The following is a 72,089-nucleotide window of genomic DNA, read 5'->3' as shown; positions in this document are numbered from 1 at the left end:
GTCCACAGAAAAGAGAAAACTCAAAAGTCGTTCATTTCACTCAGTACTCAATGCACAAAGCTGCACTCCACTCCTTTCTTTGGTTGTCTGGATTCACGCGCGTCCGCCGCAAGGGTCGGGGCACCAACACGTTGGCACCGCCATTTCGGGTCAATCGCTCGCCGCCACAGCAAGTCACTGCAGCAAGACCGGCTATAATTTTAGCCGCAACACAGTTTACTCGCCCACTTTGAATAATTTTTTTCGCGTTGATGGATCTTCTTGGAAACGAGAACACATATGTGTTGTGCACTTTGACCCATTAGCACGGCACCGGACTTTTCAAAGGGTGTCTCCACCCTGTACAGGAATGTCGTTCTTTTTCATCTCCGCCTTGTACTATTCGCTTGGACTTGGAAGTTTCACACTCCCCTTTTCTCCTGTCAATATTCTCGACCACGTCAGCATTATCTCGCGCACCCAAGGCGCAGGGCTGCGTGGTGGGTTAAAAATAGCGCTAGACGGCACAGGTGTCGCGTAGTGCGCGGCGCTTGGCTCTCGGGCTAGCTCCGACGCATGGAGGGGAGGGGGGCGATACATCGGCGTTGCTTTTTTTAACTTGGCATTTCAGCTAAAGTTTCGCAAATCGCGCGAGAACTCGCAAAATATAGTAGTTTAAAATAACTTCTTAGCACACCTGTCGCGTGAGATCGTCTACTAGGCTGGCATTTACCCGCACCCCGGTCGCACGCCACCCCGGTCAGACGACGCTTATATATATATATATATATATATATATATATATATATATATATATATATATATATATATATATATATATATATATATATATATATATATATATATATATATATATATATATATATATATATATATATATATATATATACAGTAATCTGTCGTTAACTCGAACTCGGGTATCTCGAAATATCGGTTAAGTCGAAACTTTTTTTCGCTGTGCATTAACCTTACATAGGCGCCATGTATATGCCCCCCTTTATGTAAAAACGTTTTTGCGGGGCACCACAGATATCCCGATATGTTGACAGAGGGGATACAAGGAAAAGTCCGCTACAGACAGCTGATCAGGTCTCCGTTCGAACGATTAGCTCCAACAACGCGCCTAAACGCGGACGTGAACGGCAAATTTACGCTGTACGAGGCCGATGTTTCTGTTACTGGAATGCTGTCCGGCGCCTACAGCGTTGAAAGAGCTGTGGATGGTGCAGCTGATCATCAGGATTCCCAAGAAGCCCGAGAAGTGCCTACAACGACAGAAACATCAAACGTGCTGCGCCTCCTTCGCAACAAGGCGGAATGTAGCCGTGACGACCAACAATTCATGCGATGCATTGAGCACCTCGAGAACGCTTTTCTGGAACCTGATGTGAACGCGAAACAGGCAAGCAACACGCGGTTCTTTCTACCGCAATAATAACAATTTGTCTTTCCTGTGAACTTTTTTGGCTTTATTAGGAAAGGTACCCTGAGCCGTGCAGCTTTTGTTACCAGCCTTAACGTTTATTTCAGTGACCTGGACACAAATTTTCGGCATTTCGCTTAACTCTAAACTCCGTATTTTACGTCTTCGGATTAACGAGGGATTACTGTACATATAAATATATATTGCTTGTAAGGGCCTTGCAGGACAGCCGCTACAGGACGTTTATTACGCGTGAACCCACACTCAGCTGACGGCGAAGCACGAGCCCCGAGATGGAAGATGATGATGAGGATGACTATCAGAGGAAGATGAGGTATGGGATAGTGGCCACTGGGTAACTGTAGTAGCGGTAAATGTCCCAAAGGGGTGGCGCACGACTAACTGCTCACTATATATATATATATATATATATATATATATATATATATATATTATATTTTATATTTTTATGTTTTATATTTTATATTATATTTTTTATGCAGGAATAAATGATTGAAAATTCAAGTCGAGAAAAAATGCGCCGTTTTTCCGGAAGCGGGAATCGATTCCCGCTTCCGGAAAAAACGGCGCATTTTTTCTCGACTTGAATTTTCAGTCATTTATTCCTGCATAAAAAAAAGGCAATCATACTTCATTCGGCACTATAAAACACTGTTAAAACGCCAAACACAACTGGCAATAAGGACTGCAATTTTGATATGTGTCCTTACGGAATCCCTCGTCCCGTACGTCTCTCTCTCTCTCTTTCTCTCTCTCTCTCTCTCTCTCTCTCTCTCTCTCTATATATATATATATATATATATATATATATATATATATATATATATATATATATATATATATATATATATGTGTGTATATTGTCACGGAGCCCATATATAGGCGGACAATGCAACAGGGTCATGACCCATTAAAGACGACGACGATGACGACAACGAAGTGGCTGGCGCGGGCTCTCTAATGGCCGCCATCTAATACTGTACACACATCGTCCTACCTTTGAATATATCGCTCCATCATCTCCTACCATGGTTCGAGTCATGTTCTCTGCCGCTACGTGTCACTATATATACATACCGTAAAAACCCGCGTATAATACGGACCCGCGTATAATACGAGGTGTAATTCGGCGACAGCAAAATCAGAAAAAAAAGTTTTCATCCGCATATAATACGAGGTAAAGACTACAGAAAACATTTATTTGCACTGCAGTTACCCTTCAGTCATTGTCAATTTTCGCTGGTACGGTCTCCCGACGTCCGTTCAGGCATCGTCAGGTCCGCTGCCGCTGTCTCCTGAAGTCGCCTTGTTGGAAATGTCTTCCCACAGAAAGTGGTCCTCAGTGCCATCAAGGTCATTCGAGATGCCGCATTTCTTAAAAAGAGCAACTGACGAGCTCCTCTGGGATGCTGGCCCACGCATCCGCGATCCATCTACAAAGCACCGCTTTGTGGCTGGATCCGGTAGCTGTCACTTACGGTCATCCGGTAGCTGTCACTGACAGTCATCCGGTAGCTGACAGCCATGCGGTAGCCGTCACTTACGGGTCTCCTAGCCTCATCCACTCTTGGTAGCAGGACGTGATGCAGTCTTTGAAAGGCTTGTTGATGCAAACGTCTAGCGGTTGCAGCTGGGATGTCACTCCTCCTAGAATGACAATGAGTTCGATGCGGGGTTCGCGCAACGACTTCTTCATGGAATCGGCCAGGTGGCAGCGAAAGGCGTACAACACGAGCACTGACGGGAACCCAACAGTGCTCCAGGCCGCCGAAAACACACAGACTTTATCCAGTCAAGCACCAGTTGGTTTCTCCACCCGCGAATGCTGCCTTCGGTGACGCCGAACTGCCGTCCTGCAGCGCAATTCCTGATGGTCTCGGCACATAAAATGACTTTTCTTTTAATTGCCGCCGAATACTGCCTTCGTGCACCCGACATCGTGATAGACTTGCGGTGAACGCCCCCGCAAGATGGCCCACCCTCCGCTGAAACCGAAACCGAAGGTGCAAATTTTCGGCTGCAAACTTTGGGATCCACATATAATACGAGGCACAAATTTTGCATAGTAAAATTTGGAAAAAATCCTCGTATTATACGCGGGTTTTTACGGTATATATAGCGAATCAGAATAGGAAATGAGGAGTTCGTTATATATATATATATATATATATATATATATATATATATATATATATATATATATATTTATATAACACTGCCCGGCTGTGGTGTTATTTTTGATGCCGTACGGGTTATCTCATTCTGATAACGAGAGCGTTTCGCCCTAACATCACTAGCCTAGAATAATCTTCTTTGATCTACAATGTCATAGATGTAAATAGACCATTCGCAACACTCGCCTCGAAAGATAAAAGCGTGCGGAGCAGACGCCACAGTATTCCATTCACCGAATCTCGCCTGCGCACGTCAGTTTGTTGACTGCTGCTCCGCCACCTCTGTATTCTTTGAGTTGTTGGGGAGCACAAGTTCGCTCCTATAAACTTGTTTTCCTTGAAGACAACTGCGTCGTTTTTGGCTTCGTAAAGCGGTTTTTGGCGTACGTTAAAGCGGTACAGCGCAAATATCGCTCTTTCTTGGTCGCCCGCAGTCGACATAGGCGTGCGGCAATGATGCATATAGTCCCACACAAGAAATTTACGGCTGCCGCCAGGCCATGAGTATGGAAAGGCGCTGTCAGCGTCATTACGCGAGCAAAGAATTTCGAACGCTATCTTTGTGCGGTCGTGTAATCTTTGTGCGGTCGTGTAAACTGTGCGGTCGTGTAATCTTGTTGATGCCGCAAGCGCATACCGCCAGATGCATTGCTAAGAAATGTGTTCTGATGATCTGGTTTGTGGAAATAAATTTGTTCTAGAATAACGAGCAAAGCCGCATAATGACCTATTTGCGTCATACGAAGTGCTCGCCTGTTTTCTAAAATTTCATTTAAATTAAATTAAATTAAATTAAACGTGTAACATGTGCTGAATCCACACTGTCTGCCCCCTGCATGTCGTATCTACGTGTCGTAATTAAGAGCTGCACAACGAGTTGAGGGTTCGCAAGTAATCAGAAATTAGAGAGGGAGGGGGAGAAGGCAGGTGGTGTGTCGAAAAAAGCGTGGAACATATTGGTACTAAGTGGAGTTGTGATACGGAAACATTTCTCGAAGCGTCCCCCGCGTGCCCCTGGCGTGGTTGTTTTGGCGCCACTTACAACTACCCTGAATTAATGAAAGAAGCAGCTTTTTGTGCACCCGCCGCGGTGGCTCAGTGGCTAAGGCGCTGCGCTGCTGAGCACGACGTCGCGGGTTCGATTCCTGGCCGCGGCGGCCGCTTTTCTGCTGGAGGCGAAAAGCAAAAACGCCCGTGTGTACGAGATTTCGGCGCACGATAAAGATCCCCAGGTGGTTAAAATTAATCCGGAGCCCTCCACTCCGGCGCGCCTCATCGCCTGCGTTGCGTCGGCGCGTTAAACCCTTCAATCAATCAATCAAATCAATCAGCTTTTTGTGCAATTCAAATCGTTAAGTTGATTTGAAACTCAGTGTTACCTTCAAAAGCACCTAGCCCCAATCATCATTTTTCAAGTAACCCTCCGCGTTTTACGTGCGCTCTGCACCAAGGAGCAAGCTGCTTTCGACTGTGTGGATGTAGTTCTCTGAAGCACCGCGCGCTATACAGTAGCGTGGTATGCAGTGCTAGCAGTACGCATAATGCAATGCGTGCTGTCGTATGGAGTCCCAAAGGAGAAGAAAAAAAGCTCGGGGCTACACCCCCGCGTGATACGAGCAGAGATAATACTGAAAAAATTCGGCATGTGAGCTCACTGTTTAGCATTCATTCAGATTTTGAGCCAGCAAGTTTAGTTTACAATTGGCGAGGAGGTGGAGGGCACTTTTAGAATCGCTATTTGTTAGAACTAGTTGGCTTCTGTAATACACGTAGCACACAACAGAATTCTTATTCGCCAATTTATTGAACGTAGTGCCATTCGTGGCCCGAAGTGCGGAAAAGGAAGCGTTTCTCTAGCGGCCAGATGACTGAATGTGGTCGCTACATTTCGTATACTCGTTCTGCAAACAAATTCTTAACGTATCTTCGCCGTGCGACAACTTAATTCAGTCGGGTACCGGTTACCCAGGAGGTGCTGTCAAACCAGTTAAAAAGGCCCGCAACGGACGCGAAGCTGCGCCCAACGAACCGCCTCCGAAGCAGGCGACAAATTCAGCCGGAATGCGCCTCGGAGGATCGCTGCGCCATTCGTAGCGCCATCTACATTGTGCTCCGTCAGAGAGAGCGAAGTCGGCGCTCCTGTTTATCTTGCTCCGTGGTTTTGTCCATAGAGATAATATACTGGTTTTGTCCCGTGGCATCGCCTCCTTTACTATTTCTATGCCTGTCGCGTCACCCCAAAGCGTGCCCGCCTTGCCCTTTCCCATGCGTCTAAATTCCACGTGGTGGCGCCAGTGGCGCTACCCACTGATTCTCCCTAGAGTTCCTGTATATAGCTGGGAGCTATATACAGGAACTCTAATTCTCCCGCTACTGATCCTCTCCCGCTAAGTCGCAGGGTAGCAGACGATCCGCAGGCAAACCACGCGCTGAACATTCCCGCCTTTTGCCAGTGAATGGCTCCTGATGTTACGTATTTTTTTACAATATCTGCGAGCATGCCTGAAGCTAAATTTGTGTAAGTAATACCTGCCCACTAATCAAGAGACGACGTTTGCTCGTGAAATTTAAAACCGAAGAATGCGATGTTGCGTCCCATTCTGCAGCGTGCGGAAGAAGGATCCGGATGCCTCGCACCATGAATTCTCAGTGAACGAAACCCTGAAAGCCCAATGGGTACAGCACATTTGTAGTAAAAACTGTGAACACGACTCAACGTCCAATTATCAGTGGTCTGCAGTCTGCACTTTCGGCCAGAAGACTCGGAGTGACACGAAAAGACGTACGGCACTGTGCCTAGTGTTTTCCTGCACTACCCTTCGTACATGAGGCCGGCACCTAAGAGAGAAGCAAGAAGCGATGACAGCTTCAAAAAAGAAAGAAAGAAAGAAAGAAAGAAAGAAAGCGGGAAACCTCGTCGGCAAGAACGGGAGATATCCAACGCACCAGCTAGTGCGACTACTACATGTCTTGAAGAAGTTTCCTGACGCGATGCTTTAGGATCGTCAGCCCCTAGGTATGCTTAAAACACAGCGTTGAGTTCTGCACATAAATGCCAGTCTTGGTGTGTGAAAATCCCGACGAAGTTAGAGTTGGTGGAACTCATATGTAGAAAGTTTATGAAGTCGCTGCTGACCACCAACCATGCATTTGATATAACCTACAAGAATGCCGTGAGAATGATATATTGCGCAAAGCCTCTCTTACGGATCGAAATTTCTGCAAGCTTTGAAAATCAGCGCACCAGGTGCGCATGCATACATGTACTCGCAGTGTAGCGTAACAACTCTGTTCTCGCATCTGTTTCGTTTTGTTCATTTGTAATTGTTCTTAAGCTGTTTGTTGCCGTTTAATTGGTTTGAATTTCTGATACGTATGGGCGTTGTCCGATATACGTCTCAATCATATATCGTTGCCCAATGAAACTGACAGCTTCACCCAGCTGCTTCACCGATGCTGTTTCATGCGTGGAAACGCAGGAAACTGTGCAGGAAGCGGATTACATGTAGGTAGTTAAGCTACACTCTAGTTAAGCTGTCTATTCAAAGTAGCCAATAGATCCGCCAAAGAGCGACACAACCGATGCAATTAAAGCGGGCCCACAAACTCTACAAGCGAAACACAATCTATTCATTTAATGATTGCACAATAACACTCTGGAAAAGAGCAAAGTTATCTAGGAAAACAAGTTTTACTTCAGAACATACTTCAGACGAAAGCAAAATCGCGCCCGAAAACCCGGCATAAGCTGACGACCAACGTTTATACATGGAGGCGTTTATATATACTTTCTATTGGCGGTGAGCGCGAACACAGGCGGCGCTGCGAAGCGCGCCTCCGTGACGTCAGCTTAGGGATTCTCGCATTTGTCGTCTGCTTCACTCATTATCGCTCTCCCTGCTGTTTCTATGCGCTCGGTCAACGTCTGATGCTTGTCCGCTTGTCCGCACCAGAATTGGCGTGTGGGTAACTTTTTATCATAATAATAGGCTTAAAATCGCATACACTAGCTCATGGTGTCAATTAAAGTATAGTTTTGGATACCGCTACGGGAGAAACATTGCCGGCGCCACCCCATTCCTTGCGAAGCCGGTCCTGTGCGGAGCGCGAAGGGTCGGAGCCAGGCGTCAGCTTCTCATGTAAGCATTCGAACAAAAGGAACAGTCAGCTGCTAATAACCGGCAACAGCGAAAACGGAAGAGTAAAACAAATTCTAGGCCTTCAGGGCTGTCGGCTTTGGCAGAAGGCATCACGATTCCCGGTAATCATATGTAAGGTGAAACAGTTTTTGCAACCTTGCCGAATGCTCGAACGCGTTTTGTCACATCACTTTACGTTGTCAAGGCATGAAAGTTTGCCGACATGCACTATAGACTGCAAAAACTGTAGGTTGAGTTCCAAATAACCCAGTGTGTATATACGCGCGTGCTGATTCTATACCAGGTATCTAACAAGTACGGAGGTTTATTGAGCAAAACGAGTCACGTCTTCGTTAAATTTATAGTAACTCACATATGTTTGTCAAGACCTGGAGGGATATTTCGGAACATTTTGCACAGCCATATCTTCCCGATATTCGGATATGCGTTATAGGAAAACTGCACTCAAGACGAGGAGGAGGAGTAAGGGGAGGAGGGGAAAACTTTGTTTAACAATTAAATCGATCTGGTTAGTGGGCCGGGTCCTCAGTCCAGGACAAGAGAGTAAAAGTAATTTTCTTAAATCATAGAACGCCATCCCGAGTAGAGTAGGATTTGTTCTTCGCGCCTGGAAGGGTTGAAAAGCAATAAAGAGCTACTTGGAATTCTTCTTCGGTTTCGAGTCTTGTAATATATGCAGGTATACTATTTAGTACGTTAGTTAGCGAGCATATCATGCCTTCAACACCGTAATCATGTTATCATTGTTCGAGTTGAGAGTCAGTTCGTTATGAGAACGATATAATTACGATAGAAATTCGGAGCACAAAAGCCGCCTTCGAGCACTGTGGACCACGTTGTTTAGGGCGCGATCGCGGTGGCGTAGCACAAACCTTCTCATTGTATTTGCATGTGAATAAACAAAGCACGCTGCGGATATGCACCTTCTTGCACGCAGCCGTAATGAAAGCCAATTTGTGAAGAATGGAATGTATGCCATACAAAATGAAGGACATATCCACACGACCTTTGTGAGGCTCCCAAACATCCCGAAACCTCCTAATAAGAAGTTGGTGACGGCGCAGAAAAATTAATGCGTTGGGCAGAAAAAAAAGCAAGAAACATTAATCCGATATAAGACAACAACGAAAGAAACAGAAGAAAGCCGCTTTATTTCCTGCTGTGCGATGAGCGTGTAGAGGCCGCTGCTTGGTACGTAGTATTAGACTGTTGAGTCTTCATAGGAGCATCTCAAAAATACTGCAGGGAAGCCTACGCATTTTGAATACTTATCGAGAAGCTCTGATCGCTGATCCTCGCGAATAAGCAAGAAAGGACGAGTTACACACGATCTTCTGACCGATACTCTGAAGAAAGTTGTTTTCTATCTCTTCGTGTGTTGCAAACTTGTGGGGGATACAGCTTCAAAGTATTCAGATGCGTCAGAAGCTGGCAAAATAACTGAGTCACTAGAAATACGCTTTTTAACGCACTACAGCAACGAAGCGGGCGATTTCTAGCCCAGGCACTGCTGCCTCCCACAAGCGGAGTGTAGCAGACGACAGCGGCGCGAATCCCTAAGCCGACGTCAGAGCCAGGGGGCGCCACTCAAAGATCTCACCGCCAATAAACGTTGCTGACGACAGCAACCGCTACCATGATGATGATGATTAAAGGCCTCCCCTTTGAATCGGGGTGATGGCGTGCGCCATCTAGCCTATCTTAGTAGTTTGAATTTAAATTTAGTCTCTCAACTCGGATTTCTTTTTAATTCTGCCCTGCCGCTACCCCTGGCTGGGCTGTTATTTTATCGAATTCCCTGCTTTTTTTCCACCAATACTCTAGCCGCTGCTTAGTAATACCTACTGCTGACCAGTTAATGTTTCCATCTATTGCGAAGCCCAGTGCCTCAGGAAGTAGGACTTTCCCCCCAATTCTATCCGGCTGAATCTTTTGGCATCCTATTACTATGTGGTCGATTGTTTCTTTATCCCTGCCACATACAACACATGTCTCATCCTGGGACGAATATTTGCTCCTGTAAGTTCGAGTTCTCAAGCAGCCAGCCCGCGCCTCAAAGAGCAACGCACTACCTTTATTGTTGTCATAAAAGTTCTCTTTCCGGATCTCTTTTTTGCTTGCTTTGTAGATTCCCAGCGACGCCTTCTTTTCCATCCTCTCTTTCCACATGAGCGTCTCTGCTTCCTTCACTTGCTTTTTAACTGCCCCCCCCTTGTTTATTTGCCGCGGTCAAGGTATATTTAGTCGCCAGCTTTCGCGTCCTCTTCCGCCATTGAGTGTCCACACTTTTAAGGTACAGGTACCTGTGCACTCTGGCTGCCCAGTTCTTCTCATCTAAATGTCTCAGCCGCTCCTCAAAACGTATCTTACTTTGCGCTTCCCTCGCCTCAAATGAAGCCCCACCCATATCGCCTTGTACCGCCTCATTTGTAGTCTTACTGTGAGCTCCCAGTGCTAATCTGCCGACTGCCTTTTGGTTAACCTCCAGTCCCGACAGGATATCGGACTTTAAGCATAATACTGCATTAGAGAACGTGAGCGCCGGCACCATTACCCCTTTCCAGATGCCTCGCACTACCTCGTACTTATTGTAACCCCAAAGTGCTATATGTTTCATTACTGCTGCATTTCGCCTCCCTTTCAGTTTGAGGTGTTCTTCATGGGCATTCAGGTAGCCTTTTCCTTCATTAAGCCAGATCCCCAAGTATTTGTACTTATTTACTAATGGTATGGCCTCCTGTTTAATTCTTATTGGTGCTGTATGAGCTTCCTCGTTGAACGCCATGACTGCAGATTTCTGTGGGTTAAAATGTAGTCCTAGGTACGTTGCCTCATCACCACAAATGTCGGCCAGTTTTTGAAGGTCTTCCGCATTATCTGCCAGCAACACTATATCGTCCGCGTACATCAATCCCGGAATCCGTTGCTTCACCAACTCTCCATTGCTTCGGTACGACAAGTCAAAGCCTAATCCACTCTCCTCCAATCGTCTTTCCATTCCTCTAATGTACAGTGTGAACAGCAATGGCGAAAGGGGGCACCCCTGCTTTAAACCTCTTCGAATGTATACGGGCTCTGTGCCTGTACGCCCTTCCCATGTAATATGCACCCTGTTATCCTCATATATTGCCCTTAGCAGCCCCACAAAATCTGACCCAATCCCCTCTTCTTCCAGTATATGCCACAGCAATCCCCTATCCACGTTGTCATAGGGACCGGGCGGCCGTTGTGTGGCACCACCGTCGCTTCAGCGAACAGCGCCGCCCGTGGCGAACCGCTCGTCAGTGGAATGCCGGTGGCGGTCAGCGCAGCGTAACTGTGCATGGCTTTCTGTCGTTTTTCTGCGGTGCGGCTTGCAAAGCATACGTAACCCCACGTGCATTTTTCAGATCGGTAAATCTTGAGCGTGGATGTGACCTTTACGAAGCATGCCATGTGTGTAATTTACGCCCATACTCAATATTTACAAATAGCAGACGACGCCCAATGCGCCAAGCTGGAAGTCAAGCTGGAAGTGAAAGTTCGTTGCTTCATGCAATTTTTCATGTCTGCATGCAGTTTCGCGTATCGAGGAGTATACTGCAGCTAAATGCTCCCACAAAGCCGGTGTGTGCAACCGATCTAGGAATGCTGCGGCGCTGGCCTTGGGCAGTTGATGACGAAACGGCGTCGACGTTGTGCACAAGCGAAAGACAAAATTGGGGGGTGTCTTCTAAGATTTACCTCAAAACAGAAATTGTGATGGACGACGCTTTCGTAACTTCATTACCTACGGCTGAAACGTGTTTAATTTCACAGAAATGCTCTTACTACAGTCATCGGGAATCGTTGCTAGAATAAATACCGCATGATAGTAGAACGTTATTGCTTGTCGTGGAGAAGCATTGCTTTACAAGAATTGCAATGGTTGATCGCTAGTTGGTAAATGGTTTTTCAAAAACAAATTCCTGCGTGGCTGAAGAACGCAATACAGGAGGGTGCCCGAAACCTGTACTCAACTTCACAACTGAATGCTGCGGTCGGTTTACAAGCTGCCACCTACGCTTGAAAAATCATGCACACCTTCGTGCAACGACGATGAGGGTTTATCGCAAAGCTCTATCGTATGGGTTTCCTTGGTTGCCTTCTGGATTTAAACTTTGACTAGTTGAGCGTCGAATTTGTCCAGCACGCAGTTTGGTCTTTTGATCGAAGCGTCTTTGACTTTGACCATTTCCCATTCGATTTCGCAGGAAGAGAGCCTTGCGTTCAACCATCATAATTATTAGACGAAGGGCTAGATGATATTGCTGTTTAATTTTGAACTTCCATGCCCCGCTCTCCAAATCTAAACTTTGTCCAGCGTGTCGGAAATGTGTCTGTGCTGGAGGACTCGGGCTGATGCACCCATATTTGGGGGAACTAATCGCGCGTTTTTGGTTTCTTCACCAGGCATTACACGATTTTTTTAGGTACTCTGTAAAGAATACTTAAGCATTAAAAAACACCGGGTGACGTTAACGCTGCCACCTTTTTTAACTATCGGTGCCAGCCTTTATTCTACGCAGGTGGTAAAACAGGAAGGGGAGGAGGGATGGTGGATGGTTTGTAGCTTGGGCTGTTGAGTTGGTGAATAACTTTGGTTCTTGAAAAAATGACCACCACAAATGTGGGATTTACACTTCGGCTTTCAGGCTCCCATGCTGTCACAGTGTCGCTCACCAAAACCGAAGGCACAAAGCTTACGGTTACAGAAAGTGTGAACTACTGCAACATTTCTATGGCTACACGGTAATCCATCTCGTACGCAGGTGCCTTTCTATTTAAAGCACACGTATCGAGGTAACCCAGCGCTGGCGTGGAAACCGTAGTCATTGAAACCAGTGAAGATAATTTAAAGTGGTAAAAATGAATAATAAAATTGCTAATAGTTTTATTCCTACTCAGATCGCGCGTGGCCAGGCGCAGAGCGCTGCAAAAAGCGCTCGTGTCAATGTAGCCCATTCCCAACCTTACAAGCATCCAATAAGTTTGCGTAGCCGTTAGTGCATTTAAGAAGAAAATAATACTACTAACAGTAGTTTTATTCGTACTCATAACGGGTGTAGCCAAGCGCAGATCGCTGCAAAATGCGCTCATGCCATTGCAGCCGATACCCAACTTTAGAAGCGCCCGACAAGTTTACGTAGTCATTACTGCATCTAAGAACCCAACACATCTGTCTAGACTTTGTTTCACCGCGCATATACGCCCACAACACCACCAAAACATTCAAAGCGCCGAAGCAAACACGACAAAAACAACGGGAGGCTGTGTAGTCCAATGCACCGGCTCATTCCACTGACGAGGGGAGCGCCGAGTGGTGGCGCCACCCGTCCAGCTGCCCGGTCCCTATAGGACCGGGCGGCCGTTGTATGGCACCACCGTCGCTTCAGCGAACAGCGCCGCCCGTGGCGAACCGCTCGTCAGTGGAATGCCGGTGGCGGTCAGCGCAGCGTAACTGTGCATGGCTTTCTGTCGTTTTTCTGCGGTGTGGCTTGCAAAACGTACGTAACCCCACGTGCATTTTTCAGATCGGTAAATCTTGAGCGTGGACGTAACCTTTACAAGGCATGCCATGTGTGTGATTTACGCCCATACTCAGTATTTACAAATAGCAGACGACGCTGAATGCGCCAAGCTGGAAGTCAAGATGGAAGTGAAAGTTCGTTGCTTCATGCAATTTTTTTTATGCCTGCATGCAGTTTCGCGTATCGAGGAGTATACTGCAGCTAAATGCTCCCACAAAGCCGGTGTGTTCAACCGATCTAGGAATGCTGCGGCGGCGGCGCTGGCCTTGGGCAGTTGATGACGAAACGGCGTCGACGTCGCGCACAAGCGAAAGACAAAGTTGGGGGGTGTCTTCTAAGAGTTACCTCAAAACAGAAATTGTGATGGACAACGCTTCCGTAACTTCATTACCTACGGCTGAAACGTGTTTAATTTCACAGAAATGCTCTTACTACAGTCATCGGGAATCGTTGATAGAATAAATACCGCATGATAGTAGAACGTTATTGATTGTCGTGGAGAAGCATTGCTTTACAAGAATTGCAATGTTTGCTGGCTAGTTGGTAAATGGTTTTTCAAAAACCAATTCCTGCGTGGCTGAAGGACGCAAGACAGGAGGGTGCCCGAAACCTGTACTCAGCTTCACAACTGAATGCTGCGGTCGTATACGCTTGAAAACTCATGCACACCTTCGTGTAACGACGATGAGGGTTTATCGCAAAGCTCTAACGTATGTGTTTCCTTGGTTACCTTCTGGATTTAAACTTTGACTAGTTGAGCGTCGAATTTGACCAGCACGCAGTTTGGTCTTTTGATCGCAGCGTCTTTGACTTTGACCATTTCCCATTCGATTTCGCAGGAAGAGAGCCTTGCGTTCAACCATCATAATCATTAGACGGAGGGCTAGATGATATTGCTGTTTAATTTTGAACTTCCATGCCCCCCTCTCCAAATCTAATCTTTGTCCAGCGTGTCGGAAATGTGTCTGTGCTGGAGGACTCGGGCTGATGCACCCATATTTGAGGCAACTAATCGCGCGTTTATGTTGTCTTCACCACGCATTACACGATTTTTTAGGTACTCTGTAAATAATACTTAAGCATTAAAAAACACCGGCTGACAATAATGCTGCATCTTTTTCTAACTATTGGTGCCATCCTTTATTCTACGCAGGTGGTAAAACGGGAAGGGGAGGAGGGATGGTGGATGGTTTGTAGCTTGGGCTGTTGAGTTGTTGAATAACTTTGGCTCTTGATAAAATGGCCACCACAAATGTGGGATTTACACTTCGGCTTTCAGGCTCCCATGCTGTCACAGTGTCGCTCACCAAAACCGAAGGCACAAAGCTCACGGTTGCAGAAAGTGTAAACTACCGCAACATTTCTACGGCTACACGGTAATCCATCTCGTATGCAGGTATGCCTTTCTATTTAAAGCACACGTATTGAGTAATCCCAGCGCTAAGGCTGGCGTGGAAACCGTAGTCATTGAAACCAGTGAAGATAATTTAAAGGGGTAGAAATGAATAATAATATTGGTAATAGTTTTATTCCTACTCAGATCGCGCGGAGCCAGGCGCAGAGCGCTGCAAAAAGCGCTGGTGTTAATGTAGCCCATTCCCAGCCTTACAAGCATCCAATAAGTTTGCGTAGCCGTTAGTGCATTTAAGAAGAAAATAATACTACTAATAGTAGTTTTATTCGTACTCAGAACGGGTGTAGCCAAGCGCAGATCGCTGCAAAATGCGCTCATGCCATTGCAGCCGATACCCAACTTTAGAAGTGTCCGACAAGTTTACGTAGTCATTACTGCATCTAAGAACCGAACACATCTGTCTAGACTTTGTTTCATCTCTCATGTCCGCCCACAACACCACCAAAACATTCAAAGCACCGAAGCAAACACGACAAAAACAACGGGAGGCTGTGTAGTCCAATGCACCGGCTCATTCCACTGACGAGGGGAGCGCCGAGTGGTGGCGCCACCCGTCCAGCTGCCCGGTCCCTATACACCATTTTCCATAAGCAGCCGGGAAAGGAGGAAAATACTCTCAAACCAGTTCTCTCGGCGGCCGACCAGTGTTGCCTGTGCGTGCTGGGCTGTTAACATCGCTCGGCGCGGTATGCTCCGCTGCGTATACAGGGGGTATTTCGCACCGCGTGCTTTGTTTTTGCGGAACTTTCAACTGTTTTAGCCAATGCTGCGATGCCGTTCAAGGCGCAAACGTCACTTGGCCAGCACTGCGCGGTGGTGGGTTATTGAACAACCAGAGAAAGCGAGAAACAGTCGCTGACAGCACGCATGTGCACGACACTGCCTGGAGAAAATGCAGTGCGGTTGCGGCGTGTTTTTGCTGCATCGCTTCCCAACACACACCGAGTTGAGATATTGGTGGATGCCGCTGATAAATCGCAACGACTTTGTACCAACGACCAACTCCAGGGTTTGTTGGGTGCACTTGGACGGCAAGCAGACGGAGCAAAATCCATTTATCACACGCAAAGCTGCGACAGGCATGGATGGCGACAGGGAACGGAACCCCCTGAAATGTTAGAAGCAACTTTATCCTTTACCATACAGCATTGATTGATTGGTTGTGTTTAACGCCCCGACGCTTCTGGGTGATGAGGCGCGCCGTAGTGGAGGGCTCCGGGTTAATTTTGACCACCTGGGGATCTTTCACGAGCGCCGATACAATACAACATTACAATAACTTCTGGTTCCTTGTAGTCAATTTAACCATATATTGTTTGGTCATTACAGCCGATTGGCATTAAACAATACCCTTTTCATCAGATTCATCTAATCTAACCTTTAAAATCACGGCGTTTTGTTTACTTTTTTTTTTTAGGCCAACGCATTACACTGCCAAACGATATGAAAGGATAACTTTCTCCATCGCTCACTGCTGGTCGATGGCAGGATAAGCAGGCAGCCAAATGTGGAAACGCAGCTGGAGACACGCGTGAACGCTGCATTTAGAAAATAGCTCAACCTGTTCACAACGCGGTCAAAGGAAAAGCTTCTAATCCTTTTGCGTTGCCACGGAATCTAAAGTATTACAATTACAAAACAGTTACTGCTGGTCGCGTAAAGCATTCGCGGTGCAAGCAGCGGTTTCACAAAGGTGGGCTCCGAGCGACAGGCCACATGCGCTGCGCAGAGTTAGGTCAATCATGATCACGATCATGATCAACCAATATTAACTCGCCCGAACGTCAACCCTTTTGCTCAACCTTCGAATAGTACTTTGACTGGTTGTGCGGTCGTGTTATTTTTCCGCCCGGGTAATTTCGTTTCGTCAGTAACCGTCATAAGTCTAGTTAAGAAAGATTATATTGCATTGCAATGTCAGCAGCGTAGCAATCGCCTCGTCGAAAGTCCATCGCGAGCACGGATCACCGTGACCCACATATGCTGTGCGCGCTCCGAATTCGACGTCCGCGCTTCCGTAAACATGACTAATCGGTGAACATCATAAGCACGGTGGCATTGAAAACATGTATTTACTTCCCGAAATCGATTTCTATGTCAGTCGGTGCCATACCGGTACGTTTGCATCGCGGAACTGCGGAGCACCACCGGCACCACCACCACCACACTGCTACTGCTGCTCGCAACAGCCGGGGTCGGAATTTCCCACTCTGGCAGCAAATTAGGACCTAAAAGCCGTCCGCAGATGATGAAAACAAAACAGAACACACACACACAAGCACCGCAACCGCTAACTTAACGCAAAACCACTACGGTTCACTCGGTAATGCACGGATACCGAGCAGACGCACGCAAAGAACGGCGCACTTAACAGCCCAGCGCGGAGGTTTCGGCGGTCGCTTCATAGACGGCGCTAGCGTCCGGTCAGAAAAAGCAAATGGCGGCGCCCATCCCTAGCAAGGAAAATGGTGTATACACCATTTTCCTTGCTAGAGGTGGGCGCCGCCATTTGCTTTTTCTGACCAGACGCTAGCGCCGTCTATGAAGCGACCGCCGAAACCTCCGCGCTGGGCTGTTAAGTGCGCGTTCTTTGCGTGCGTCTGCTCGGTATCCGTGCATTACCGAGTGAACCGTAGTGGTTTGGCGTTACGTTAGCGGTTGCAGTGCTTGTGTGTGTGTGTTCTGTTTTGTTTTCATCATCTGTGGACGTATTTTAGGTCCTAATTTGCTGCCAGAGCGGGAAATTCCGACCCCGGCGGTTGCGAGCAGCAGTAGCAGTGTGGTGGTGTTGCCGGTGGTGCTCCGCAGTTCTGCGATGCAAACGTACCGGTATGGCACCGACTGACATAGAAATCGATATCGGGGAGTAAATACGTGTTTTCAATGCCACCGTCCTTGTTATGTTCACCGATTAGTCATGTTTACGGAAGCGCGGACGTCGAATGCGGAGCGCGCACAGCATATGTGGGTCACGGTGATCCGTGCTCGCGATGGACTTCCGACGAGGCGATTGCTACGCTGTTGACATTGCGATGCAATATAATCTTTCTTAACTAGACTTATGACGGTTACTGACGAAACGAAATTACCCGGGCGGAAAAATAACACGACCGCACAACCAGTCAAATTACTTTTCGAAGGTTGAGCAAAAGGGTTGACGTTCGGGCGAGTTAATATTGGTTGATCATGATCGTGATCATGATTGACCTAACTCTGCGCAGCGCATGGGGCCTGTCGCTCGGAGCCCACCTTTGTGAAACCGCTGATTGCACCACAAATGCTTTACGCGACCAGGAGTAACTGTTTTGTAATTGTAATACTTTAGATTCCGTGGCAACGCAAAAGGATTAGAAGCTTTTCCTTTGACCGCGTTGTGAACAGGTTGAGCTATTTTCTAAATGCAGCGTTCACGCGTATGTCGAGCTGCGTTTCCACATTTGGCTGCCCGCTTATCCTGCTATCGACCAGCAGTATGCGATGGAGAAAGTTATCCTTTCATATCGTTTGGCAGTGTAATGCGTTGGCCTGAAAAAAAGTAAACAAAACGCCGTGATTTTAAAGGTTGGATTTGATGAAAAGGGAATTGTTTAATGCCAATCGGCTGCAATGACCAAAAAATATATGGTATTTTAAATTGACTACAAGGAACCAGAAGTTATTGTAGCGTTGTATTGTATCGGCGCTCGTGAAAGATCCCCAAGTGGTCAAAATTAACCCGCAGCCCTCCACTACGGCGCGCCTCATCACCCATGAAGCGTTGGGGCGTTAAACACCATAATGAATGAATCAATCAATCAATCAACCAACCAATCAATGCTATATTGTAAAGGATAAAGTTGCTTCTAACATTTCAGGGGGTTCCGTTCCCTGACGCAGCTTTGCGTGTGATAAATGGATTTTGCTCCGTCTGCTTGCCGTCCAAGTGCACCCAACAAACCCTGGAGTTGGTCGTTGGTACAAAGTCATTGCGATTTATCAACGGAATCCACCGATATGTCAACTCGGTGTGCGTTGGGAAGCGATGCCGCAAAAACACGCCGCAACCGCACTGCATTTTCTCCAGGCAGTGTCGTGCGCATGCGTGCTGTCAGCGACTGTTTCTCGCTTTCACTGGTTGTTCAATAACCCGCCACCGCGCAGTGCTGACCAAGCGACGTTTGCGCCTTGAACGGCATCGCAGCATTGGCTAAAACAGTTGAAAGTTCCGCAGAAACTAAGCACACGTTGCGAAATACTCCTGACCTACGCAGCGGAGCACACCGCGCCGAGCGATGTTAGCAGCCCAGCGCGCTCAGGCAACGCTGATCGGCCGCCGAGAGAACTGGTTTGAGAGTATTTTCCTCCTTTCCCGGCTGCTTATGGAAAATGGTGTATAGAGCACTGACGTGAATGTAATCGGCCTGTAAGAGCTCGCCTTGTCCTTCTCTCCCTTGCCTTTATAAATCAAACTCATTCTGCTTTCGCGCCATTGCGTGGGAATCCTGTCGGATTTTATAGCGCGCTCGATGACTTTATACAAGTGCGTCTTTCCCGCTGGTCCCAAATGGTTGATAATCTCTATTGGGATACCATCCGGTCCTGTTGCCGTACGTTTGGGAACACTGTGTTCTGCCTTTTTCCAGTCCAAAAATTCGATATTAAATTCTTTATCTGTCGCTCTTCTATTGGCCACATGTGTCCGGGTAGCCGATATCTCGCGTGTTTGGCCGAAAGTATTTGCTATGACTCCATGTAGGTATTTTAATGCGCTGTCCCCCAGAAGAACGTTACCGTCCCCGTCCTGTATCTGAGTCTGCACCTCTTTAGTCTTTGTTCCCAATGCTTTTAAACGATTCCAGAATTTTTGGGGGGCGCTCTTATCCTTCTTAGGTATACCTGATACCCATTTCTCACTCGCAGTTTTAATCTTTGCTTGTACTAGTTTTTGCACCTCAAATTTCTTTTCTCGGTACCGTCTCCACCGTAGCTGCACCTCTTCATCCTGATATCCCATTTGTTTTGCCTTTCTGTGCAATCTAGAAGCCCGTTGTCGCTCTTCAATAGCCAGTTTAATTTCCTTGTCCCACCAGCTTCGTGGTTTCCTTTTACCCCTCCAGCGGTTTTGTTTCCTTACTTTGTATATTTCCTTCTGTATACAACTCACAACCTCGTCATATTCCTACACCTTCGTGGGCTCGGCCTCTAATTCTCTTTCGATGCTATTGACAATGTCTACTACCTGCTTTTCGCTCAATTTCGGGAGCCCAACCTCCGGTGTTTCCTGCCTAGCCCCTCCACTGTCAAATTTCAGGATTATACGCCTGTGGTCGCTGCCCAGGCTGTTTTCTCCTTCATCTATCGTCATTTGGTTCAACCGCTCGTACGTGTGCTCCGAGACCAGGCCGTAGTCTATGCAAGACTGTCTATTGCCGCTTTGCCACGTTATCTGCCCGTCGCATTTATGCTCCCGGTTAACTATTACTAGTTGCTGTTCTTCACACATATCTAGAACCATTGAGCCGTTATAGTCCGTATATCCATCTAGATCCTCAATGTGGGCATTTAAGTCACCTACTAATATCACCTCGCCGGATTCTTTAAATTTCTTTATGTCCTTCCTGAGGCAGTCCACCAACTCTTTATTTTGTTCTCTGGCGTCATTCCCTGTCCACAGATAGGCCACTCCCAACCGTGTCTTTTTTCCACCCACCGTTCCACAAACCCATAAGTGCTCCTTACAGCCCTGATTCTCCCTTTGCCAATTCCCTCCTCGCCTAATCAACATGCCCACGCCCGGGGGGTGACGCCCCCACCTTTCCTCTCTCCCGCTGCCCTGTTGCACCCCACCCATACGTAGTCATCCATCACTGGTGGCTCCTCCATATCTCGCAGGTGGGTTTCAGTCAGGGCGTACACGTCAATTTCTTCTTTCTCGAGTTGGGTTTGTATCTCAATCCATTTTAAGTGCGATGCACTTCTTAAGCGACCCTGAACCTGCGTCCACCGGCGATGTCCGCATAGCATACCCACGTGGGGGATTGGCCAGGAATCTCCTCGTCTTCCTTGGCAACGGGGGGAGATGGGCGCGCGCTGCCTGGCCGCTGACATGGCACATACCCACGTGGGGGATTGGCCAGGAATCGGGCGTGAGAAGGGCTAATGCACCCGCTTAAAGGAGTACTGACACGAAATTTCAAAGCTGAGATCCGCTCTAGCAATCAAGTACAACGACAACACAAATAGGTGTCTGTGAATAAATGCATCTTTCTTTCGTTGTAGTTGTGTGTGGGTGTGTGATCTCTCTTTCGCGAACATTACCGAACCGCGCAAATTCAACTCGTGCATTCGCACTTTCAGATTCTTCCCCTCGGGGAAATGCGGGGAATTTTTTCCTGCTTGCGGCCGCCTTGCATGTTTATGTAGCTAATTTTAGTTCCACGGTTTATTTTCCTTTTCTTTGCTTTACGTTTCCGCCGCCGTGCATCAGTGCCCCCTCCGTCCTGCCCTTCGATACCGCCTCCACTCAGTCCGCCTTCTTCTTGAACGTTCGGGGCCCCCCTAAAAAAGCCACTGCGCGGGCTGCCAGTCGGTGCCCTACAGGCTCAGCTAGACGGCCACTGAAGTGTATGCCGTCGAACACAAACGCCCCGTTGTGGCCTGCACGGACCAGGTCCCGGTTCAGGTTGACCACCTCAAACTTCATCGTTTTACCCAGGGTCCAAAGCTCCCTGTTTGCCGCAACCACCGCCCTTTCTACGTGGACCCCTTGTTTCTGCACCTCCGGCACCGTGCAAACCGCAATCTGCACATCCTCCGAGACCGCCCTCAGCTCGGTGACCCCCTTCGCAATCTGCTTTGCGAACCCTCCTCCGCGTCCCTGCAACACATCGTTCACACCCCCCATTATCACTACCAAGCTGCGGTCCTCCATTCTATCCCACAGTTGCCCCTTTGCTTGTTGCATTACTTCCCCGACTCTTTTTCCGGGAAGCTTACTCACCTTCACGCGTTCGTCGTCTCCCACCCTCCCCTTAATCACCTCTCCCACCCTGGCCATGTTGGAGTCGCCGACAACTATGACTTGGCGCCTCCTCTCGCCTTTAACCGGCCCTTTTGCAGGTGTTCGGGGTCTACTGTGGTTGACCACAGCAGCAAACGACCTGGCTGGCGATCCACCACTTTCCGGCGAAGCCTCGGTGCTTTCTTTGCGACCCGAGTCCGCTCGGCGTTGACGGACACCGCTCTTGCGCGCAGCATCAGTCGCTCCCTGTGCGCAGAGCTCTGCGTTCTTGCCGGCGTGCCGCTCATCGTGCTGATGCCGCGCACTCACGTCGTCTCCTACCGCCGGAGTGACGAGCTCTTCTACCCGCTTTTCCAACTGGGCCTGCCTTTCTCGCGCTTCGCCCAGCTCGGCCATCGTGCGCACCAACTGGGCGGTCTTCTCCTGCCCCGCCTTGTCAAGCTCGGCCACCCGCGTATCGAGAGCCATCCGCGCTTCTCTCTCCTCCCTTAGGTACCCCTCCAGCTCCTCCACCTTAGCATTACACTGCTTCTCGAGGCGCTCGAAGCCTTGCCTTGTTCGTTCGCAAGGCCACACGCTCAAACTCGGTCTTTCCCAAGTAGCACCAGCGCAGGCACTCTTGGCACTGCACTTGGTCTTCGTCCCTAGTCCTCGGGGCCATCGTTCGGCCAACCCCTAGGCCTAAGTCGCCCCGTCACACAAACAAATTTAATAAGCCCGCTTAAAATTGTTTTTTTTTTCACTCGAACACCAAAAAACCTGTCGCGTCGCCCCTGTGCTGTCACCCACGTTGCTCCTAATCCTCAAAACATCCCTATCGCTGCGCCAAAACACAACCAGAAAAAACAGCACTAACTGCTACCACGTGGCTTTACTACTTGTTACATATTTATATTCCTGTTAACTCACGCTAACTGCTCTTTTACCTGCTAACCTCTATTACTTAAGTCGAGTCCTACTTCTGCAACATTATCACAAACAAAGGAACGAAAAAAAAAAAACTTATCGTTTTCGTCTTCCGCGCCGTCACCTCCGCTGCCGCTCGTGCTTCGAACAAGGATCGGTTACTTGCACCACCGAGCGGTGGGTGAGGGAAATAGGCCGGCGATCTGCAGGTAGATCGATCCTACCGCAGGCATTGAAAAAGCAAAGGAGGTGATGCGCGTGGTATCAACGCCGCCGGTATGGTTTGACAGGAGGCCGTCAGCGGCGCTGACGCCATGGCCCCGGCTGTCGAGGTGTGCGGACGAGGTGTGCGGGGTGTCGAGGTGTGCGGACGTACAGAGCGCGGCGGAGGCATCGACGACGAAAACGGATAAGTGTTTCAAATTTATTATTCCTTTTTTAGAGTGACCATGTTTTAGAGAGAGATGTAGGTTAGTTGAAAGGGGCGGTAGTTAGCGTAGGGAAGTGACCGAATCAGAGGTGTCGCGCGGTGGTTGCACGTGGCGGTTTGTAAGCGTTGGTAATTCGTGAAAGAAGAATTGATGCTGTAGGAGAGAATCGCACGTTGCGGCTTACTTTTAGATTGGAAGAGAGCGCGCGAGAACGCGGCAGTGAAGTAAGCCAGAGTTGGGCACGCCTTGGACGGGCAGTACCATGCCTCAGAGGAAGAAGCCGGGTGTGATGTGCACGGGGTGCGAGCACGAATACCCGCTCGAGGAGACGAGATTCGAGTCGGTCGAGGACGCGGAAGGACAGGACTTCATGTGCAGAGTGTGTGTGCTAGCGTCGCGCCTCGACCGGCTCGAGGAAGAAAAGGAGCAGCTCAGAGTTCAGGTAGGCGAGCTACAGGAGGAGTTGAAGGATGGAAAAGAGCAGAGGAAGGCACTCGAAGCGAGGTTGGCACAAATGGAGGTCAAAATGGCGACGAAGGGTGACATCCCAACAAACGATGAAGTAGGTCACCAGGCAGATGTGTCGGCAGTGCTTGACCCCGAGAAGGGAAAGGAGGAGGACAAAGACGCCACGCCGGAAGACGGTCCCGGACTGGCACTGACTCAGCTGGTGCGGGAGCAGGTGGCCGCGCCGGGGGGCAGCCAGGAAAAGGAAGAAAGGCGCATGGTGATCGTGGCGGGGGACTCCAACATGCGGTACTCATAAAGGGAGATTAGAGGCCGGGTGAGAGAGGACAAGAGAGTGCAGGTTGGCGTGTTCCCGGGGCAGACGGTCAGGGTAGTGTTAGAAAAGGCAAAGGATAAAATGTGGGAAAATATGCAGGGGCAGAACCTAGTGATTATCGCAGGAGGAACCACGTTATGCAGGGAAGGGGCGCGGGAGCGCGCAAGCAGCTAGAAAAGGGGGTGAAGGAACTTCGGGCGGTGTGCCCACATGTGCAGGTCGTCGTGAGCACAGTACCAGAGATAATTGGGAGAGGGGTACATGTGGAAAGGGAAGTTGTAGCGGTAAACCGAGACATACGGGAGCTGGTGTTGGGAAGTTGCTATCCCCCGCTGGTACCACTGTTGGGAATGACTATCCCAGGGCGGTCGCCAAGGTTGTGACTCGCCTTCCTGCTCGTCACCGAAGTTGGGAATCAGCCATCCCACCGCTGTCACCGCTGTTGCGACTGGCCATCCGAGCGCAGTCACCGGTGTAGCGACGTTGCCTCGCTCCGTCCGCTATCGACGCGGCGCAGAGCAGAGCGAAGAAGTTCTCGAGCCGTCGAAAACTTAAAGTAACATTTATATACAGTATGTACAGGGTAAGCAAAGTTACATCATTCGCACAAAGGCGACAGCACCCTTTCACTCGGTGCTTCCGAAGAGACTGGTGCCGGAGAGAAGCCGCCGAGGAAAGCCGACGATGAGAGCCTCCGCGCTTCTTTTATAGCCCGGGAAGTTCGTTGTGGCCCCAAGAAGTTCGAAATGCTCCAATCAGGGCTCTCGCTGCCTGAAGTTTGAATTCCGACGAATTGTAGCGAAGCGGTGAGTCAGCTGCGCCGCCAATGGGGAAAGGGAGAGCGATGCCGCCGCCGTCTCCGTGACCTCGCCTCCGGGCGTAGCGACATGCCCTTGTTTGGGTCGTTCTCCCCTGAGGGATTCAGCCGCGCCGCAGCGTTTCGAGATGCAGGAGTCGGCCGCGCTGCAGCGTTTCGAGATGCAGGATTCGGCCGCGCCGCAGCGACAAAGGGAGAGGCGTGACTCAGCCTCGCTGTCGGCGCGTCGCCTCGTGCAACGCCTTTGGGCCAGGCGCTCTGGCACAACAGCACCCCCGCCGCCAGACAATGCGCCGTGAAGACGAGCTGCCTCCACGTGGCTCGGATGCTGGGCGCGCTCGTTCGCCAGGCTCATCCAGGTACACCTCCAGTGCCCCAGGAAAAGGGCGACTCCACCAGGTCCCTCTCCATGAACGGGTACCGCCTGCCAGGTCCGGATCGCAGGTACCTCGCCGTGCTGCCCAGGTGTCTCGACCAGCTTCGTCCGGCTCTTCCGGTCTGTCCTCAGCACCGGTTGCTCATCGTTCTGGAGCTTGCAAAGAACCGACCGACAACAGGCAACACCCAGCGCAAGCAAGCACCCTCTGTCCTCCGTCAGAACACCAGACTCTAAGTGTCTATCCCAATTTGGACCCTCTACACCAAGAGACCCATGCGGGACGTAGAACTCTTAAAAGAAGAACTCACACTAAGTGTCAAACGTAACACACGACATTAAATGATAACTAAGGTTGATTACTTGAAATCACGCGGTGCGGAAATAATCAACTGAGGCAGCAAATGAGGGCAATAATTTTGCTCCCATCTACCTGCTAAGATAAAAGCTGCTCACGAAGAGACGAAACGAAAGACACGGGGAGGACGAAGGCGACCCTACTTAGAACGCCCGGCCTAGTGCGTCTGCGTTACCGACTACAGAGCACGCAAACTTCTGCACTGCCCACACGACGCAGCCACATTCCTTTACGGAAGTACTGTAAGCCTCTTCCCGACAAGTTAGCTTGCGACCTAAGTACAAACTGGTCGTTCCCGGCTGTTAGCATCCCCTTGGCATAGTACAGCTTCCATGCCGCGATCGCTCGTATCGAACTGAATAACGAACCTTTCGAAAAGTCGTGGACCGTTAGAACTGGCTCCTCCCTCAAGGCTCGTTTCAGCGCTTAAATAAACGCGTCCTCCTACTCTGTGCCCTATTCACCTTAACTGGCTCAGTCGTTCTGAGAGCGTCAGTAACGGACCAGCAAGTGTGGAGTGATCTTTCACTTAAGTCTAGCCCTATCCAGTCAAACCCGAAAAGTCCTTATCTCGGACTTAGTGGTTGGTCGGCGATAGTCCACGACTGCGGCCACTTCGATTTCGGACGGTCTGCGTCGGCCGCGCTACCACCGCCACATGCGCTAGATACGTCACTTCGGCGTAACTTATGTGACACTTTTAACTGTTTGACTGTAGGCCTGCTTTGAGCCTGCTCAGCACGACTCGTAAGAGCTCTACTTGCTCCTACCCAGCGCGTACTCTGAGAGGCCACGAAACACCCGATGCGTTAGTTTCGAGAAGCAATATGGCGCGCTTTTGAGACCGAAGCTCAACATGACGGAACAGACTGTTCCGAATGGGGAAACGAAGAACGCAGCGTTACAACTAGCTCTTCCCCACAGGCTAGTTTCGTTATTCGAAGCGCGTTCTCTTTCCCCGGTCATATACAAGCCTCGCAAATCTGACGCCCGTTATCTCGCGCGGAGCTGATTTCAAGGCCAACATAGAGGCCTGCACGCATGCCTCCGAATCGCGTTTCCGCTCAAAGCAGAAAGCTCTCAACTTTCGCTTTCGCCCTGTGCGTCTTCGCTCCACTGGCTTGAAATGCGGGTGAAAGTGCCCCACCTTGCTTTCAAGCAAGTCATCGCGAACTGGGGACAACATCGAGTTCGCCTCGCAACACTCGGCCACCTGGGTTTCCCTGCCGATGGGGATGACGCAACCCCCTTCCGCCGTCGGCGGCTTCACTAAGCTTCTGCCAGAGCTTTCGGTCCGCTCACCGCTCGGCCTTCGTTGCTCGCTCGTCTCTCGTGTCCCGCTCGCAGGATTTGCCACCACATCGCCCGCGTTAGAGCTCACACCCGAAGGAACACCTTCTGTTTCCGGGGGCTCTAGCGGCTTCGTCTGGCTAGCCTCGCCGTCCAAGGTTTCCCGAGAAATTTCGCTATCTCGCGCACTGTGCGCGATCCTGTTGGAAGCCGTCTCTGAGGCCTCCTCTGATTCTGAGCGTTCTGCCGAGATCGTTGAACCTGAGACCGACACATGAACGCGATCAGCGGACTCGTACGGCCCTCTGTCGGTCGTCTCAGCAAGTGCTTTATCTCGCTTAGGCACCCCTTTGCTCTCCGTGACGGCGGTACGGTCTCTGTCAACGTCACTCGCGACGAGCTCACCGGATTTCTCTGTCGGCAGCGCTTCGACCTTGAGCTCGTCTTCGCGTAACGGCTGATCGGAAAACGGTGACAACGTACTCTCCGTGTCGCCCGGCTCCGTTTCTCCACCGAAGGGTTTCACGCAAACCGCCTCAGCCGCTGGCGGTTCGACTAACCTACCGCGACAGTTTTCCGTCGGCTCGCAGTTCGGGCTAAGCTGCTCGGCGTCCTTTCGCGTCTCGCTCGCTAGGGAAGAGTCAACATTCTCCGAGAGCTTCCCCGCTTGCGAACTCGTAAGTGCCTTGCACTGGCCACTGCTCGCGGACTCTGCGCGCGTTTCGAAATCTTTATTTCGAAGCGGCTTCTCTGCCTTCGCGCCGTTCTCACCTTCCTGGCTCGCTTCTCTGTCCAAGAATACGAGTGCGGTCGCTTCGCCTTTGCCATGCGACGCTCCGTCTTCCGGCTCTGACCTCTCAACAACGAACGGCGGCCGTTGGTCCTGACTTCTCAGACCGCTCGCCTGAAACGTTGGACAAGTCACGCTAGGCGCCGGCGAACCCTGCCGGAGCTCCGACTCTAGCCTCATCAGCTCGAGCTGCCTTTCGGCTTCCCGTTTCTGCCTTCTGGCTGCCCATTTCTGCCTTTTGGCTTCCCGTTCCTGCCATTCGGCTTCTTCGCGCTCACGGCGCTCTTTTTCTTCGGCCTCCTCGCGCTCGCGGCGCTCTTTCTCTTCGGCTTCCTCGCGCTCCCGGCGCTGTTTGGCTTCCTCGCGCTCCCGGCGCTCTCTAGCCTCCTCGCGCTCACGGCGCTCTTTGATATCATCCCTGGCCTCATTGACTTCCTCAGCCGTTACGTTCTCCTTCCGCATGATCTCAAGGATCGCATGCTTCCGTTTCGCACGGCCTAAGTCAAGGCCCAGCTCCTCGCAAATTTCGATGAGTTCCTTCACTTTAAGGTCCTCCATCGTTTGCACTGGCCTCTTGCTGCTTACCCGCGTTAGAATTCCCTTGCCGCTCCTATACTATCGAGCTACTAGTAAGGCACGCGCAAGTAATTCTCTACGCTCCTTTGTTTACCTCTCGGCACTAGCTCTGGTTTCAACACACTCTCTAGGCATGAAACACTCAAAGCTATACACAGTGCTTCACCCAGCCCTTCTCTAAACTACCATAACCTGTGCTAGAGAAGTCTGGTGAACTGAGAGAAAACGTCGAGCGCTTACCACATCAGGTAGTAGCCGTTGCCGGTCGATCCCACCGCTGCCACCAATGTTGGGAAGTTGCTATCCCCCGCTGGTACCACTGTTGGGAATGACTATCCCAGGGCGGTCGCCAAGGTTGTGACTCGCCTTCCTGCTCGTCACCGAAGTTGGGAATCAGCCATCCCACCGCTGTCACCGCTGTTGCGACTGGCCATCCGAGCGCAGTCACCGGTGTAGCGACGTTGCCTCGCTCCGTCCGCTATCGACGCGGCGCAGAGCAGAGCGAAGAAGTTCTCGAGCCGTCGAAAACTTAAAGTAACATTTATATACAGTATGTACAGGGTAAGCAAAGTTACATCATTCGCACAAAGGCGACAGCACCCTTTCACTCGGTGCTTCCGAAGAGACTGGTGCCGGAGAGAAGCCGCCGAGGAAAGCCGACGATGAGAGCCTCCGCGCTTCTTTTATAGCCCGGGAAGTTCGTTGTGGCCCCAAGAAGTTCGAAATGCTCCAATCAGGGCTCTCGCTGCCTGAAGTTTGAATTCCGACGAATTGTAGCGAAGCGGTGAGTCAGCTGCGCCGCCAATGGGGAAAGGGAGAGCGATGCCGCCGCCGTCTCCGTGACCTCGCCTCCGGGCGTAGCGACATGCCCTTGTTTGGGTCGTTCTCCCCTGAGGGATTCAGCCGCGCCGCAGCGTTTCGAGATGCAGGAGTCGGCCGCGCCGCAGCGACAAAGGGAGAGGCGTGACTCAGCCTCGCTGTCGGCGCGTCGCCTCGTGCAACGCCTTTGGGCCAGGCGCTCTGGCACAACACTGGGCAAGGAGCTGAGTTTCGCTGTCGTAGGCATCAACAGGGATGTCCGATGGATGGGCCGGAAAAGGGCGTTCCAGCGTGACGGAGTGCATTTCAACGGGCAGGTGGGAGCAGCCATCAGAAGACGACACGCGGCGCGAACTGTGGCTTTTTTAGGGGGCCCACAGGCCTTTGCGAAGATGGCGTAGACAAATGCAAGGAGCAAAGGGAGATAGCGGGGTCGGTGCAGATCGGTGCAGGCAAACGAAAGGGACGACGACGGCGTGTAAAGAAGAGAGGGGGAAAACTGAATATCGCGTACATAAACATGCAGGGTGGCAGGAAAAGAGAGAAGTGGATGGAGATTACTAAGCAGCTAGAAGAGGAAGATATCCAGGTATACGCTGTGACCGAGACGCACCTACGGGACTTGGAGGAACCTCCGGTAATCGGAAGTATGTATGGGAAGGTTGTAACAGGACGGCTGGATTGAGAAAAGGCGGAGGAGTAGGTATGCTGGTACGGCAGGGGACTAATTGGAAGAGAGTGAAAGAAGACTGTAAAGAACATGTGTGGATGAAAGGGATAGTGGAGGGTAGAGAGATGGCTTTAGGGGTGTCTTACCTGTGGACGGGTAAGGATAGCAAAGAACAAAACGAAAAACTGGTGGCGTGTCAAAAAAAGGACATCGAAGATTTGAAACGTTCCGGGGAGGTACTATTGGTAGGGGACATGAACGCCCACATTGAAGATCTAGACGGGTACACCGACTTCAACGGAAATCTAATGCTAGATATGTGTGAGTACCAGAAGCTGATCATAGTAAATAGGGAACAAAAATGCGAGGGTCAAATAACGTGGGAGTGTGGTAGGAGACAGTCGAGTATTGACTACTGCCTTATTTCAGAGGGACTTTATGAATGGTTGGATGGCATGACCATAGATGAGGAAGGGGGCCACAGTCTGGGCAGTGACCACAAGCGTATAAACCTGAGTTTTGGGAAACTGGGGGGGCGAAAAAACGGGTCGACCGGAGCAGCGCACAAAGTTAAACAGCAAACAAATTGCGGATATAGCCAAAAACATTGAGGCTGACATAGAAAGAAATCCTGGAGAAGAGTGGGAATATGACAGGCTCATCAAGACTATGCAGGAAAAAATAGTCAAGGCAGAGGGGGCCAATCGATGGAGAGGAAAAAAAAAACACCCAAAAGCTGGTGGAACAAAGAAATAAAGGCGGCGATAGAGAGGCGTAAACAGGCGTCTAGAGAGCACAGACAGGCCAAGAGGATGGGGAGACATCAGGAGGAGGTGGACCTAAAATGGGAGCAGTATAAGCAAATGAAACAGGAAGTGCATCAATTAGTGCAGGCGAAAATAAAGGGGGACAGCGAGAGATGGGTAGCGCAAATACGAGGAAGGGGTAGAGACGCGCCGAAAAGGTTTTGGAACCATGTGCAGGCATTAGGGAAACGTACGAGTCCCACAGAAGGCGGTACTATAGAAAACGAGCAGGGACAGATGCTCAAGGGAGAGGAAGCATTAGCATACCTGCACAAAATCATCACGGAGAAGTTCGGTAAGGTGGATGAAGGGGCCCCGCAGCGACACAGAGATGTCGCGGCGGGTAGACCGAAATGTCTGGAGATAGATGGGGACAAGCTGAAATGGAAAAGAGCAGAGGAAAAGGTCCCCAAGAATACCGCGGCAGGCACGGATGGGATACCGATGGAGTTGATTAACCAGTTAGGACCAAAGAGCAAGGGAAAGCTACTGCAAGCCATCAGAACAAGGATAGAAGAAAAGGCAATATCGGCCGCGTGGCAAATGAGCCGGATGAACTTAGTGTACAAGGGCAAAGGAGTCAGGACAAACCCAAGCTCGTATAGGCCAGTAACCGTCACGTCAGTGCTGTACAGGTTAGCAATGCAGGCAGTGAAGTTCGAACTAGAGCAGTGGGTGGAAGAAAATAGGATATTAGGGGAGCTTCAAAATGGGTTTCGAAAGGACAGAAGACTAGACGACAACTTATTCGTGGTAAGCCAATGCATAGAGGTGGCGAAAATGCAAAACCGACCTTTGTGGTTAGCCTTTCTGGACATTAAAGCGGCTTATGATAATGTAGACAGGGAGCGGCTTTGGAGTATCCTGGAGGACGAGGGAGTTGGGGCAGAATTCATTAGCTTACTCAGGGAGCTATACCGGGAGAACCAAGTGCAAATAGTGTGGGAGGGGGTAACATACAATAGGCCTGTATACACCTACAAGGGTCTGAAACAAGGATGTCCTCTCTCTCCGCTGCTGTTCATGATCTACATGACGGGGTTAGAAAGGAAGCTAGAAGTCAGCACGATGGGGTTCGACTTATCCTACATGAAAAACGGGCAGGTGGTGGAACAACGGGTTCCGGGACTAATGTATGCAGACGACATATTGTTGATGGCGGACAACCGGATAAGTATGCAAGGCTTGATGGATATATGCGGTGAAGTAACGCACCTAGGGCTATCCTTTAGCAGAGAAAAATCGGGGATCATGGTCTTTAATGACGGCGAGGAGCACAAAACAGTATCAGTGCAGCAAGTAGAAATACCATTGGTGAAAGAGTATAAATATTTAGGAGTATGGCTGAACAACAGCGAAGATTACACGCAGGCGCATGAGGCTCACCTTAAGACGAAAGGAAGACGGAACGCGGCTATAATGAAGCATAGAGCCCTCTGGGGATACAGCAAATACGAGGTGGTAAGGGGAGTCTGAAAAGGGGTCATGGTACCAGGATTAACTTTCGCTAATTCGGTTCTGTGCATGAAGTCAGAGACCCAAGCGGGCCTGGAAGTAAATCAGAGGGCGGTAGGCAGATTGGCCCTAGGGGCCCACAGTAAAACTACAAATGAAGCGGTACAAGGGGATATGGGCTGGTCGTCTTTCGAGGCGAGGGAGGCGCAGAGCAAGATAAAGTTTGAGGAACGACTTCGTGACATGGAGGACGAAAAATGGGCCGCGAGGGTGTTTAAGTACCTGTATTTGAGGAGCGTGGACACGCGGTGGAGGCGGAGGACCAGACAGCTGACCAAGCGGTACGGAAAGTCGGTAGGGGAAAGCGGGGTTTACACAACAGTTAAAAAGCAGGTAAAGGCAGCACAGACGACGAAGTGGGCAGAGAGAATGGAAGCGAAAAAACCCTTGAGACTAATAGGACAGAGAAACTGGAAATTAAGAAGGAGGGATTCTATGGCAATACGAGAGGCAGTGCGTTGCTCTTCGAGGCACGGGCAGGGTGCCTGAGAACCCGGGCATACACGGGTAGCTACAGGCAGCAGGATGAAACGTGTGCATGCTGCGGCAGTGATCGGGAAACTATTGGCGGTGAGATGTTTGAGTGGCGCCCCCTGGATCTGACGTCAGCTTAGGGACCCGCTCCGCTGTCGTCTGCTACACTCGCCCCGCTGCTACACCCGCGCCGCGGTCGTCCGGTTCTGACTGGCAGCAGTGCCTTTGCTAGAAATCGCCCGCTTTGATGCTTTGGTGCTTTAAAAAGCGTGTTTTCAATCAAATTCTGACGGCTCTGAATAATTTCAAGCTTTGTCCCGCACAATTTTACAACACACGAGGAGAGAGAGAACGACTTTCAGAGAGCATCGCTCAGACAATCGTGTGTAACTCGCCCTCGTCCTATCTAGCGTGTTTGCGAGTTTCAGCGCTTAGAGCTCCTCGATAAGTATTCAAAATGCGTATGCTTCCCTTAACTATTTCTGAGATGCTCTTATGAAGATTCAACAGTCTAATGCTACGCATCAAGCAGCGGGTCGCACAGCAGGAAATAAAACGGGTGTTTTTCTTTCGTTGTTGTTAGATTAACGTTTTTTTTTTGTTTTTTTTTTCTGTGCCCAACGCATTCATTTTTCTGCACCGTCCTAAACGTCCTAGGAGGTTTGGGAATGTTTGCGAGGCTCACAAAATTCGTGTGATATTCAATGCAATAAGATCTGTGCTACGGCGCAGATAACGTTGTCCACAGTACTCGAAGGCGGCTTTTGTGCACCTAATTTCTATCGAACCATCGATATCGTAACGAACTCGATCTCAACCCGAAAAGTTATGACATGATTACGGTGTTGGAAACTTGATATACTTGCTAACTAACGCAATAAATAGTATACATGCCAATTTTCAGTATAACACAATTCGAAACCAATGAATATGTCCAGACAGCTCTTTATTGTTTTCCAACCCATTTAGTCACAAAGAACAAATCCTGGCCTACTCGGGATGACGTTCGGTGAATTGAAGAATGAATCTTACTCTCTCGTCTTGGACTGAGGACCCTGCCCACTGACCAGCTCGATTTTACAATTAAAGTTTTCTCCTCCTCCTGGTCCTCCCCCTCTTGAGTGCAGTTTTACTATAACGCCTATCTGAATATTGGGATGATATGGCTGTGGTAAATGTACCGAAATATCCCTCCAAATCTGAACAAACATAGCCTTACTGTACGTTTGCCTTACAGGTTACTCGTTTTGCTCAATAAGCCTGCATACTGGTTAGAAGCCTGTTATAAAACCAGCACGCGCCTATACACACAGCAGGTTATTTGGAAATCAACCTACATTATTTGTGCCCCATAGTGCATGTCGGCACACTTTCATGCCGTGACAACGTAAAGTGACTTGATACAATAGTTTCGAGTGTTAGGCAAGATTGCCAAATCTGTTTTACCTTACATACGATTAGCTGGAATCGTAATGCCTTCTGCCAAAGCCGACAGCCCCGAAGGCCTGGAATTTGTTTTGGTCTTCCATTTTCGCTGTTGTCGGTTGTCAGCCTGCGGCTGTTACCTTTGTTCGAAAGACTGCCGAACACAGAGGCTGACGCCTAGCTCCGACTCTTCGCGCTCCGCACAGGACCAGCTTCGCAGCAATGCATGGGCGACGCCGGCAATGTTTTTTTCCGGAGCGGTATCAAAAACTATACTTAAAATCACGCCTTGAGCTAGTTTACGCTATTTTAAATCTTTTGTTACGAAAAAAAAGTTGCGCATTCGCGAGATCTGCTGCGGACAAGCACAAAATCTCAACCGCGCGCAAAGAAACAGCATAGAGAGCGAGCCCGAGTGAAGCAGACGACAAATGCGAGAATCCCTAAGCCGACGTCACGGAGGCGCGCTCCGCAGCGCCGCCCGTGGTCGCGCTCACCGCCAATAGAACATATTGTCAGGAGCTGCACAGAGATACGGCCACCGTGGGGTGAGGGGGAAACGACGCTGGCGGAGGCTTTGGGATTTGGGGCGAGGAGGAACCTCAACTTCAAGGCCATCGAGGTGACGAAGAGGCGACTGGAGTGGTGGTGGAGGAAAAGCAGGGAAGGGATGGGTACGCAGGTGGAGTAACCATGCGGACGAAAATTTAGAACAGCGAGGGGAGAAAAAAGGGGGGTGGGGGCGATGAGTTTAAAACAGAAAAGAGGGAGAAATTGGAGGGAGGAAGCAAATCTATAGGTTAACCTGGGAGTAGGGCATGTAAACGTAATAAAACAGGCAAGTCGGTTGCTGACAACCGACGACCCGATTCAAAGGGAAAGCCACTAATCATCATCATCATCATCGGCCCTCCCTGTTCTGTGCTGAAGGAGCGGGGGGCGTAGGCGGGCCGTCACGTGCAAAAGTAAAGCAAGAGATGCACCGGACCGGGCAGGGGCGCAGAATTCGAAGCAGCTTCAGTCAGCTCGAAGCACGCGTAGCTCTGGCAGAAGCAAGCGTGGACCTTTATTGCTTCGGGCCATTTTCAAGAGTGGTTTGTCCTCTGTTTCCCGGGCGTTATGGCCTCGAAAAAGTCGACAAACCAACACATCCAAGTGTTTGTGCGGTGCCGGTGAGTACACCTGAAGCGTTATCGAGCCTACGCAGGATCACAGTCGAATTTTACGACTTTTTTCTTTAGCGCATGGCCACAGTGCGCTCTCTTGGGGCTTCACAGTGGAGAACTTGAGAAGTTGCGGCAGCGTGTTCCTCAATTTCTGCAGGCCTCCGAACGCGCAGGAGAAGAAGATGGGCTTCATGACAGCGGTCGAGGTCGTTCCAGACAGGAAGGAAATCCTTGTCAACGACCGACTCCCGCAAGAACGCGCCATACGCAAGTCGTTTATATTTGACCAGGTGTTCGGACCCGAAGCGAAGCAGGTAAGCCCGCGGCCGTAACTGGCCTTGCTGTCCCGTCATCCTTTTCTTGTGTGCGACTTCGTGTTCCCAGGTGGACGTGTACCAGGCTGTCATGGGATCCACAATAGCAGAGGTCATGATGGGCTATAACTGCACTGTATTCGCGTGAGTGCCTTGTTCGCGGTAACAAGATGGTACACGCCCCCGTGCATGCGTCGCACTTTTCCCGAAAGACCGAGTACTTTTTTTTTTCTCTCCAGCTATGGTCAGAAGGGTACGGGCAAGACCTTCACCATGGAAGGGGAGCGGTCAAACGCCAACCTCAGCTGGGCGGAGGACCCGTCCGCCGGGATAATTCCGCGCACACTGCAGCAGCTGAGAGCTCCAGTCGCAGGACCTCGAGTTCACGATCCGGGTCTCCTTTCTGGAGCTGTACAACGAGGAACTCTTCGACCTGCTCAGTGCGCACGGGGACACCTCGCGGCTCAAAATCTACGGGGACTCGACCAAGAAGGCAAGTGTCGCGGCGATTCTTTTCATTCGCAGGCAGCTATGCACAACTGTGGTGCTAAAGCTGACTCTACCTTGCCTAAACACACTGTTGATTGTGCAGTATAGCTTGTCAAAATTGAGGTCAGAAGCATAGGTACAGCAGCGCCCTTGCCGAGCCACCAAGCCCCCACCCCCTTTTCATTATTGTAAGGTGGAGGGGAGTTCCAGGTCGCAAGCAATTGTAATGTAGGAACACAACAGATCATGATCCAAACTTGAACGGGACCCTAGGATTTTGTTTGAATTATCAGTTCTTATAAATATGGCTCAGGGCAACATACGTACCAACTTGTGTTTTAATAACATTCACGCACAAAACTCTTCACGCTTTGAAACAAAAAAATCGCGAATGGATGACTGCTTTGACTTTGCATGAGAATTGAAGTTTTTGCTGCCAGCAAGGGCAGCAATTTCATAGCGAGAGTTAATTCTTTGTGACATTTTCGTTCGTATATAAGGATGCAAATGTGCAGCTAGAAGTGGCAAATGGAGCAGATATTTTCCGGCAAGGGCGAGCAAAAAGTACGAATTAACTGGATTTACGCAACTGAGAGAGAGAGAGAGAGAGAGAGAGACTTTATTTGAGCCCCATGGGGCTAGTCTGGGTGGCGGGTGACCGGCGGTGGTAACCGGCCGGTGACCATTGCAGCTCGCTGAATGACCTTAGCCTGGACCTCACGGTCCGAGCTGCACAACGCCTTCGCCCAGTGCTCTCCATCTGTGAAAGGGGGGAATGGGTTTTGGAGGCACTGCCACATGCAGTGGTCTTGGGTATCGAGGGACCCGCAGTCGGGGCGCAAAGGGGTGGGGTACAAAGAAGGGTAGATTAGGTGAAGTCGATATCGGCAGGGGAGTACGTGTGTCTGGGTGAGTCGCCATAGGCGTTCCTCTTCGTTGGAGAAGGTCGGAGCGGCTGGGGGTAGTTGGCGGCGGGAGAGGCGGTAGTGCGAGGTTATGTCGTTGAAGGTAACAAGTCTGTCGCGGGCTGATAGGGCTCCGTGGAAGGGCTCAAGGCCAGGACCAGCTCGGACGGTGAGCTCTCAAGCGGCCCTGTGTGCTGCCTTGTTCCCCCCACACCCGCATGGGCCGGAGTCCATACCAGCTCGACGGGGGTGGTGGGAGAATTTTGAAGAAGGATTTTGAGGTCCAAAGGCGAGATCATTCCTTTGGCGAAATTTTGAATGGCCGTTTTGGAATCGGAGATTACGATGGAGGGGGGCGGCCTGAGGGTAAAGGCTAGGGCTACTGCCGCCTCTTCCGCGGTCGCCGGGGAGTTAGTGTACAGAGTAAGGGAAGCAAGCGGAGGGGCGTCAGGGCCATTAATGACCGCTACCGCATAAGCTTCACGGCTCCTGTATCTCGCAGCGTCGACATAGACGGTGGAGGGGGTGATTGGGTACCGCTTGGTTAACGTCCTCGCCCTGTGCTCCCTGCGCGCTCGATGAAACGTCGGGTGCATATTGCGCAATATGGGTCTCACCGTTATTAGCTCATGAATGTGGCTGGGAAGGGGAATGGGCGCGTCGATAAGGAATGGGCTGTCAAGGCGCAGCCGTCGGAGAAGCATTCTGCCTGAGAGCGTGGCTGTGAGACAAGTGAGCTGACTCAAGAGATGCGCCTCAATCAACTCTTCGGCGGTGTTAAAGACCCCAAGTGATTCAAGGCGGGCAGTGGATGTGCTCTGAGGTACCTGCAGCGCTGTTTTATAAACTTTCCTAATTAGACAATTAATTTTAGCTAATTCGGTGGGCGAAGGTAGCAAGTAGGGAAGAGGGTAAGTGATGCGACTAATAATGAAAGCCTGTATCAGCCGAAGGCGCTCTGCCTCTTTGAGCCCCTGATTTCGGGTAGCTATACGACGTATGAGATTGATAGTTTGATTCACCTGAGAAGTGAGGTGTGCTATGAACGTGGTGTTAGCACGGTTGCTCTGTATGTATAGGCCTAAGATTTTCAGGCATTGCACCTGGGGAACGGGCTGTTCGTGAACTCGGATTGTAATGTCCGGAGGAGAAGTGTCTCTGCTGGTACGTTTAGCAGGAAGGATTAGTAGCTCCATTTTCTCCGGTGAGCATTCAAGTCCAACGCCACGAGCGTAGGCAGCGACGACATCTGCTCCCTGTTGAAGGGTATCCTCAATGTGCCCATCACTGCCCCCGGTCGTCCACAAGGTGATGTCGTCGGCATAAAGACTGTGATGAAGGGATGGTATGTTATTCAACTGCTGGGGGAGATTAATCATCGCTATATTGAATAACAGTGGTGACAGGACAGCGCCCTGCGGGATACCTATTGAGGGTAGGTGTATTATGTCAGAGCGCAGGTCGTTGATCTGAAGGACTGCAGTGCGATCGGTAAGGAAATCGCGAATGTAGTTGTAAGCACGAGCCCCCGGGGCTAGGGCTGTCAGGTTTTGCAGAATGGCTTTGTGGGAGACTCGGTCGAAAGCCTTTCGCAAATCGAGGGCGAGTATCGCTGCAGAGTCTACACGAGACTGGGGAGTTATAATGTCGTGCTTTAGTTGGAGGTGAACGTCCTGAGTGGAGAGTCCGGCCTGAAAGCCGAACATGGTGTGGGGGAATTGTCCTGTGTGGGTGAGATGCTGAACCAAGCGTGTGTGAATGACATGTTCAAGGACTTTTCCTACACAAGAGGTGAGGGAGATGGGCCGGAGATGCGCGAGGTCGAGAGGCTTGCCGGGTTTAGGAATGAGCGAGACCTTTGCATGCTTCCATTCGGGGGGGATGGTACTGGCTTCCCAGTGATGGTTGTAATAGCGTGTTAAGATCTCGATGGATTGATCATCCAGGTTGCGAAGGAGCTTGTTGGTAACGCCGTCTTCCTCTGGTGCCGAACCCGGGCGAATTTTTATTAATGCGGCGCGAACCTCCGAAACCGTGATTGCGCGATCCATGTCTGAGTTTTCAGAGCCCCCGTAAACAGGGAGGGGCTCCTGAGTACCCTGTGCTAGGTATAGGTCCCGGAGTCTTGATAGAAGTTGCTCGTTAGTTCCGTCAAATTTGTGTATGATTGTAGTTAGACGATTTCGGCTAGTCGTTTTAGAGTGGGTTGGGTCGAGCATGTTCCTTAAAATAGCCCATGTACGACGCATGCCGAGGTTACCTCTCATGCTGTCTCAAAATTGCCCCCACTGAGCTCGAGCTAATTCGGCTGTGTAGGTCTCAATCGTTTTATCGAGGCGGGCTAGTTTTAGTCGTAGACGGCAATTGTGTTTTTGTCGCCGCCATCGCGTTTGGAGGCTTGTGTAAGCCTCCCATAGATGTTGCAAACGCGTGTCGACTGTTTCTGAAGGAATAACTGGGTCCAAAGGGAGGTCATGAGTTATCTTAATATCTATAAGGCTACTAAGCCAACTCTGGACCGACATATCATCGTCGGGTGGCTCCTGCCCCTGACAGGTCTCCCTGAATGCTGGCCAGTCGGTGATGTGGGTCTGCCGTAACCGTGGGGGCGAGTGATCTATCGAGTTGGAGAGTGGACGGAGCAGCATGAATTAAGTGGCTTCAAAATACCTTGAAAACATAGCGGGCCAACCAAAATATTGGAATTTGTTTGAATTATCACGGGTCTCCTGTATTGATAAATTTTTGTCGCAAGCAATGCACTAAGCTTGTGGAGTGCGATGCCACTGTAATGTCATCATAGGAGATAAACAATAACCGAAACATTCTGGTATGCCCATCAACTGTATCTGGAATTTTTCATTTATTTGTTCCTTAAAGGGACCCTCCAACACACTTTGAGCAGTGCAAATAAACCTGCGCAATATTCAGATTACACTGCCAGGATCACCTGAGCCAAATATTACACATGCGCGTGAAGCGGTAAGCCCACAAATCGCTGTGAAAGACTCGGGGAAAACCAACCGCACTCTTCAATGGACCTTTTTCCAGTAACGTAGCCCTCTTGCGGCAGCCGCCCGAACCACACTTCGGGGATTACGGAAGAAAACGCCCCCCTTTTTTCCCGCCTGCCCTGCGCAGTTGAGGAAGCCGTCACAGGTGCCACGCATGGTTTTGGCGGTAGAGAAATTTTTCAATGTCGGCCGCTTTCAGGGCTCAGAAAACGAAGCAGCACTTAGCGGGCTCGGCGTTCGCAACTGGATAATCCAATATGGCATCATTTTGTTTACATTTTGCCTCCCAAGAATGGCGGATCGGTAGCTGGGAGCGAGAGTAGCACATGTGCAGAGCGCTACTGGAAAAAGGTCCATTTCCCTCATTATGCACCACTGGCACCGCTGTAATTACGGCTACAGTGGTGGCTGTCCCACTGGCTGCTGCTCGCCCAACTTCTCGCGTTTCCCGAGATGATCCGCCACCGTTGGCAACTGTGCACCAACCTCTTCTATGCCTGAACCTGTATTAACAATTTTGGGGTTCCTTTTGTGTTGAGTGCGTGCGGAGTTTGAGTAGTGAACTCATTGAATACTTCCCTTTCAACCAGACCACTCGATAACTGACGTGTATTACCTAAAAAATCCCCTCCCAGTCTGAGTGCGCGCTGGTGAGCAGGCAGCCATGCCTGCTTTTCTGTTGCACCAGACTGGAAATAGATCCCTCCAAGTTGCGGACAAAAAGAAAACTCCCCGACCTGTGGTATAGCAAAGGCAGCCGAAGGGAACGCTATGAGCCGCCCCCTATCTGGGAGAGAGCCGCAGCTTTCGTTGCATAGGTAGTCTGCAGTCGAGAGGGGATGATTATGCATGATTTCTCATTGCGCGTAGTTTCGGTGATTGACTCATTTTTATAATTCTTGCGGGAAGAGATTGCTGGGACAACAAACTTTATTGCAAAATACATTGAGTAGTCGGTGGTAAGTTCTGTAAGGCCCCTTTAAGGGCCCGAAGGCATTTCATGCAGGGCATTACAAAGACACTACTGGGCATGGGGAGGGGGACAGAATAAAGTTAAAGTTCCATCCAAGAGCTCTGTTTTGTGCCCTTGTCAAACTCTTTTTCCCCTGGTAAAAACTCATTGCGGTGCTGTTAGTCCTAGTTGACTAATGTTAACTGAGAGGCTGCATGCATTCCTTTGTGCTTTCAGGGCTCTGTGATCGTCCAGGGTCTAGAAGAGATCACTGTGCACAATCGTGAGGAAGTGTTCTTCATCCTTGAGAAAGGGGCCGCCAAGCGCCAGACATCGGCCACACTGCGCAACGCTGCATCGTCGCGGAGCCACACGGTCTTCTCAGTCACGGTACACATCCGAGAGACCACCGCCAATGGCGAAGAGCTTGTGAAAACTGGCAAGCTCAATCTAGTGAGTTGCCTTGACTGCGATTTTGTCTTTGGAAATACTATGCGACTACTTTCTTCATAGCGTGCCATTAAGCTTGACTGTTGTCTTCTATTAAAAAAAAGCTAGAAATTGTGGATCTGCCAGTGACACCATTGTGTAGAAGACCATCCACATGTGCTTTACATGAATACTGTTCGGTGGAGTTCCTAACAGCCAAAATGTCCACATGCAATTCGTAAAGAACTGCGTCTCCCCTGCAGTCAGATTTAACTAGTTAAATGCTTTTTTTGTTTAAATCTCCATTCTTGTCCTTCGTAGGTTGACCTGGCAGGCAGCGAAAACATCGGTCGTTCGGGGGCCCTGGAAAAAAGGGCCCGGGAGGCTGGCAAGTTGCACGCCTTTATATTTTGTGATTCCTTTGAGGTGTGCAGCATGATACATTGCTGATGTCAAAATTTGCATCTTCCTGCAATTACAGTAGGTGGCATGCACTTTGCCTAGTGACAGCTCTAAGTGCTACAAAATAAGTGAAGCAGTGCCTACAATGGTGCAGCAGTCTTTCAAGATGCGCAAGCTTTATTTGAAGTGCGGGCCTCCCTTCTGTCTTCATACTAAAGGTTTACAATGTTGGGTCATCTGTAAATGGTGATTGGTGCCCAGCAACAGACAGCTTTGTTAAGAATGCCTGATTACTGTGGCCTTTCTTTTCTTTCTCTTTGCGCCTTTTAGGTTTGCAAAAGAGCGTAGTATGACCAGTCTTTCTTTGATTTCGAAGCTTGTTGAATAGAAAGTGCCCATCTTTGGTCACCCGTTCTCAACTGCAACATGCAGGAAACATCAACCAGTCCCTGCTGACCCTTGGGCGTGTCATCACAGCTTTGGTGGACAAGGCTCCTCATGTGCCATACAGGTAACATAGCCGCTACTTGGGCAGTGAGTGCTCAAAACTGCGTGCTTCGTCCTAAAATCCCATTTACGTGTGTGCTGTCAGCATGTGTGCATACAATGGTGAAGGCTTGGGCAAGTCGGTGCATAATTACAAAGAGGGGAACAGCGCAACACAGACAGAACACATTAAGAAAGTGACAACCACGAGCTGAGACTTACAACTGAAATTTATTTTTCGGCATGTCACATGTTTACGCTGACCGTCAAAAAATACAAGCAGAAATAACATGAATGCTGGTGATAACCCAGGCAATCGTCGCACTACACCAATGCCATGTGCCACAAACACGTGCTGAACTATCTGTGGGACAGAAAAAATAAATCTACCTGCCTCGATGGCCCAATGGCTAAGGCGTTGTGCTGCTGAGCACGAGGACGCGGGTTCGATTCCCGGCCGCGGTGGCCGCTTTTCTGATGGAGGCGAAAAGTAAAAACGCCCGTGTGCACGAAATTTCAGCGCACGTTAAAGATCCCCAGGTGGTCAAAATTAATCCGGAGCCCTCCACTCCGGCACGCCTTATCACCTGCGTTGCGTCGGCCCGTTGAACCCTACAATCAATTAATCAGAAAATTAATCTCTTTTCGGGAGAGGGACAACGAGGGTACGCTCAGTTTTCTTTTCGGTCCTCTATTTCAGCAGCCTCAATTATTCCTCTGGTTATTTTATCTTGGTGTTTTGCAATAACCTGTGTTGCGTGAAAGATTGGGGCGCAGCCTCGGCAATCTCTACAGTGGACACCTAAGTGGCCACTAATCACCTTTTGTACATTATAGTTATGTTCTTTTGACCTTTCATTAAGGCATCGTCCCGTTTGGCCTACATACGTTTTCCCACAGGACAGCGGGTTCGACAGCTGTGACCCGGTCTTTCATGCAACACAGGTCATTGCAAAACGCAAAGATAAAATAACCAGAGAAATAATTGAGGCTGCAGAAATATGGCGCCGAAAAGAAAACTGTGTGAGCGTACCCCCATTCCTCTCCCAAAAAGAGATTAATTTTCTGTCCCACAGATAGTTCAGCACGTGTTTGTGGCACATGGCATTGGTGTAGTGTGACGATTGCCTGGGTTATCACCAGCATTCATGTTATTTCTGCTTGTATTTTTTTACTGTCAGCGTATATATGCAACGTGCCGAAAAATAAATTCCAGTTGTAAATCGGCATTCGTGGTTGTCACTTTCTTCATGTGTTTCGTTTGTGTTGTGCTGCTCCCCTCTTTGTAGTGTGTGCATACATGCACACATGCTCATTATTGCGCAGCACACTTTGTTTCCCCTTCACAGCTTCAAGGTACACCAAAGTGCGAAAGCAATTACTCATGTCCATAGGTTAGTGCCACCAATACAAATGTACCACTTCCGGCAGCAGCAGTTGTTTAAATGCCAGGTGTGCGAAAATGGGTATTGCTGGCTCATGCTCTTTTCCGCATTGCGGTTTGTGGCATGGCGTATCGCGATTAGTGAAACGGGTGGGCACAGCTTGTCCAACACCGCCTGTATAAACATTGCCTAATGTGTCGCCCGCTTTCCAATGGCAACTGTAGGGACGCTTAGTTCAGGCACTCACCCGCTATGTGGCGCGCACCGGCGGACGTTCCGCCTTGCGTCACTGCTCGCGAGTCACGAACACTGCACGCACTTCTACGACGTGTGTCTGTCAGCTTGCCTGCTGGGTTTCAAGAGCCATTTCGCTCACATCTTAGACGTGACGGGGCGCTAGTTCTGGGGCGCACTGGGGATCTTGTTCAACGTGTCGTGCGATCGCTTCATACCTGCTGCATTTTTCGTAAGATGACTGACGTAGGAAATAGTGCAAGAACATATTATTGTCAGGTAGACAAATAGCAAACATAGAAACGATATTTTCGGGTGGTACTGCCCCAGTATTTTACTGATATTTTTCCCTGGAGGATTTAGGGAAGAAAAAATTGCGTGCACATTTTCTGTTCAAGCACTCTCGTGCGTAAAATATCTCGTGCTTGTAAATTTCAGGAGTTTATAGAAAACAAAAGGACAAGAAGTTGAGGGTCCATCCACGCTGTAAGGGTGGTTCTACAGTACAGTCCTCAATTTTAAAACTGTGTACTGATGCAGAGTGCGAACAGCGTGGACAAAACCAGGCTGAAACGAAGAGGGGACATAGGGGGGATGCCCCACTCAGAAAATTTCGGGGCCCGTGATCCCAGTACGTAAGAATGCAAAGCCGGCATCAGCCTGCGGCATTACGAGTGGTTTTGTGTCCGCCGTGGCGCAGTTGGTTTTATCAGCAACAGACCAAGACAGAGAGGCATAGTTATAAACAAGAAGGCATAGGAGCGCCACCTGGGGAACGCTAGACAAACTGAACTGTTTTGCATAGTTTCCGAGAAGCGGTGCTGGCTGGCGGACATGAAAGTACGCAGAAAGGCTACGGAGCGGGAATGGGTAGGAGAGAGCAGCAGGAGAGTGGCTGTTTGGGTATTTTTCGCTCACACATTAGGCAATGATTATACAGGTGGCGTTGGCTTGTTTATGCGGACCACTGACATAGCGGCCTATAAATATAAAGTGTATCTGGAAAGCAACACTCCATTTCCCGAATAACACAGAACTGGCTCTTCCTGCTCCATGTGCGCTAGGTCCTGCATCTAAACTAACCGAAAATACCGAATCCTTTATTTACATAAATAGATTGATCTTGGAGAACATGTATTCCATAAACAAATTTCTTGACTAAACTTTTTTTTTTCTTCTGCTTATGGATGGGCTCGAACTTGGTCCGCTACTGTTACAACCAGACTGCACCTCCAGACGGAATGACTAGTCTGTTTCAGCAGTTATTGGAGAATATCGCTCTTCAAAGCAAATCAGTAAACTGTTTCGCTACCGAACATGGGGCAGTCACATAAGGTAGAAGCCATCAGAGGACTGAAGCTTCAGAGAACAACAAAAGTAACGCACCTGAGATGCACGGAGTGACTGGTTCCTCCAATGCATGTAACGGTACAACTCCCCCCCCCCCTCCCTCTTTCCTTCCCAGTGATCCCAAAGTACTGACAAAGTGTTTTAGTGTGCATCAGCCTGGTCTTTGAGAGAAGCTTGGTATTTATGGTTCGATTAACCTCGTTTGTTATGCAACCCAGTGTCTCTATGGTGTGGCACAGGAGAGGGCCCAAATTACATTTGGGAGCGTACAACCTTTGTGCATTTCCTCCGTCTCTATTTTGGTGATGGCATAAGTGTTTCTCACTTGTTCTGCTTTCAGGGAGAGCAAGCTAACCAGACTGCTGCAAGACTCCCTTGGTGGGCGGACTAAGGCCTCCATCATTGCAACCATCTCGCCTGGTGCATCTGGCCTAGACGAGACCCTGAGCACCCTGGACTATGCCTATCGGGCCAAGAGCATAACCAACCGGCCTGAAGCCAACCAGAAGATGACCAAGAGGGCACTCATCAAGGCAAGGACTTTGACTTTTCTTTTCTGGATGCTCTCTCATAGTTTGCAAAGGCTCGTTGTCGAACCTATAGTGGCTGCAATGTTTATTCATGAACCCACGTGCAGCCCTCTCTAATCTTATCTGCTCTTCTGTCTAATCTTGCCGTGCCATCCCAGCCACTTCTACCCTTTGCAGGCCCTTTTGCAATTGAGCATTTGCCTGTAACTGAGTGTTGAGTGAAACATTTTCCCATTTTTGTCAGTTTCCGTGTGGCCTGCCGCAGTGTGTTGTTCGAATTTTGCTGCAGGAGTACACAGAAGAGATCGAGCGGCTCCGCAGGGACTTGGCTGCCGCTAGGGAAAAGAATGGCATCTTCGTGGACCAGGAAAACTACAGGTACTAAACGTGGTATCGGGCTCTGTGCATCATGATTTAGTGAATTCTGAATTCTGAGCAGTGCTTCCTTGTGGATTTTATACTTTTTCTGTTCTCACTGGCCTTGTTGCCAGAGTATTGTTATACTAACTCAACATTCAGGACGTTAGGGGGAAAAAAAGATGTTGGGACCGATATAATTGTCAGTAGAATTTAGATTACTCTCATACTGTCATACTGAAAGGATGCTAACAGAAAATCAAGAGGACACGCTCTTGCTAGAACAGGCACCCTAATTTCAGCGTCTCCTTAATGCAAGAAGTTAGTTGATTGTACTAACTTTATTTGGGCTCCTTGCTTCTCTAGTTTTTTTTTAAACTTGCACCACGGTGTGATGTGTTTATTTGTTTGGTGCTTCTTTGCAAGGCTGATGGAAACTCGCCTGACCAGCCAGTCTCAAGAAATCCTGGAGAAGGAAGCCCACATAGAGGACCTGAAAGCAAGGTTCCAGAATGTAAGAATCGCTGTTGCTAGCATTTATCTTGTGCTACAGACTGCCTTGTTCGGTAAGGAATTCCAATCAGCTACAAGCTTCCGTGTTAATTGGCAGAGGTGATGTCAAGGAAACTCGTATAACTGTTTTCTTTTCAAAGTATTGCACTGAGTGCCTCCTTCCTGCGTTTATTGGTATACGTGCTGCTAAACAGGCTAAACTTTTCTCTCTTTCTGTTATCAGCACAGCCTCTATTTCCCAAATTATTCCTTTCAGCTGTTCCAGTCCCTTTCCTGGTGTACTTCGCACTCTCTCTCTCTCGTCCTTATCTTCTGGTCACTTTTGCCGGAGTGAGCTGGCGCAGCTCTGGCGGCTTAATCTCCTTTAGCCTACGTACACAGCCTACCTTAGTGCCTTGTATTGTCTGACTGATACAAATGGCACGTGAGCTTTTCAAATTTCCAGTTTCTTGGTTTTGTTTAACATTAGCTTCAGCTTGGGCAGACGTGGGAATTGTCGCATCTCGCTTGTCCAAATCTTGCCCGCTGGAACTAGCTGCCACATCCCAACAGGGAAATCCTGGCAAGCAACTGTTCTGCTGGGTTCGACCTGGCCACATAAACACTGCAACTTATGCGAGTGCTGATGTGGGACATTGCCAGCAGGATGGGGTAGTTCTGCCACGGCTGAGAGTGGAACAAGTGCGTTCATGAGAAAGCAGGTTAAGTGCTACCTCGCAGCCCTTTGGCTTGAGGATAAGCTGCAGATTTGGCAGTGTCTTTTAGGGGACACTGCATTGACATGGGCTTCGTGAGTGACATTGTGATGCCTCATCACAACATTTGCCGCAGAGCAGAGTGCCCTATTGTGAAGCGAGGGGAAGTAAAACAGTTGCTGTTATGCTACAGGGAAGATATCTGAATGTGGATAATTCTTTTGGGGCCCCTTGCGTCACAGATTCTATATGGAACAAGTGAGTGTATCAAACCATAGTCCTAGATTTGTGACCCTTAACAGTTGCTGGTCGTTGCTTCTAGCTCCAGGAAGTCTTCAAGAAGACTAAGCAGGAGGCTGCTGAGAAGTCTGAGCTGCTGCAGATGGCGACTTCTGAGTTTGACACCACAAGGCACAATTTGGCTGCAGCAGAGCAGGTTGGTAACTGGGCGAACTTGATGATCCTTCATGCCTTGTTTTTGTATATCCATCTTTCTTGAGGCTTGGCTTGTCTATTGCATGCACAGAAGTGTCCATCTGTGCAAAGAGCCTGTAAACAAAATGCCCGAGAATTAAATTCTATACATATACAGAGGATGGAAATTGTGTACTCCTACTTGTTGAGGTTTTCCTTGCTGCTGCCCTTTTGTGTGATGTACCTGTAGAGGGCTTTCGGCAGAACTTCAAAGGGACACTGAAGACACAACCGAAATTTGTCTAAATAGATAACAATCCCAGAAAACGAATATACCAGTCTCTGGGGCAGTACCTTTAAAAATCTCGTAAATAATAAAAAAATGAAGCTCACTCGCCCAGCAGAGATAACATAAACAGCAATTGAGCGGATGTGCCAAGAGTCGTACGAGGAACAACAGAACGGGAAGCGCCCACAAGATCTCAAAGAAACACTTAAAATCGTTCTTTGCACGTAAACTTTCACGTCTTTTAAACAATTATAAATGTACAGGTACAATTCAAGGTGTGCAGACATTCGCAAGCTGCCAAGCCGCGGCGCCAGTAGCGGTTGCGATTTTTATTGCAGGTTCGGCATAGTTACCTGCCTGTTGCCTCCAATTGTACATACAGTAAAACCTCGTTACAAGACACTGTTACAAGAGACACTTGGTTATAGGAGACATTTCAATGAAAGTGCTTTGGTTTGTTCTCCTATGTTCGACATGCTAGCAACATCGCATACAAGACAAAAGACCTTGGTTACAAGAGACACGTTTACTGGGTCCCTTGAGTGTCCCTTGTAATGAGGTTGGACTGCATACCAAGGCTACACAATGCAAGTCCATCTTTAGAGCCATAAATTAGAATGTCTTAGAATGTGCACATGCACACCGGCAAACTAATACCATTCAAATCCGCACGTACTGCCATTAAAGGAGCCATGAAGACAAAATACGTTTGTTTTATATTTGAAAGATTTCGCGTTTTATACGCCTCGAGCACGGCCTGTAGGGGCGCCACTGAAATCCCCCTAGCGGCCCGTTTCGAAAGCAGGCGCGGGAGTCCCCGGCCCACTCCCCCCTGTCGCCGTTGCTTTTGGGGCTCGTTCAAGACAGCGATTTATCGTTTGTCCGCGTTCGAAATACCGAATAACGCGGAGCAGGCACTCTGTTTGCAAGCGTGGTGTGTTCACGAGAGTATAAACGTTTATGACGCGATCTTAGTGAGATGTATATGAGCGCCGGGCGTGTGTCACAGGCCGGTGTCCCGAAGCCAGCATTTGCATGCAGCTGATTGCAATTCCGCTGCCCTGAAATTTAGTGGCAGTGTCTCCGTAAGCAGTGTTTCCTCCGATGGTCATGTAGCGGCCATACACACTATCATGTAAATCGACTTTGTGCACTTAGAAAATCCAGCGGAGCACTCATACCTGACAGCACGCAAGTTACGCCTGCCAATATCACATATCAGAAATTGATCAGTACCATGAACAAGCCAATGCGACATAAATTTCACAAACATTGTACCAAAGAAGTACAATGGATAATGCAAAATTACACTCCGGAGTCAGCACATGAGGACAAGTTTAATGCTGTGTCGTCTTGTCCCGAGGTGAGCGCTCGCAAAGATTCATCTGTTACATTTATCCTCCACAGAAGCGCGAAGATGGGCTTATAGAGTAATCCGCGTCCGTGACCAAACTCTTCTTCAAAACATCGTCATATGACACAGGGAGACTGCAGAATCTAGCATACACCGAAATCAGACCCTGGTATTCTGAGTCCCTCCTCCGCTCGTGCCTGCAGTGGAGGAGATCCTTGAAATCGATTTGCCCATGCATAATCATTGCGGTATCCTCCCCCCAGCCGAGTGGAGGGAGTAAATGGAGTGGAGGAGGGTCTCAGAATACGGCCCAGAGACTCTTATCAGATACGACACTCCAACGAGCCCGTGTGTACGAGATTTCGGCGCACGTTAAGGATCTCCAGGTGGTCAAAATTAATCCGGAGCCCTCCACTACGGCGTGCCTCATCGTCTCCGTTTCGTCGGCACGTTAAACCCTGCAATCAATCAATCAACTCTTCCAACGACACCTCGTATCGCTTGTGAACTGCCTACCCTGTAATCTTCAAAAAATGCGTCCGCCGAGTGATCAGCCGTTCGTTGAAGGCGAAAAACAAACGAAAAGTGAACACGCAGCTTGTGTGTGTGATTACTAAAACGTTCATTCGTTGATTTCGCTCCGTATTTGTAAACAACCGTAGTTGAGCGTCCTCCTCCTCACCCCCCCCCATGTCTAGCGAAATAGTGCATTTCACATCTAGTTGGTCTGGTGAATACTACCTTGCCCAAACAAACGTCTTCAGCATTTCAGAGGCTGCACTCGTTTTTTTTTTTCCATTCCCGTACGACTATTCTATTTATTCCTGACTTGCATACCATTCATTTTCCCATGGTTTCATTAACATATACCTTGGTTCTTACTATAAGGCATGAGTGGGCATATATCTGACAATGCACAGCCTTTGAATGTACTTAACATTTTCGCGTGGCTTATACTCCCATAAAAGGCACAAGTTTTTGTCATGGGTTATCACATCCCCGAAACATATTTTTCTACGACGTACATATTCGAAGCAAAGCCGAATTTGTTGTCTGCGCTGTAAAACGAACCAACCTCTTACAGTGCCAATATCAGGTCTAAACAAGGCGACAATAAATAGAATTCACTTGTTCTGACGTGTTCGAATGTGACAGCGGTGATATGCTGCTGCCGTCGCCGACGCCCGCAAGAGCGGCCAAGAAGCGCGCAGAACCGCCTCCCCGGGCAGCTCTTGTTGGCGTTAGAGCGCTCTACCAAGACGCAGCTGTTTTTTTTAAGTGCCCTAAACGTGCAGTTAGCTTACAGACGTCACCATAACAAGTTGTTTAGCGCGCGGAAAGGCAAAGAGAAGCGAAAGAGAACCAAAACACTGCATGACCACCTATCAGCAACGCAGCGTTAATCCCGCAAACGCCGCGGAGAAGCGGCGGCAGGCGGCGCAGTGATCACGAATCTCGAGGCGTATAGTGTCCCCAGTGCTTGCGTGGCAGGAAATGATGCCGTATGCACTGAGAAATTCATCAATTTATGTTAAAATTTTGATTCTCCCGCCACATTGTGTGTTTTGGTGACTTCTACAATGAAGTCATAACGGCGCGTATACAAACTTCCACTGCGCCATTCGGCTCTGCAGCCTTGCTTGCCCTCAAACCTCCCAGATGGCGCTAACATACTCAGCACTCCGCCGTTGCTTTGTTTTTGGCTGTATTTACACCTGGCTTGTTTTTGTTACGGTAGAAAGTAATCGCTTCGTGAAACATGGGGTATGCTTGACAAACAGGGTCACGTAAGGCAACGTCTCTTATGCCAGTCATCCAGCGTCGTATAAGACAACTCCAAATTGCGGACTGCTGTGCAGCTAAAACAAGCATAGTGCGCCCAGTACCAACAGCAGTGTGCATCGGTACTTGTATGTTTACGTGTATTTTCGTAACTTTTGTTGTTTACCACACCATTCTTACTGCTGTAAAATGAATATGAATTACATTTAGGCACAAAAAGCTTGTTCGGCATGCTTATAAGCTCTGCCTAATTTGCGTTTGCTTTTGCCGGCCTCTGCAAGTTTCAGAGTAGGCTGGTATGACATCATAGGTTCTGTTGCGGGAAATGAGCTAGTCGGTCGCATGGCCATTCCCTTTTTCCCTAACTATTTAGCTTATTTGAGCGAAGTTTACATTAAAAGTGGTGTCAGTATGATCCTAACGTGGCAATCTTTTGAATGAACCAAACTTGTTTTGTCTTCATAGCTCCTTTAAGTTGCTCGTTCACTGGAGTACCTGGGCTCTTTTTCACACTAGGCATTGGGCGCAGTTACAAGTGGAACTAATAGGTGGCACCACGTATCGAGCCCAGTGCATTGAAGCGATTAAAACCAGACTATCCGTAACGAGACTAAAAATCAGAAGAGTGCCCCTGTTGTTTTCGCTGCGGTTGCGCTGTCCACTAGACATTTTGTAGGTGAAGTAAAAGGCCGCGCAGCACATTCACATTGTTTATCCACCATTGCACGTCCCATGCAACACCAAAGTTGGTGCATGCAGAGCGGCAACCTGCGGACGTGTCGGGCGAGCTTGTTTTTTCGTATGCACCGAGAATGCGACTAGTGGCTCCTGCGGCTGCGATGATTGCTTGCTAGGTTTTTGTTTTCCTGCTAAATCATACCGCTGTCTCGCTCACTTCTGGCCTCTGTTTAGGTAAAATGGTGTGAGAAATGAAATGAGTTTCTCAATTGCCGATTTCCCTGCAATTAAAGCATCTTTCGCTGCTGTATAACACTGAGAGGGCTACGGGGCCGTTGAACTTTTGTCTGAGGCCAACTTGCTAGGTGCCTTTAGTGTCCCTTTAACATCACTGACGAGCTTTTTATTTTTATTTTATTTTTATTATTCTCTCTCTCTCTCTCTCTCTCTCTCTCTCTCTCTCTCTCTCTCTCTCTCTCTCCTGCTACATTTCTTAACTACACCTAGTACCTTTTTCCCTCTCCTCCTTTCCCTGCAGAGTAGCGTGTCGGCAAACGTCTCTGCGTCGTCCTTTTAAAGTCTTTCCCTGACGAGCTTCTCACACTGGCTGGTGTGTGTGCTTGATCCCCTATTGGTGTCGTGCATGGAGGCAGTTGACAATCATTGGCTACCTTGTCGCAGCAGCAGCCTCTGTTGAGCTCGCCTCGCTGCTTGGTTGCAGGTGCTGTCCAAGACTGCCGCTGAAAAGCAAGAGCAGGCCACCCTGGTCCAAGCCCACAGTGAGACCGAAGCGGCGCTTGCAGTTGCTACTCAGCAGGTAATGCAGCCGCCTCGTCCAACAAAAGGCACTAGGCGACCAGTGTGGCAGTACATGTCGTGCCTAGCAAGCGCACAGGCACCTTAGCCATGATGCACACTTAAAGGGAACCCGCCGCGGTGGCTCAGTGGCTAAGGCGTTGCGCTGCTGAGCACAAGGTCGCGGGTTCGATTCTCGGCCGCGGCGGCCGCTTTTCTGATGGAGGCGAAAAGCAAAAACGCCCGTGTGTACGAGATTTCGGCGCACGATAAAGACCCCCAGGTGGTCAAAATTAATCCGGAGCCCTCCACTATGGCGCGCCTCATATCGCCTGCGTTGCGTCGGCGCGTTAAACCCCGCAATCAATCAATCAATCAATCACACTTAAAGGGACACTGAAGTGAATTTGTCAAGCTCCCGTTTTTGCTTGCACTGCGTAGACTGGCTCAAATTAGCACACTTTTCATCGTTTATCCAGTTGACAAGTCTGTAATTATTTTACAAAGCGCGAAAGAACTACCATGCGCGGTTTGCGGCGGCCGCACCAACTAAAGGCTGTGACGACTGGAGGAGACGCACCATGATTGGACGATGTCCAAGGTTAGCATTCAAACAAGTTTCGGTTTCGGTTCTGTAAAACAACATGCTTGACATCCGACGGCATCGTTGGATGGCCATTCTCGATATCTCACTAATCGTCATACCGCGCCTCTGCCATGATGTCGGCTGTAAAATGCACAAGATAAGCCTCCCAGGACGGCTTGGAATTGTAGCAATTGCTAGCCGAGGCCTACGCAGTGGATGAACGCCCTCCGCGTCCCTGCAGACGCTCAAATGCCATGCGCTTTTCCCCCATATTTGGAGCTTGCCTCACTCATGCCTGTATCGTAAAAAGTGTGTTCGCACCAGGCCAAGGGTCTGTTGATTCTGGCCTGTGCCCACTGCCCACAAGCCGTCGGTGCTTATGGCAACAGCACGCCAACGAGAACTCGCTAGCGTGTCAGTGTCAGCCTGCGCGCGTTCTGTGAACTAGTTCGTGGAGCAGCGAACGTTGCGGCCAAAAAAAAAGGTGAACTCAGAAATGAAAACATCGGCCGAAAACGAAAAAGTCAACTTATAAAAAAAGAAAAAAATTTACCCTCGGAGATTCGAACTCGTGACTTGCAAAACACTTTCAATAACATTCCTAGCGCTCCAGCCCACTCGGCCACAGGAGCAAGCTCTGCTGACCTTGGAAATATAAGGTATATAATGTATAACCAGTTTACACTTTTTAGTTTTAGCATTTCAAGCAGCTTAGGTGACTATTTGTTGTACTGCACTCGTGCAGTAAGTGTCCCCCAAACTTCCACAATCTCGCGTCTAGCAATTGCATTTCTTAGACGGAAAAGCGTTCGCAGATGCGTAGTCGTGCTGCTGACCGCTGTGGTTGTTCGCCTAGCGCAAAAAAAGTGCTTCCTGCACCCTATTTTTGCGCTGTACGGTAAAGGTATCAGTTGATTTTATTTCCTTAGTACCTATATTGACTTCGCTGACTCTTCTCCCGCCTTCAAGAGGCCTTATATTTTCCTACTGGCGTACCAGTCAGCGAAGCGTCGCATGTACGCTTGTGCAGCGCTTGTGTGAAGCGACCTTGACTTGGAGCTAGATACAGTGTACAAACTAACAAAGTAAAGAAAGGCACATTCGTTCATTCACAAACATGTCCTGGCTTCGTTTCAAGTGAGCAAACTTAATTGCGCCGACCCGTCGGCGGCCGGCGGACGAAATGTTGTGCCGACTGACTCTGTTGGAAGGTTGGCGAGCGGTGCAGTAGCGCAGCCAATTACCAGCTCCTCTCCTCCTGACGTCACACGAAAATGCCACAGAAAATGGGCGAGGGTGCAGAGAGGAGGACAGCATTTTCGAATTGGTTTTTCTACTAAATAAATTCGCGTAAACACGCTCGGAGTGGTCGAAACAGGGCCTAGGGACTCCGGACTACAATTTGCGCTCCTAATCCCGCAATGTTTACGAATCACTTCAGTGTCCCTTTAAGGGTGCTGCACTGCTTCAATCACAGTTGTATGGCTAGCGGCAGATTCAGCTTTTCTTGGGGCCGTTTAATTGATGTACAATTAGCTAGGAGAAGCATTCGTCATGTAATGGACACGACGTAGACGCAGCTTGTGCACAGTGATCGCCACAACTGCACCCGTTCATTGCTATCGCAGCTGGTGACCATCGCTGAAAGCACGAGTGACATTGAACTGCTGCAGCAGAAGCTTCAGCGCACGTCAACCATTGCCCAGACCAACAGGGAGCGGCAGTCGCAGTTTGTATCCTGCATCAACACAGTCTTTGGCCAGGTGGGAGGGTCCTGCACTGAAAAGCTCTCCACCCAGCAGGAGACCCTCGAAGGCATCGGAAGCTCGTATGGTCAGCGAAATTTTCTTTTTGTTTCCAAGCTTCATGTTTATGCTTAGAAATGAGACCTCTTTTCTAAAATTTTTATAATGCCAAATTTAGTCATATGGAATTATCTTTAAGTGGGTGGTACTGTCTTAATAACATTTCAATTTCTTAACCAAAGCACTTGAGTTTACAGTTTGTTTTACCATTTTAACCACAAACTCCCTGTTAATTTTTGCATATGTGGCTCAAGTTAAGTTATGCAGCCTGAGGTGTCATTTCTTTGTGGCCACCTTTCTCATACTGCTCAAGCTTTGCGATGGCTGCACTGCCTGGCGCCGCTTTTCTGCGGCGTCTATGGGTGAGTGTTGGGTGGCTGATAGAGGCTCATGCGATGTTTGGCTTCTCTTTTGCTTCTTTTTGCCTTTCCGTGCCCTGAACTTGTTATGGTCACGTTTGTAAGAAAAATATATGTTTAGGGCACTTCAGTAAACAGCTGCGGCTTGGTAGAGTGCTCGAATGCCGACAAAAGCTATCCAGGAACAAACTTCTGCGTGTACCCGCCGCGGTGGCTCAGTGGCTAAGGCGTTGCGCTGCTGAGCACGAGGTCGCGGGTTCGATTCCCGGCCGCGGCGGCCGCTTTTCTGATGGAGGCGAAAAGCAAAAACGCCCGTGTGTACGAGATTTCGGCGCAAGTTAAAGATCCCCAGGTGGTCAAAATTAATCCGGAGCCCTCCACTACGGCGCGCCTCATTGCCAGCGTTGCGTCGGCGCGTTAAACTCTACAATCAATCAATCAATCAACTTCTGCGTGCTTCCTGACCGCTCGTACGGGCGTCAGCGACGGCAGGAACATAACCCCACTGTCACCTCCAAGAATGGCTGGTACAAGTGAATTCTATTGTCTCCTCATTTAAACGTGACACTGGCACAGTGAGAGGTTGGTTTCATCTTGCAGCGTGTCGAATATATATGGCGTAGAAAAATAAGCCATGCGACAATGTTAAGCATAGTGCAAGGCTCTGCGTTGTTAGGTATGCATACTTTCGCGCCTTATAGCAAGAGCCAAGGAAAGTTAATGAAACCACGGAATAATAAATGGTCTGCAAGTCGGCTAAACGGAATAGCTCATATGGGAATGAAAAAAAGAAAAGAAAAAAAGGGCAGTGCGGCTTCGGAAATGCTGAAGACGTTCGTCTAGACTTAGCCGGGTAGGACTCGCTAGACCCTACTAGATGTGACATGCACTGCTATTTGGCAGGACATAAGGGGTAGGGGGAATGTTTTAATTATCGTTGTGTCCAACTGCAGAACAAAATCAAGGAATGAACGTTTCAGTAATCAAACACACACACAAACTGTGCGTTCACTTTCCTTTTGTTTTTCAACTTCAATGAACGGATCTTCACTCGCCGGACACATTTTTTGAAGTACAGGCAGGCAGTTCACAAATGATAAAAAGTGTCGTTGGAAGAGTGTGGCATTAGATAAGGCCATCTTATTTTACTTTGTGGTACTTTCTGCAGGCTCCCTGTGTCATACGGGGATGTTTCGAAGGTGCATTTTGTCGCGGACCCTGCTTACTTTATGCCGCGCTGCTCGCGGCAGGTATATGATGAATGTTTACAAGCGCTCACTTCAGGACGAGACGACCCAACATTAAATTCTTTATCGGGTGCTGATCCCTGAGTATAATTTTGTATTGTCCACCATACTTCTTTCATGGAATGTTCGTGAAATTTGTGCAACATTGCTTGTCCAGGGTAGTGATCAATATCCAAGGTATGATATTGGCAAGCGTAACTGGCGGGCTGTCAGGTACGAGTGCTCCGCTAGATTGTGCAAGTGCGCAAAACCGATTTACATCATGTGCATAGCTGTAGCATGACCATCTGAGGAAACACTACGTACGGGGACACCGTTAGTAAATTTAAGGGCAGTGGAATTAAAATCAGCACCGTCGCAGACCAGCGTCGCAAGCCGGCACCTGCACGCACATCTGGTGCTCATACAGACAGAATATATCACACCAGAAATGCTTACTCTTAAATACGCCGCACTTGCGAACACAACGACTGCTCCACATTAGTATGTATTTCAAATGCATGCATACGGTAAAACTCAGTCTTGAACGGGCCCTAAAAGCACCGGCGACAGTAGATAGGGCCGGACTGCCCCGTGGTTGCTTTCTAAACGGGCCGCTAGGGGAATTTCAGTGGCGCCCCTACAGGCAGTTCTCGAGGCGTATATTCTACCCATTACATACTGCAATACTTCATGGGTTAAGCACTCAAAAGACGAGGGAGTGCAGCTAGTGCATGTACTCTAGCGGCAACTTCGTGTTCTGTACTGAAAGAGCTGTAACCATGTTAAAAACCAGGTTTGGAAATACTTGTGTTTACAAAATGAACTGCACAAAAGTTTTTTACGTACTAGCATAAAGGTATCTTATGCTGGGTATCTTAAGGTATAAAGTAGCATCTTTGTGGTCATATTGCACTATCCAATCCATAAGGTTTGCAACAAAAATTGTGCAAATGGGACGCGTACATCCCAGGGTATTGTGGTCAGAAATCATGAGCACAAGATGATTACTTCCACTAGTGGTTCCTTTACTGGTAGTTTCATTATATTTGACTATTTTTCTATCCCTTATCACAGAAAAATAGTTTGCAATTGGGGCATGGCAACTCTTGTGATTTCTGAATGGCTGAATAACCTCACTTTCATTTCTCGCTGGTCCAGTGGTTGAGTAGTTCTTGTACAAAACTTTTCTCATTTTGCTTCAACAGTATTTTTTTTTTTCTGAGTCTTTCCGCTACTCGCGCATAAATTTGTGACCTCGGTAGACTTGTGATGCTCCCTTGGTCGTTTCTCAGTGCCACAGAGTTCTCTCCGCTTCTTTCCCTTCCCCCATTACAGACCAGCTGCGCGACATCATCAGGCAGCACCAGGCTGCCATGTGTGCGTTCACGTCGGAGTCGAGGCGGCTTGCGCACGATAGTGCCGCAATCAGTGCGGACGTCCTGTCGTCGCTGCTGTCGATAGTACAGGTGTCGCAAGCACAGCAGGCCACCCAGTCGGGTGCCGACCTAGTGCGTATCTTTCACAGCCCTCTCTGCAGAGCTTTCTACATTTGGCAAGCTTCAAGGTGCTTGACTCTGCTTCCAATGTCCTCCCAGGCCAGCAACACTGCGTTCCTGGAGAAGCTGTGCCGGTCCCTGGTGTCAGCGTGCATGCAGCCGGTGTGCTCCCGTCTGGCCGAGAGTGAGGCCCAACCCCAAGCAGTGGTGGGCAAGGCCGCCAGCACGGTCAGTTCCCACACCCTCTTCTGGGCTGGGTGGGATGGGGTCATGCTGGCAGTGCAGCAGGTGAAATGGGACAAGGATGTGGAGTGTGTGTGCGTGTGTGCCTTCATCCTTGGTGATTAGCACGTGCGGGATCCGGTTCCTAGCGGAGTTCCTCACATTTTGAGGAGTGGGGTTGATGTGTACATGGTGAGCAGGGGCTTCATCATGGTCCCACTCAGCATGCTACCCACTGTACTAACATGTAAGGGGGGAGGTCAAACTTTGCTGTCATTTGTGAAGAAATTGTGCTCCCAGTAAGCATTTCGCTCCATTCACTGTTTACCCATCAGACACCATTCCTTGTGCAGAAAGTTTTTTTGCGATGCTTCTAACATTGTGTAGCCACATTGTTCAGAGTTGTAAAGGCCTGTCACATTCTTTTTTTCTATATATTGTATATCATGCCTGGCTCCAACCTAAAATGTGTGTACATTGTAGCATCCTCACGGTTGCAGGGTCAAGTCCTGGGGTATGTTGCTCCACGTCGGTAGAATTGCTCTTGGAGTGGGGACCCACTGCGGTGGCTCGGTGGCTAAGACGTTGTGCTGCTGAGCCCAAGGACCCCGCACTTTGCTGATGGAGGCGAAAAGCGAAAAAGCTCTGGTGTTCGAGATTTCATTAACTCTCTCATGACTGCGCCGATCCAAATCGTTCAATTTGAACGATACTTTGGCAGCACCTTTTCATAGCGTTCCAGGCGTTGCTCGAACAAGTAAAGCTGTTTGGAGTTGGATCAGAAAATGGCCTTTCAAAATCAGTTTCGTTTTCATTTTTGTAACAAAAACGTGATTTTTGACACGCGTTTGAATCACCTGGATGTGAAAAAGGGGCATGGTCATTGCGTGTCACTGCTGCCAAAGAAGAATGCGTGCCACTCGTAATTACTCTGCATCAGCGTTTTTTTGTTATTAGGGCATGAATGGTGAAAAAGCAAACGATTTTCAATCGTCAGGTTAGCACTCTGACTGTAGTAATCCCAGAAATCGGCTGAAAATGTCAAGCAATGCCTGTTGCAAAGCTACTTTATGATCTTAGGCAGTTTTTTTGCCTTTGCGCACATTGTACTAAGTTGTGTGGTAGTTCTGCTTACCCCAGGACCATTCGTGAACAGTTTACAACCGTTTCGGTTTCGTTTCTGCATCGCGAAATTCATATTTAGTGCTACTACGCAGTTACCCAACTTCAAGGCTACCTGCCATGGCACCTTGAGTGTCCGCGACTGATCATCGAACAAAGCATGTGCTCCTGATTTCACCCAATCCTAACCCGATTTCTGCAATAAGAACTTCAGATGCAAGTCAAAAGATCACACCCAGTCGCCAGCTATCTGTTCCGAGGAGGACAGCGCTTCAAACTGCCCTTACACACTGCTAGCTGTTTGCCTGCCAGTTTCGTTTCCATACGAGGGTATCTCCGGGGGTCTAGTGTTGCTGTCTATTCGGACGGAGTCTCCGATAAGTTTTTGTGCTGTTTCATTCCAAAAATTTTAGGTGACGTTGCAATGGAGGAGGCTCGTTCAACATTCAAAGGAATGTAGGACACAACCACGACCTCAACAACCAGTTGACACCAGAAATCTGCTACGGACAGCTCGTCGAAGCCGACAAAAGCGCCCAACACCACAGAAAACACTCGCTCATCGGGAATCTGCTGTACTAAGGCAAATTCAGACGAACGCGCTACCTACTGTACACTTAACACACCGATTCCAACGATTACCGGGTACCCCCAAGTGTCCTAACTGCGGGGACTACCCTAGCTTCTATCACTCTCTGGACATGTACACAGAACCCTAACCTTCCCCCCATACCCAATCCTGCCCCCCCTTCATGGAAAAGGAGGCTGGCAGACTCTAGCGTGGAAGTGCAAAGGACGCTCATTGAACGCGCAGAGAAGGCCCTGTCAGCTATCCCGGGAGCTCCGGAGTAGGGGATCCTTGTGAAAATAACATTACTTCTTTTTCGTTGTGCTGGCTAGCGCCTCGCACCTCATTCCTGCAAGCAAGGCTGCGATTGCGACTCGCAAGATTATAATAAAGTGCAAATTTACGTTTTGAGCGATAACTGACCGTGAACGTCAACAAGCATCAACCACGGAGTTGCGTTTTCAACTTCATGCAGGTTTTTTCGCTTCGCATGCTTGTCCCAAATATTGTGCTGGCTGTAAATGCAAAGTTAGTCATTGACAAGATGTTTTTATGTTACGTGGGGGCAAATTGGTGCCTCTGATAATGTCAAGCCGCCAGATTTCTTCCAGGGAACCACCTGAAATTGCACATTTTGAAATGGAGGTTGGGCTTCACCGCATGACGCGAGCACTGCGCGTGCTAACATTTTTTTTCTATCTGACAAACTGTTCTGCGCAAGTCGACATTTTCTATAGGGTGTGTTTTTGAAATGTTTCCCTACAAAATGTATATTCTCATTTTTTTCAACTACCGTTGGTTATACACAACTCCTTTTTCATGATTTTTTTCAACAACTTGACAAATTTTGATTTCGATATTTTTTTTTTGCAAGTATGATATATGAAAATATTTAAAAAAAACTGTTATATGAAAGGCTGTTAAATAATCTGCATTTTGTGTTCCTGTGATTAGTGCCTCACCAATTTCTTTAGCAGAAAAAAAATGTTTTCTTGGGACCCTAAAAATCAGTCAATTTCCCCGCAGTCACGAAAGAGTTGTAAGATCTCCAGGTGGCCATAACTAATCCAGAGCCCTCCACTGCAGCGCACCTCATCGCCTGTGTAGCTTCGGTATGATTAAACCTCGTAACTCGGGTTGTTCGTTCCTGGGTTTTATATTTTTCTAAAATTGGGATGTAAAAATGGGGTGTTATTTTTCAAAATGTTAATTAGAAAGATCTTTTTTTTTTTTTTTTGTAAAATTATTCTGAAATTCTAGTTTTTTTTCAGGTTCAATCTACAGATGTACTATGCAATACTCGGTTTGTTTTATCAGAAGGTATCACGAGCTTCTTCACTCTAACACATTAAAATTTGTGTTTGTTTTAAGCTGGTAATTGAGAGGGGGGGGGGGGACATTATGTTTTCTAGCAAATACTCTCAGAAATTTGGTGTTTCTTTAGAAATTAATCAGTAACGATGACAGTAAACAGCTTTGACAATTTCTAAGAAATGAAATATTTCATTCACAAAAAGCTGGTCCGATTTTTTTTACACATCCTTGTTTGCACACATTATCTCTGCATGCGCAACATGTCGGTCTCCATTTGAGACCTGGCGGATCAGTATCTCAGCTGAGAGGAAGTTCTTTCGATATCACAGCTTCCGTTAGCTAGGCACAACGCCTGTCCAGCACTGGGCAGCCTAGGGTAGCGAGCGGCAGAGTCGTGCCAATACTCGAGTTCGACAGCTGTGTTTGTGGGACTTGCTTCCAGCGAGTACTGGTTGCAAACGGCATACCGTCAGCCCACAGTTGTGCAGGTCGCTACTGCCCATGCGGGGAAAAATCGGGTCGAACCAGATTCTCCTGAAACAGGTTTTACCTTAAACCGAACAACCCTACTCGTAATCATTTGGCTCGTGGGGAGGGGGGAAATTGTCTCAGGCTGCCCGTCACACTTTTGTCCCACCTTGTAGTTTCGAAGTTTCTTTTAGTCGTGAGATGGGCTGGGATTCAGGGGAGGGGCCAGGTGCGTACCTCTCCTCGCCACTGGGCCAGTGAGGTGGGAAGGACGGGGAGGCAGCAGGGGAACTGCTTCGTGTGCACAGGCAGGCATGTACGAGGTGTTTGTTTTTAACTGCACCAGACATTTAGAAAAGGTGAGGTTAGATCCAATCCCGCCCCCTCTTCCCCCCTTTTTTAATAAACGTTGTCAGGTGCGTACAATGCCGTTGAATGTTGACATATTTGAGAGTGGCCTTGGGGGAAGCATACTATGTCTGCGCATAATTAACATCCTTGATTTTTCATCAGTTGAGCTAGCCTTTAATACTTGCCTCAAATTTCCTAATATTATGCTAAATGCTGAATTATGCTAAATGTCGCAGTTATTATTTTTTTTTTTTCTCCTGGCTGTTGAGGCACATACTCTCACAAAAAAAATGAGGTTTCGTCAAATTTGAGGGGTGTTACTAAACTTCGTATTGGTCGTGCACACAGGTAGGCTCCCACCCAACTCTGTGAATTCCCCCATATTTGCTTCAACAGGGAGGTGGCTGTGCGAGGCCAGTTCTCCTATAGCTTAAAAGAATGACTGTTCCAAGCTATGACAGGTGGGCAGAGCTTTGGCTTGTAAGCAACTGCATTGCATGGTCCACCGCACTGCCCTGCAGTACCGCCTGGTCTCTGCGGCAGTGGGCAGACACCACGACCAGCAGACTCGGCTGACGGCCTCCCTGCTGGAGGAGAATGCCCAGCTGCGCCAGAGTCTGCAGGCTAGAGACAGGGAGCTGCAGGGGCTACTGGCTGCACAGGAGTCTCGGAGCAGGCAGGAGTCCGAGGTGGGCCACTTTGACATTGCCCTTGCAGTAGTCTCTCCTCGCATGCTTCTGCAGAGCACTTCGAATTTGTTCTTCAGAGAGACAGATACCACATTATCCAAACATGTCTTTTATCAGAAAAGAAAGAGAAGCAGTGCAACCACTTGGAAAATGAAGCTGTGAGTGGGATGTGTAAAGACGGTTCTAAGCCCTAAAAACAAGTCTCTCCCACCTGTTTACGCCATTGGGCTTATTCTTACTTATTCTTATTCTGTTCTGCTGCATTCTTATCTAAAGAAATTCATCAGGGAAAATGCTGGTCTCCACTTTGCTTGCATGCTTGTCCGCTGTGGTGTGCAATCTCCCCCCCCCCCCCCCCCCACACACACACACACACACACACACACACACACAGTGGGGGGGGGGGGGGGGGGGGGGGGGAGGGGTGTAAAGCCGAAGGTCACACTGGTTGTATAGTAGCCTGGGCTCTCTGCAGTTGCATACTGTTTTAAAACCAACGTACGCTGCTGTGAACTTAACTGCCACTACCAGATTGCAAGACTATGCCAGTGTCTCTTTAGCAAGCACCTGCCCCATGCAAGGGTCAACTGTCGTGCATTCGAGACATCACTATTGTCATAGTTGTGTCCACATCAAGGTGGCACTCGCTGCGGTGCTAGTGCTTTCGAGTGTGATAAGACACACTGCCTCTCAGTGTGGTTTCTATTATTTAGCCAGAGGTACCTTGTCCCTCTTTCCTTCTCTTGCATTTCAGAAGCTTTCTGCCCTCCTACAGCACATGGTAGCTTTTGCGGAGTTCTTCACGTCATCACAGACCACACAGAGGGAGGCACGAGTGCAGGTACGATCGCAGCTGTGTTCTAGGAATACTCGTGGTGAGCTTCTTGTTTTTCTCTAAAAGCCACCGACATCGACGAATCTAACCATGTTGTTCCCCGTGCATGGTGGCAAACCTTCCTCCAGAGCCGTTGGTCACTTTTGGCAAGACTAGGTATTTCATGTGCTCGCCTTTGACACTGAGAAATGTTGGACAAGCTCCATACTGCAAAACATCTCTTGAAACCTAATACCTGCTCCTGCAGTTAAGGAATTATTGAATACCCAAGATTTGAACTGTTGTCAGGGCCAAATTAAGTGCTGAGGGCCCAGGTCAAAAATACAAGTGGGCCCCCCTCCCGCCTTGCCTTCTTGAGATTAAACACTTTTTACAATTCTCTACAAAGAAAACATGCCGTGTTTAGTCAGAGAATCTCCACAGTGTTTATAAACATCGCCTTGGCATCTACTTTCTCGGAGAGTACGTGGAGAGACCATTGAATTTGAACTATACATGCAGAAAGAAGGGTAAACTGCACAAGTTAAGACGAGAGGAAGGCACACATACGACTCCTTAACCTTATTGCCTTTACCCTTGTTTCAATAGACATCTTCCCTCTAAAATGAAAAGCACATTCATTAAAAGTGGCTTCCTCTACGTGCTTCACCAATTCGACAGCGCACGCTTTTACCTGTGTGCGAGCACTGCCGAAGTAGACAGGTGGGCCTTTTTCAGAAACTGTTCGCACATCCTTACAGTAAATATGCTACCAATCGTCTGGCTATTTTGTGATTGCATCAAGCAACAGAAAAACAAGCTCTCCTAAGGCAGAGTTTCCATACAAACAGTGATATTGTGTATATTTTATATTCTGACTGAGCACAACAAATGAATTGATTATTCAAATGTCTTCATGTGGGGAGCTAAATCTTTTAGAAAAGGTGGTGCCTGTAGAAAATGAGATCGATACCGAACTTTCACAACAATGTTTTAATAACGCTTGAATAAGCAGTCGTAGATATTTTCATTTGTGCACAGGCGGTTTAGTAATACATTTATGTTCTCGCAGGCAATATCCACTTTTATAAGAGCAAGAAATACATTCATATTGCACATGCCTTTTCTGCTATTAAATTGCAAAATAAATTTACCTTTTAACAAATTTCCTACTTCAACGCTGTGTACAAAATAGGTTATGCATTTCACAGAAATTCAACCTTGAAATGGGGCGTGTGTACGTATTACTGAGTTTTCTTAACGATAGATAAAAAGAGAACAAAGTTTCTACAAGCATTTTCCTGCCTTTTGATGGGACAGTTTGTTGATGAGGTCTTATTGACCCTTCCACAAATCCCAGTCTGACTGCTCTGTGTCCATCAGCTGGGTCAGCTCTGTCACTTTTCATGTTGCGTGGTTTTGGGCGAGCGCAACGTGCCCCTTTGACAGTGGTCGCACTGAGTGCTTGATGTGCAGTTGTGTGTTTTGCATTGGGTGCTGGACTTCCAACCATGAAAGGCTGCAGTTTGTGGCATCATTGTTTACTGAGTTTAGTCTTTAAGCTGTCTGTAGAATTGCATTAGTCCATAAACAGACTGACAAGTGCATTAGTAGTGCCGGCTTGCAATGGCCAATTTTTCCTTCACAGGTTTCTTTTCTATCTTATTGCTCAAGTGCCTGTTGTGTTCTGTCCACAGATCAATGGCATCAGAGCAGCGAGCACAGAAGCATGCTCTGCCCAAGCTTCTGCCTTGACGAGGTACTCTCACCAAGATTATCTTTTATATACCGTATTTTGGGGCGTATAAGCTGTACCCAAAATGCGAGAATTATAATGGTAAAATAGAGGTGTGGAATACATGAGACCTTCTTGCTTCGGTGCAGCTTCACGGCTATGCGCGTTCTGCCGTGCGACCCGTAGAGCAGCAATAGCGACTAAGCCACTCTTATCTCACTGATAGTGCTCATTTTTCACAAAGAGCTCAACAGTATCACAACCTGAGAAAAAATATTGCTCAAGTCAGCTAGTGTTCTGCAAAGGAAAAGTGCAAAGGGCAAGCAGAGTAAAGTGGAGTGCCAATACTCAAACACCATGAAAACACTGCTTCATACTATGACGATGATGATGGGTAGCATTTGGATTCTGTTTGAAATGAGGCAGTAGCTTTGGCCGCCACATTGGTCTTTTTAATTTAATGCAGTTTCTCACTTTCACCTCTTGCTGTATAACAACTGTATTTTGCATGTGTATGCAGTTCATGTGTATTTCATACAGGAATGGTAGGCAGCCACGCCTCTTGATGTTTCAATAAATAGACCATTCCAAGGATAAGTCAAGCGTCTTTACACTAAATGCATGACTGAAGGTTTCTGTGGCTTAACGCCGACAGGCCGTGTCCGTAGGCCTGATGTTGCGCAGTTTTGTTAGTGGATCGTCAAGGTCACGGTGCAAGATATCCTTTTAGGTGTGGACACAGTGGCCGTTTGATTGAAAGGAGATCTGGTGGCGGAACTCCTCACTTAGCTTTGCTGCGTCCTAGTCTTCACATTGCTTCACCAACGACTGTCCGAAGCAAGGTTGTTCGCAGACACCAGCAGCATGTGTGTAAAGCAACGTTGTTTGTGGGAGCTCACTCGCGCTCACATAACGCGAGCTTAACGCACAATTTCACTGCATTGTTAAAACAGCTGCAAGAGTGCGGGCGTCCTAAGTTTATTTATACCCGCACCAAAGCTCCTATAAACATTGGTAACCGCCAGTGACTTTGACATCACTTTGTCTCCGCTACTTCGTGCGTTAACTTACCCGAGTTGTAAAACGGCATTTACGATGAAGAAACACCAGCGCACTCGCCGCTAGTTTAATCCATTCCAGAAATTCAGCTACCTTCCTTGCGTTGTTCCCGCAGTGGCACTTCCTTTTTGCCGCTGCTTGTACTGTGTAGCTGGGGTCCTGTAGCCAACTGTAAAATCGACGGTGCTGCATCGTCTGAGAGAGCGCACCTCTTCAACGTTGAGTAGTAGTTCCCCTCCCACCTCCAAAAGGCAACGTTTCTCACATGCGCACTCTCAGAGAAATGCCGACTGCAAGTAGCATCATTTTCTGCTGGGGTTTGCTGCAGATCGCGCATTCATTTGTTTAATTTGCACAATGTCACGGTTTCTTGCCAGCTGCACATACTGGCATCGCAGTATATCCTCTACAAAGCATCACCACCCCGTTTTTTCGTTGCGCAGGCATATCTCACTTTTGTGAGTGCTCAACGGCTACCGCGGCACACATTCACTTCAGTTTAATGTTTTATACCATTTTTCTATTGTTGCCGACTCAAAACCTGTCCAGAACAGGTTAAAACACTGCAGTGGGCGCAAATGCTTTCGCACACTTTCTCTAAATTATAGTCTGCTCCATCGGCTGGCGGAACCAGCCAAGCTGCGGCAAGCAGACATCAGACAACCGCTTATGAAAGCTGCTGAGAAGACCCTTCAAGGAGGCGAAAAGATCTGAACACCTCCAAGTGGCTGGTGCTTGGGAAGCTTTTCTTTGCCGCTGGAGGGCGCTGCAGTCAACTGTCTCAGCGGCGTCTGTTTGGCGACTTTATTAGAACGACGAGTAAACGTTTGTTTTGTAAGATGCGTCCTCACCTAATATATCTTACACCGTGGTCAAGGTGTAAAAGAAGATTCCAGGCAAGATGGTTTGCAAGAGCTTTAAGAAATGCTGCGTTACAAACAGCATGGACGGATCTGAAAATTATATTGTGTACGACAGTGATGACCGCGGCCCAAGTGATAGCTCTAGTGAGAGCAGTGACCATGAGTTATTGTGGCTTAGCCCGTGCAGAAAATTTATTCATTATGCAAAATATAGGTAAGTTTTTGTGTCAACAAATGTGTCTTATTGCTTAGTAGCTTTGGCCCAGCCTTTCCTGTGTAAAAATGTGCGGGCAATACGTGCAGATATTTGTGGACTGACAATGTGGGTGTGGGTTATATGCAGGGGTGGGTACGCATGCGCTGGACTGGCAACATTCAGTTTGTGATTCTAAATTTTCTATGCCCCGCTAATTTGGCATGCTTCCAAGACCGAAGCTCGAGCACCCAAGGCAATTAACATCACTAAACCTTTCAACCTTGGACAAATGTAGCTATTCAAAGGCTGCACAACTGTTACAAAGCTTGCACAACTGTTACTACTGCAATTTGCACATATAACCACACCACCATGTTTCTCCTTGAGAAAAAAAAAATCCCTACATACTGCCTGCACTATTAAACATGTCATTTGCACTTTTAGTCTTTAGTGCTTCCTGCATTGTGATGAAGCTGCATTTCTGAGCAAAATTTGTGTTTTACCCGCACCACAACTGTACTCATCAGATTTATCAATTATTGGCTTGAGTTGTACACACGAAAGTATGGGCATTGTCATGTTAAAGTTTTTGCAGGGCAAACAGCTTCAATGTGTGTTTGTTATTTTACATTGCACTGGCCTTTGTAATTGCATTATAACATGTAGCTGTGTAAAATTGCTCTTGTACAAATTGCACGCCTCATCTCATTGCAGTTATAGTGAAGTGTCTTATGTCGTCTTGTTTGATTACAAAGGCCAAAAATGGTTTCCTTCAAGATGCAGCTTTCTCTTCATGATGCTTTGTAGAGCGCAGTAATAGTCAACAGTTGACTTGTACGTCTTGACTTATGAAAGACTTTTGCACAATGTTTGTGGACACTGAATGAATTAAGTACTTTAAGTTAATGGTTTTAGTGCAGAGCTCTCTAACTTTGTGGGTATAGCATGTTTGCTGCGCCCATGTCAAATGATTGCACAACTTATAGTGACATTAGAGAACAAATGCTGACCAAAATATTTTCCCGAGGTAAAATAAATTTCAGCTTCATGTGAGCCTTGATTGCAAACAAGGCTTCAATGTGGGATCCATAACATATTTTAATATAGCAAAGTATTTTTGGTCAGCATATTTATTCTCTTGTCTTGCTCCTTCCCGGCCAGACGGGCTTTTATCAAACATCATTTCAACAATCCATTGCATTGGTCTTGTCCAAGTGGTCTTAGTGGGCTTAGTCCATTTTTATTGATCGCTGTTTGCATTGAGCGTTACTGCTGTGCCTAACAATTATATGGTTACATGCTGTCGTGGAGTTCCCAAATGACAAATTCTGTGAATGGTTTTCATTTTCATGTGATGTCGTCTCGCAAATGCAAGAACGCGGCAGGTCTTGCGTGCATGTGTCGAGATTATATTCAAGTGCTATGAACCCACCTGGGTAGTTTGTCGTTTTGCCTTGTGGGGATGAGCTACTTCCTCGTTCTTTTTGACACCTTGGTAACATAACATCTGTCATTTGCCGTGCCTTCCCCATCCTTTTCAGCAATGCTGAGGAGCTGCTGAAATCGTCGCAACACCTTGTCGCTGATGTGGCTGTTATGCAGGAAGATGCCGCCAAGTCGGCTATCAATTTCTTGGCCAAAGTGAGCACCTCCTTTTCTCATTGCTCGGTGCCCCTACTGCGGCAGCAACAATACACCGAACCTTTTCCGCCTCATTTGGGCATGTTCAGCTTACTCAACTGACCGCCACCAGTTCCTTACAACGCAAGTATGCCCAACAACTTCAGAAGAACACGTCCAACATGTCAAACCCCCAAATGTTACTACAAATTACAGAATTCGGTATAAAAACAGGTCTCTATAAAGTAGTATGATGGAGGATCATTCACCCTCTCTCAAGATGACCCCCAGACACTCCCTTTGTGGCTCCTAAATGGCTCCTTTTGGATACCTGGATAATTATCGTATTGGTGTCGTTGCCACTACATCAACTGTGCGTATGGTACCTCTTTGGGCGTAACCAGACATAATGTGCTAAGTGAACATTCACAGCGCAGTGGAAAGATTCATATGAACCATGTTCCCATACCGTTTTTTCCGTGTCCCACAACAGGGCCTATTGGCCTCCTCCTAATAAAGTTATCCATTCCATTTTTCATTCACCTGGCTGGGTTTGTTGAACCGGGCACACAAAGGAAAACCAAATGTTCCTCTTTGTTCAGGGAACCTGCCATTGGTGCTCACTTTGCAGCTTGAAATGCAGTCTATCATTTGTTTAGCAAAGCAGTTCAAGCCAACGCTGTGCTTGGCACGTTGATTGCATTCCTGCAGGGATTTATACACACCCCCCTAACACCCCCCCCTTAACACCCCCCAGTAGAACTTCGACACTCCCCCAAAACGATTCCACAACCACAAGCACCCTGCCTAGGAATTCATACACCCCCCAAACATCCCACCGACACCCCCCCAAAATCGAACCCCTGCATTCCTGTGGTCCCATTCTTTTCTCGAGTGCAGTCTGTGTAACTGCAGTAATGTGCCCATCAATCAGCGGGGCTACACCTTCCAATCTCTGAAATGTAGCAAATGTAGATGTAACACAAAGGGTTCTGCCGTCAGTGGCAATTGTTGCCTACTGTTTGGAATTTTAGTGCAATGGTTGCAGGCGCACACATCATTTCCAAACACAAATGAAGGAACTGCGTGCCCACATAGTGTACTCAAATCCTTTCGCCAACTTGGAGGGCACATTTTGCGACACATCATGTGAGACGATGCCTTAAAAATAAGCGCCAACATTGACAAGCAGGCTAGGCACTTAAGTGTGCTGTCGGCAGTGCTGTGAAGTGTGGTTGGCTATGCATCCAGCTGCGAGTGTACAAATGACCCTTGCGCACTAGCGAAGGTGTGGGACAAAGCCTGTCCAATAGCAGAAATGTTTTATCTGTTGTGGAGCAGAAGCACAATGATGACCGGTAATTGTGAGCTTTGTACCCAGCTTCGGTGGATTTGTCAAGTACCAAAGCGTACACTGCTGCTAGTTTTATTGGGAAGCAACCAGCTGGGCAGAAATTGCCCAGCCTCTTTGTCGCAAAGAACACAGCTGGGTTTGGCAGTGGTGCAAGCTATGCTATGCATGCCATCTTTGTTTTCCAGCCGGAGGTGTCTCTCCACGACCTCTCCCGGATCCAGACAATGGTCGAAAAAAGGGTGACCGCTGATGTGTCTCGCTTCTCTCAGGTGCGTTTTCGTTTAGTTTTTGCCGCATTCCCCATCCCCTCTCTGCTGCTTGGCAGGTGATGTGAGCATTTTTGTCTCTGTCCCCCCCCTGATTTTTTTAAAGTGCAGAGCACTTTAGGGTCTTGCCTTGTCGTCGTAGCTCGTTTGCTGTCACACTGTTTAGCCACCCCTGCAATCGCGCCGGGTAGCAACATAACTGACCCAAGCAGAGCCCCACGGTGTGGCGGCGTAACGTACCCAAACAGAGGCTTCGAAAAACAAAGTTTATATAGTCGTAACCGTTCAAAACTCCTGGACCGCTGGCGATTGTCATACATCTCCCCAGAAACTATAGAAGAAAATGGTTGTTTCCATGTATTGAGCACATTTATAAGGTAATGTCGAACACTTTCTACCAAACATATTTGCTTATGTAGATTTGTAGATATATGCGTTCGTTTGAGAGAGTTGGTCAATTTGAGAGACTGTGCGAGTGTGTGTTCAGGCCAGCTCCAAATATGGGGGAAAAGCGCATGGCATTTGAGCGTCTGCGGGGACGCGGAGGGCGTTCATCCACTGCGTAGGCCTCGTCTAGTGATTGCTACGATTCCAAGCCGTCCTGGGAGGCTTATCTTGTGCATTTTACAGCCGACATGGCAGAAGCGCGGTACGACGATTCCTGAGATATTGAGAATGCCCATCCAACGATGCCGTCGGATGTCAAGCATGTTGTTTTACAGAACCGAAACCGAAACTTGTTTGAATGCTAACCCATCACGGTGCGTCTCCTCCCGTCGTCACAGCCTTTAGTTGGTGCGGCCGCCGCAAACCGCGCATGGTAATTTTTCTTCTTTCGCGCTTTGTAAAATAATTAGACTTGTCAACCGGATAAACAATGAAAAGTGTGCTAATTTGAGCCAGTCTACGCAGTGCAAGCAAAAACGGGAGCTTGACAAATTCACTTCAGTGTCCCTTTAAATGCTATGTTCTTAGCATTGCCCTAGTTTGCAGTGCCGGCTATCGGTGCTGAAATACCTGCATGAAAAATTGACTTCATGGATGAAAAGACGTGGTATTTAAGACTTTCACCAATGCGTGAACAAGAACAAATCTGGGTTGTAATGGGACCTATCACCAAATGTTCGCTTTTTTAAGGCTTGTTTATTATTATTTTTACCCTCTCTTGTAGATTGACAAGGAAAATGTCCGCTGCCGGGCTGGCAAGCCAAAGGAGGTGCAGCAGCCCCAAATCAAGAAGCACCTCGGACCAAGGAACACCTGACACAGTTTCTGCCTAGTAAACCGCACGTGCTGCAGTATGCAGTTTTTATATATATTTTAGAACTCCACAATATCCTTGTGGTCTTTTTAATGTGCCTGCCCAATAGTGCAATTAAACTTCTAGTGGCTTTTATGCATAGCGCATGCATGCCTCTCGCGTGTCTTCATACTACTTAACCCCTTCACTGCGAAGGGGTTTTTTTTTTCCTTTTTTTTTTTCGTGGCGGCTTCACACTCGCTGCTGGGTTTTTTTCCTGTTTTTTTTTTTTGCATGTTACTTTCATCGAAATTTCGCGCTAGTAAATTATTAAGACGTTCTTCACAACATGGAAACATTTTTATTCCTGAATATTCCTGGAGAAGGTGGGTCGAAAGCATGCTCTTCAGGCTTGCATTCTT

The 72,089-nt window shown here is 48.5% G+C and overlaps 1 protein-coding gene across 1 annotated transcript; it reads left to right on the top strand.

Moving 5' to 3' along the window:
- Positions 1 to 34,708: 34,708 nt before the first annotated feature.
- LOC144146015 (kinesin-like protein KIF11) lies at positions 34,709 to 71,832 on the top strand. The gene is given in 22 exon segments (XM_077677933.1): positions 34,709 to 34,950; positions 35,102 to 35,258; positions 35,329 to 35,402; positions 35,498 to 35,614; positions 35,616 to 35,751; positions 40,856 to 41,071; positions 41,369 to 41,435; positions 41,882 to 41,960; positions 45,245 to 45,437; positions 45,724 to 45,812; positions 46,218 to 46,305; positions 47,322 to 47,435; positions 52,238 to 52,333; positions 54,526 to 54,730; positions 57,626 to 57,798; positions 57,886 to 58,014; positions 62,353 to 62,520; positions 63,275 to 63,361; positions 65,032 to 65,093; positions 68,729 to 68,828; positions 70,347 to 70,430; positions 71,599 to 71,832. Coding segments are annotated over 22 exon segments (2,580 nt in total). The 5' UTR covers positions 34,709 to 34,897; the 3' UTR covers positions 71,692 to 71,832.
- The last annotated feature ends 257 nt before the right edge of the window (positions 71,833 to 72,089 follow it).

This window comes from Haemaphysalis longicornis, unplaced genomic scaffold (assembly GCF_048455015.1).
Source record: "Haemaphysalis longicornis isolate Haplotype H1 unplaced genomic scaffold, Haemaphysalis longicornis Haplotype H1 scaffold_1, whole genome shotgun sequence".
NCBI classification, from domain to species: domain Eukaryota; kingdom Metazoa; phylum Arthropoda; class Arachnida; order Ixodida; family Ixodidae; genus Haemaphysalis; species Haemaphysalis longicornis.
The sequence above is the reverse complement of the archived record's forward strand: the minus strand, read 5'-3'. Positions and strand labels throughout refer to the sequence as shown.